Genomic DNA, 71,488 nt, shown 5'->3' with positions numbered 1-71,488 from the left:
GGCAGTGCCCTGCTGTGGAAGGAACATTGGATTTGATGGCAGAGGACTTGGAGAGACAGAACTGGGCTCGGCTACTTAGAACTGTAGGACCTTGGGCAGGTCACTTTCCTGCTTCAGGCCTCAGTTTCCTCCTCTGTAAAATGAGCCAAATGATCTCTGTGCTTCCTTCCAACAGCAAATCCTGACTCACAGAGGGAAAATGAGGGGGCTGAAGCCTAGAAATGAGATTGCTAATGATTAAAATCACCACTTTTTGTGCTCTCTGCGTCCTGGCCAAACCAGACAGTTCCCTGAACTGGAACTCAGCATTCCATCCCTCCCTTTGAGCCTCGAATGCCCTTCCAGCTCGGCTCTGCCCCTCAAAGTCTTTACTTCCATTGGAGCTGAGGCACCACCTCCTCCAAGAAGCCTTCCCTGATTCTCTCCTCCTCACAGGTATCAGGTTTGCATTTACTCAAAGAATCCTAGATTAAGATGAAGAGTTGGGATGTTCTTCAGGGGTCATCTAGTCTAACCCCTTCGCTTTACAGAAGAGGAAATTAAGTCAGGGTTGGGAGTGGGCATGGAATTTGCTGTTGGTCACATGGCTTGTCAGGATCTCAGGTAGGAATTAAACCCATGATTCTCTCATGATAGATTCAGCTCCAATCTATCCACTTATCCAGGCTGCCTCTCCTGGTGGATCCCCCAATGGAACGAGAGCTCAGGGAGGAGGGGAATCATGAGATCCCAGATCGAGACCTCAGCCAGTTCGATTCCCCCATTTTACATATGAGGAGACCGAGACCCAAAGAGATTAAAGGACAGGGTCACAAGCAGAGCCTTGTACACAGCATTTTAGGATGATAAAATTAAGAACTGCAAGCGTCCTCAGAGACCATATAGTCCTCCTCTTTATATTATAGAAGAGGCCTAGGATCATCAATTAAAGTCTAGAAGGGACCTTAGAAGCCATCTGGTCTAACTCTGTCATTTCACAGGAAGGGAAACTGAGGCCCAGAGAAGCAAAAGATCATACAGACAGCAAAGAGAAGAGGTCATGTCCTCTGATTTCAATAGCCTTCTTTTTACACCAGCCGCCACCCAGTGTGGGTGCCTAATAACTTATGTGAACCGAATTCTTTCTGTTGGAGAAGTTACAGGGTGGTCTCAAACCTTGGCCTCTCTATTAATCTTGGCAATAGCCCTGTGATATAGTGGAGGTTGCTGGAAGTAAGGAATGCTTACCCACCATTTTTCAGGTGGTGCCCTAAGGTCACTTGGCTCCCTCCCTCTCCCTCTGCCACCTAGGGGCTTCTGCCCTCAGTAGGAAGGTGACAACCCTGACTTTGGGACTTTTCATTTTAAACTCTATGTGACTGTGGGCAAAACATTTGACATCTCAGGGTCTCAATTCCTGCATCTGTACAAGGATGGTCTAAGAGAAGGTAGAAATGCTCGTTTGCAGTTATAGGAATGAATCCCACCTTCATCTCTTACAAGCTGTGTAACTTTGGAAAAATCACTGGATGTCTCTGACCTTCAAGGTCAAATTTGAGGCTTGGGCTAAATGATGTCATGGATTCTCAGGGTCAGAAGGGGCCTCTGATCAATAACCCTTCCTTAATATCTCCAGCTTAGCTTGAAGACTCCTAAGGACAGGGAACTCACTACCTCCTGATTCAGCTTTGGACAGTGCTAGAGATTGTCTGAAGAAAGGTGAGCAGATAATGTGAAGAGAATGAGGATGTTTAGATTGGAGAAGAAAAGACTTGAGATGGGGGGTGGCGGGAGCAGGAGAGCCCTCCAAGTATCTTGAAGACTCAGAAGCGGACGCAGAAATCATCTTTCTTTGCCTTCTTCTCTAAGATCCTTTTTGGTGGGACTCTTTGTCCTATGGCTTCCCCTCCCAAGTCCCCTTCTTTCCCCTTCTCCTATATTTTCCTCAGCTCCTCCCCTTCTTGCATATTTTCCCAGACTTTCCACAAGAGTTTCCAGGAGAGCCTGGTGACCACAGGCTCCTGATCCAGACAGCTAGGCCCCTGGGGAACTTCAAAATCCCCATTCCTCGTCCCTGGGCCCAGGGTTGCTGACTCAGCCTTTTGGGGGTAGTGTGTGGGAGAGGGAGGAGCTGTCACCCTCTCTACCCCCATTCTGCCATCTCCATCCCCATCTCTATTCCCATCTTCATCCTTCTCTCCATCCCCATCCCCATTCTCCTCTCCACCCCCATCCCCATCCCTAGCTTCATCCGCATCCCTATCCTGGAAGACTGTCCAGGGTACTCAGAAAGGCTGAGTAGGCAAGGGGCTAAAGGTGGCTCCCATCCCACAAGACTTTCCCATGCCTGTTCCAGGGGAGCTCTCCTCATCAGGGGACCTTACCACGGGGCGGGGGGGCAGGGCGGGGGACTAGGGAGCAAAAGTCGAGAAGGACCACTGTGCACTTTCTTTTGTAAATCCATAATAATTTGCATATAATTTCCTGCCTTGGAATATAAACAACGGGCCTTTCTTTGCATCCCCGATGCTTAACACAGAGCCTGGGACACAGGAAGTGCATAATTGATGCTCACGCATGGATGAGACTTTAGACCTTAGAAATCATCTCCAGTGGTTCCTTGATCTTGGTTTTTAAAATTTTCAATTATTCAGTATAACTGATTTCTTAAATAATCCTACATGTTTTATTTAAATCAAATGCATTCTAAGAAAGAGTTCATAGACTTGACCACACTAAAAAAGGGGTCCAGGACATGCCTTGTTAAGAACCCTGAATTTCTAGTCCTACCTCCCCTGTTTTACAGGAGGGGAGGATGAGGCCTAGAGCAGAGACGTGACTCACCCAAAGTCACAAAAGTAGCTAATCTAGCTCCCTTTCTCCTCCCCCTGCAAACCTTTCATCTTTCAGGGCCTAAGCTTCTACCAAAACATCTGACAGGTGGGGGAACTGAGGCTGAAGTCCTCGACATTCTTGACTATAGGTCATAGAAGAAATTGTTAGCAGAGTCTGGGCTGCAGGGATTCCAGGCCCCTCAACTGTCAGATGAAGATTGCTGCCTTCATGGCCTGTTCTGCTAAGGAGTACAAGGTAGATACTGGGGTCTCTAAGCTTCTATTTCAGAAGACCAAATCCTAACCCTACCCCCAATGTGAGCCCTAGATGCGCAGGCCTGGGAGGGCCCAGATGCAGCTTCTTGCCCTCTTCTTCTTATCCACCTTAGCCCTGGGTCCTCCCTGGGATCATCCATGTTTCACTTCCCCCTCCAGGAAGGCTTTAGGGAAGGCTAGGGCTTTGGACTCTCCGAAAGGACAGTCTAGTGTCCTACCCCCTTCCCCATATCTCCCCCTTGTACCCAGCCCCATACCCAGTTCCCTAGAGTGGGGGCAGCTGACACAGAGTCTCAGGGCAGCTCTGACTCCCCGCCCCGACTCCCGCTCCTCCTCCACCACCGAGAATAAGGTTAGAAACACAATTAGATTCCAAATTCCCCTTATCTGTCTCTCACCCATATCTGACTGTTCATTTCTCTTGGCCCAGGAATATCCCTTAGCCGCTCACCTAGCATAGCAACAGCTTTGGGACAGCTTTGGGTCCCTCCATGATGCTGAGCCCCAGGTCAGCCCTAAACCTCCCCTCCTCAACCCCTGGCGGCCCTTTCAGATCCTTGTCCATAGATGGGCATTTTAGAGAGCCTTGTTCTCTGCCCCTTCCTCCTGAGGCTGGCAGAGTGTTGAGTCCAGAAGGCCTGGCCCCGGGGTGGGGGTAGGGGAGAGAGGAGCCCCTCTCCCAGCACCCTTGCTTTCTATAGCGCTCTGCAGACAGCATTGTTGAAGAGGCCAGTTTCCCCTTTCCAGCCCTGGTACCTCCAATCCTAGTCAACTTCCTCCCCCTGTATCTGATTCCTGAGAAACTTCCTTTGCTCCCAGGGGCCTTTTGAGGACTGCAAAAACTTCTGGATCTGAAGGAAGCCTATTTCTAATGGTGGGACTTGAGGCACAGAGATTGGTGTGTGGGAGACAGTTTCTCAGTCCCCCTCCCCCACACACCCCCCATCCTGGCCTGGAGGAGTGGTGGGATGGGAGGGGGCAGTGACTGCTGACGTGGCTTGTGTGGGGGGGATGGGGCTGCCCACTGGAATGTTCCCACCCACATCCCTGTTCCCAAGGCCGAATCCCACAAGTCCATGAAGAGTTAAAGCTCGGAAATCTAACCCTCATTTTATCTGAGCCAAACCAGAGCAGGGCTGGGAGGAAGGGGGGAGGGATCAAGAGGGAGGGAGTGAGGAGGAGGGAAAACCTGGGACCCAGCTCGGCCCCCTCCCTCCCGCCTTGGCTGGGTCCTGGTGCCAGCAGAGAGTTATTATTACAGCGATGGGCCAGGGAGCCAGAGGCAACCAGCAGCCCTGAGCCTGACTAAGCCGCTCAGCTTGGCCTTCTTGGTGAGTCATAGTGGGATGGGGGAAGGTGGGGAGCCCCCTCCCCTGGAGAGCAATGTGTGGAGGGAGGGGCTCAGCCCTCTGCCTCTCTGGCTGACTTCCCACTGGGGGAGAGGTCCCTTCCTCTGAGGCTTTCCCTCCTACCCTCCATTCCCTCCTCCTCCTCCTCCTCCTTTGCTGATTTCCCATTGGAGTCAAAAGACCTGGTTCGAATCCCCACTCCACCACTGCTATTTGTGTGACCTTGAACAAATCGACCCCTTTCTTGGCCTCAGGCTCTTCATCTATTAATCAAAGGCATTGGACTAAGATGATCTCTGCAGTGTCTTTCTACTTGACATTCAGCGATTCTCCCTCCTCCTCCTCCTTCCTCCTCTGACCAGAGGGGAGAAGCCTGGTCCATGAGCAACACCCCCTGCCAGTGCCCCCTGACCTCCCTTCCCCTCTCATGCTCCTCTACCTCTCAGACCCTCATGCACTGGCCAGGTCTGACTCATCAGCAGCTCCGGCTGCAGAATAACTATGATGGGGTGGGGGGAGGTTGGCTTCTTTGAACACAGATGATTCTTTTGTTTGGGGTGAAGGAGGAGGGTCTACCCCCTGACAGTCTGGTTCAAGGGCACCTTGGCCTCCCTCATCCCCAAGAGGTGGGGTGGGTGACTCAGCTTACAAAGGGAGAGAAGGGAGGGAAGGGCTTTTCCAGATAACAGGGCATTTCCTTCCCTCTCCACTTCCAAGAGGATGATGACCCCCCCCCAAAGCCAGCCTCCCCCGGGGCCCCTCTCCTTTAGGCCAGTCCTACAAGGTAGCATCAACATCACAGACCTACCATTCAGCCAATGACTGCTTTTGACTCCTGCTCCCCTAGAGCGGAATGTTTTCCTCCTGGCCCAGCTCCCAGCTGGGATTCTGGGGACCAATGGGGAGATAATAGGGTCTGGAGCTGGGAAACTGAGGCCCAGTCCCAGAGGAAAAGGGCAGATGTGTCCTATCCTTGGCCTCTCAATTGGGGGAGAAAATCAGGGGCTCTGTTGTATGGTAGAGCGGGACCTCCTTCCCAGTTCTGACAACCTAGGAGAGTTTTTTTAATATTCTCTGAGTCTGAGGCTTGCTTTCTCCGGGAGATTCCTATGGACATGGACCAAATGGTTTTAAATTGGAAAAAGATGGGGGCAGGGAGGAACCTTGAAAATAAAATTGTCTCCCAACTCTCTGGTTCTCTGCTCTATCACTTTGACCCTGAATGGCCCCTCCAGCCCAAGTTGAAGTCATACATAGGGTCTGGAGCCAAGAGGCCCTTACAGATGGTCTGGTCCTAGCCAGGCCTCCTTCCATCTGGAAAACTAGCCTTGGCCCTGGGCTCCAGAGGCGGTGATGTTGGCCTTGATCATGCTGTTACCTCTTACCCATAAAGCTGGGCTTTGTGATAGCTAAGTTTGCAGGAATTTCTGGAGTCTTTCACAAAAAGAAGTCATTATAATGGGTAGGAGTGGGGATCAGGAACTAAGACAAGGCCAGTGGTGATGCTGTTATGGGGGGACCAAGGGGACCCTTAAATCCTGGCATTCAGACAGCTGCCTCTTCTGCCAATCCATAGGGTTAGTCCTGTGCCCAATGCCTTGTGGGCTGAGTCAAGGTCACCACAGACAAGGGCTGATTGGTGTAGCCATTATTAAGTAATTCTTCTTTGACTTAGAATTTGGGAATAGAATTATAGACTATCTAGTCTACCTGTGACCTGATGAGGCATCTTTCCCACAATATCTCTGGCAAGTGGTCATCTTCCCTGGCCTGGAAACCTCCAGGAATGGGGCCCACTTACCATCTGGACAGTTCCAGTTTTAGGAGTCAGATTATCACCAGGGTCGTTTTCTATCTCAGATGACAAGCCCATCCTCCTTTCCTTCCCTCGGGCCCTTGGCCCTGCTCTCATTTAGGTCACCATGGCAACAGCCTCTCTGACTCCCCGATGGGCCGCCCTCCTGATCCCACTCTTGGTGCTCGGGGTACCCACTGAGGAGCCTGCACCTGAGATACCTTCCCCAGCCCCAGGGGGCTGCCAGCAATGCTGCCAAGGATCAGAGTCCCTAGACCCTTCAGGGGCCAGTCCATCTGCTGTCCCCTACGTGCTGCCTGAGGTGAGACCCTACATCAACATTACCATCCTGAAGGGTGAGTGTCCAACATGCTGGTACCTGGCTTTGTCCTTTACTGGGGACCTGGGTGGGGGGAGCAGGTGGGGCTGGGAGAATGGGGTCCTTTCTAGGGCTAGACTTGCAGTGATTCAATAGACTCCATTTGGTGGTTATACAATACCATATTGTTCCAGAGCCCAGCTCTGGGATGCATATGATCCATATGATCTGGGCAGGTTTCCCAGAGTGCTATGTGTATTTCCAGCTACTTGGTAAGAGTAACTGTCCAATAGTTTAAGCCCAGCCCATTGGGAGCATCAGGTCATAGGACAATAGGATTTAGAGTAGAAGAGATTTTAGAAACCATCTAATCCAAGCCCCTTATTTTAGACATGAGGAAAGTAAATCTCTGCCCCACGTCTTCTTAAATCAGACAAGCTTCCCGGAGCATGTTCCCAATACCAAGCCACTAAATGGACATTTGGGGGCCAGCAGACCCTGCTTCTAGTAGCCCCCCATGCAAAATGCATTCTCCCCCAAGTTCAAATTGCCGGTCCTCTCCATACCCTCTCACCTTTATACCACACACAGACTCAGCACATCCATGGCTCCTGTCCATTGCTGATACAGGCTCAAGATGTCACCTCTCCCAGGATACTGTTGTAGGGGTCTCTACCCTAAGACAAGAATAGAAGAAAACCCTAGAGGATGGCACCAGCATCCCTCCTCTGACAGGCTGGGCAAGCCTACATACCCCTCCTCAGAACCATACTTTTTAAATGCAAAACATAAAATACCTGGAATTACAAAAGAAACCAATTGTTTTGGAATATAATTATCAAAAAGAAGTTTTAACAAGTTCCTGGGCCCCAAATAGACTCCACCCCCCCCCAATTTTGTAGATTAGGAAACTGGGCCCCAGGGAAATTGAAGAGCTGTACCACACACTGCTCAGTCACACTGATCTTAACAGGTTTGAACCCAGGTCCTTTTGGATCTATATCATGAAAATGCTTTTATTATCATTGAGAATATGCTTATTATATTATTCTATATCACATATAGAGGATGACTTACATTATTATTGAGAATGTTTATTCTCAATCTAGCTGGCAATTTCTGAGTGAAGGAACATATTCAGTAGAAGAGCTTGGGGTATGAAATCTGCAGACCTTTTGCTCACTACCTGGGCCTCAGTTTACCCACGTGTTCTGCCTCTCTCTTTCTGATCAATTACATCTGTTCAGATGATGGGTCTGGGAGGGTCATCATGTCTGGTCCTCCTGTTCATTTGGATCAGTCTCATGTGGGCCCTTGGATTATAATTCTTGGTAGAAGTTTCTCCAACATTAGCATCATGCTTCTCCTGGGAGGTCGTTAGGAAGACTCTTCTCCAGTCTCAGTGCCACAATGGTGCCTAAACAGTGACTACAACCCTTCTGAGACTGAAGCCCCTGGGTATTGGCTCTCCAAGGCTTGTGTAGTGCCAAAGACAGGTCTTGGAAGGCTCTCTGGTAATCCCAACCTATTCTCTGCAGCAGGCCCCTGCCTTGAAGCCGTATCACGTTCTAGCCAGACTTTCTGTCCAAGCAAATAGACAGATACCTGTTGCACCAAAGAATGCTAAATGTTCATGGTAGGCTTCCTCTGACTATATTGCCCTATTTACAGACCACCCTATAGTCCATAAGCTTGTCTAAAGATCTGGCCAGGAGTTGAGGGTTTAGTCATTAATTTCCCAATGTCTCCTTTTCTGGGTTTTCTCTCTGGGGATCTGGGAAGATTCTTAAGCAGCCCACTCAGTACAGTTACTCCAGTGTCCTTTCTTGGATGCTTGCCCCAGTATCTTCTGTCCCCACCCAAGAATCTGCAGCCATACACAAAATCCTTACAAAGTACCCTTGTTATGGTCTATCTCCATCCAACCTTCATTCAAAACACACACACACACACACACACACACACACACACCCCACAACAGTCCTTGGGGAGGGTTTAGACCCATGTTTGAACATCGGCCCTTCTCAAAGTTGGGCAGCCACAGTGCCCCCCATCCCCCAATGCTCAGGCTCACTTCTGCCTTGGTGCTTGCACAGGGTACCCCTGACTAGTTCAGTACTAGAGAATACTGCCTGCTCAGACAATGCTAGAGTAGGTCACTTAGCTATCCGCCCTTTCCCCGCTAAAAAAAAAAGTCTTCCTGGATGAGCCCACAAAATTCACATTTTACTCGGAGCCACAGTTTGGAGCTCATGTGCATCAGGTTCAGTCTTTGGAGGCTTCTCAATAATTTAAATAATGGTGCCATCCTTTCCTAAGGATGAGGCCCTGGGAACACACACATTTGACTAGTTTCTAACTCTCCCCTAGTGCATTCAGTTCCCTTGAAAGCACCAGGATAACAAAGCATGGGGTATTGAACCAATTAATAAAAGTGCAGTAAAGAACAGCGTAAATGATGAGAAGAAATTGATTGTGTTCAGTTTAAAATAATAAAATTTAATTACAAAGGACAGAACAGGGAAGGGACCAGTATCACACAAGAAGAGGTTTAAAGCTCAAAGTTTATCTGGTTTGATCGGCACATTTTATAGACAAGGAAACCGAGGCCCAGAGAAGGGAAGTCACTTGCTCATGGTCACACTGGTAGTGAGTATCAGACCAAGGACTGACCCTGACCCCTTGAACTCCCAACCCAGCACATTTAGCAAACCCAGGTGGGTGTCATTTCTAGACCCTCCTCACCAGAGAGTCCATGAAAACAAAGCTTCAAATCATTGCTAGGTTGAGTCTTTCATTACGAGTGGCTACAAGAATAGCCAGCTCTTTTAAGACAATATCATTTCATCTTATTCTCACAACCATCCTGTGAGGTAGGACCTGTTATTATTATAGTTATTTCCATTTTACAGATGAGGAAACTGAGGCTGAGAGATGTTAGTGACCTAGACAGGGTGACACAGCAGGATTTTAACTCAGGTCCTCCTAACTCCAAGCCCAATGCTCTATCCACTGGGCTGCCCAGCTAATTGAACCAAATAGCTTCCATGTCTCTATACTCTCCCGCTTCTCTTTCCTTCAGCTTTCTTCCTCGCTCCAGTCAGCATCATATTCTTCTGTTCTTGGCCCTGGAATTCTGAAGCATTCTGAACCACCTTACCAGACCTCTGGCTCCTCCGCTTTGCTAACCAGGCAGCGTCTGCCACTGTCCACTGAGCTGGCTTGTGTTCCTCCTCCCCTCCATCATCTCTTCCTTCTTCCTCTGGGCTCCATTTCCCTGAGAGCGGCTCTCTCACCTTTGTCTGGGCAGGTGTTTTGGACCAACGGCACTCTGTTACATCAGTGTGTAGGTCCTCTCCTGGCCAGTCAGGTCAGGAAAGGAGAGCCAGCCTGGCTCCTCTCAGTAAGATCTCAGTGGGACCTTGGTCAAGTCACTGGACCTTGTCTGTAAAATGAACAGGTTGGGTCAACGAACCATCTCCTGCTGCGTATAAGATGAAGGGTGTAGAGAAGATTCTCTCTTAGGTTCTCCCTCACTTTAGGTCCTAATGGTGGGACTTTGGGTGTTGCGATGGAGGAGGGATATCATTTGGAGAGGGCGTTTTCTGCAGAAGCGTGCAGATATGGGCATGTTTTCTTGGAGGGAATGGATTCTGGGGTGACTGAAATGGCCCATATAGGGGGAGGACTAGCCCTTGGCTGCCTCTCTGCCACTAGGGCTCACCCTGACATGCTTTGCTTTGCAGGAGATAAGGGGGACCGGGGTCCCTTTGGGATGCCAGGGAAGATGGGCAAGGAAGGTTCCCGCGGGGAACGAGGCCCTCAGGGCCCCAAAGGGGCCAAAGGCCAGGCGGGCAGCCCAGGGGAGCCGTGCCAGGCGCAGTACTCGGCCTTCTCTGTGGGCCGCAAGAAGGCCCTGCACAGCACTGAGGACTATCAGCCCCTGCTCTTTGACACGGTCTTCGTGAACCTGGACGGCCGATTCGACATGTTCTCCGGCCACTTCTCGGCCCCTGTCGCCGGCATCTACTACTTCAGCCTCAATGTCCACACCTGGAATTTCAAGGAGACCTACCTGCACCTGATGCGCAACGAGGAGCCCACCGTCATCCTGTACGCGCAGCCCAGCGACCGCAGCATCATGCAGAGCCAGAGCGTCCTGCTGCAGATGGCCTCCGGTGACCGTGCCTGGGTGCGCCTCTTTAAGCACCAGCGAGAGAATGCCATCTACAGTGATGAGGTGGACACCTACATCACCTTCAGCGGCCACCTCATCAAGCCAGGGGATGAGTGACCCCCTCCTTCGCTCTCCCCTCCCCTCCCTCTTCCTTCCCCTCCCTCTTCTTTCCCCTTCCTTCTTCCTTACCCCTCCATCCCCCTCCCCGATCTTTACCCTCCCCCCACTCTTCTCCCGTCTCCTCCACGTCTTCCACTATGCCATGGAAGGGGGAATCAAGACACCTGGGGCTCTCCACAAACTAGCTGTTTCATTTGAACAAATCATATTCCCTCTCTGGGCCTCAGTTTACTCGCCTGTATATTGACTAAAGGATGAAGGTCCTTTCTGTCTCTAAAATTCTATGATCTACTTCCCTCCATCTCCTCCTCTTTTGTCTTCCCCATCTCTACTCCTCTCTCTTCCTTCCTTTTTCCTCATCCTCCACTTTCTCTTCTCCATGATCCTTCTCTCTCCCCTTTTCCTTCTTCCACTTCTCCCTCCTCTTCTTCACAGTCCTCCATTATCTCATTCATCCATTTGCTCACTATGAATTTATTAAGCCCCCATTATCTGCCGGGCACTGTGCTCTGGGGATACACAAAGCAATACTTCCTGCCCTGAGGGGGCTATTTTCCTTCTAGTCTCCCATCTTCCTCCCTGTCTCCTCCTCACTCCCCTCCCCACCTAAGACTGTGGCTACATCTCTCCCATGGCTCTGGGTCCCCATCCTACCCCCTGCCCTCTCCTTTTCCTTCACCCATCAACCACGGCTTCCCCATCTATCATCCCTACCCTTTACTCAGTCTCCGTCCTGCCCTCTTCCACCCCCACCCCACCAGTTTACTGCATCCAAAGCATAGTTGCCAAAATACCAGAGGCAGGGGACAACCTGTCTGTGGATAAAGAGGAGAGCAGGGCCAGATCTCAAAGCTAAGATCAGTTTCTAGGAAATGGCCCTCAGCAGTCCCCTCTCTGGTAGTTTCCTTCCCCTTCCCACCAGCCTCCACTGAGCAGACCTTGATAAACAGCTGGCCCTCAGCTGGGATTCCACCCTGGGGAAGCCTCTTCTGGAGGCAGGTCCTTTGCTCCAGCCCTAGCCCTTAGAATGGACTGTTCCTCTGTTCTCCCAAGACAGGGACAGACAAACAAGGGCCCCCATTCTCTCCCTTTTCTCCATGGGTCAGCTTCCCAATGACCCCAAGGCCAACACGTTCTTCTCTCCCCTTGCCCTGCCCCTGTCTGGGGCAGGCTGTGGCCTACAATGTGAAGCTCACCTTTTTAAATCCCCTCTTTCCTGTGGTGCTAAGGAAACACAGCTCAGTCTTGTCTTCCCACTCATCTTGGTGCTCCCCAGTTATGAATGGCTGAGACTGAGCGAGGAAGGAGGAGAGGAAAGGAGGCCTGAGGATCTACCCCTCCCCCAGCAGGCCTGGGGTATCTGGAAAGGGGAGAGGAATGAGGGGAGGGGATGTCTAACTTCTCCTGACCCCCAAGAGGAAAGATCAAAAATGGGTTGGACCAGATAATCTCAGCTCTTAAAAAAATCTATGATTCTAAGAGAGACATTTGGAGTCAGATGGGGAGACCCTAGAAATAGGGTTCAAGGCTCTTCCACTATGTCTTTCCTACCATTTGAGGTTCTTTGGTCCCCAGGGACCTTGGGACTTGACTTCCCCTGCCTCCAGGCAGACGTGACCTCTCCCTGGGACCCTTGGGGGAATAGCCCCCATGAGAAACAAGGGAAGCCTCCAGGGTGGAGGGGGCAGAGTTTAGACCCTCCCTTCCCTCCATCCCCACTCCCTCCATGGTGCCTAGATTTTTTTCTCAAGAATTGGCCTTGCCAATTGAGCCCAATTGGCCTTGCCAATTGAGCCCAAGCTCGTTGGTGCTAATTCATCCTGGCCTGCACGAGGGGCCGGGCCCTGGTGCTTTTGTGGGCAGGAGTTGTCAAGGTTGGGGATGGGCTCCATGCTGCACATTCACTGGTGCTTGGGGTGACCTACATGTGCAGCAGCACCCACGGTCACAGGAGAAGTAACCCCAAACCACAGCGACTTCTTGGTCTTGTCTCAGGCTGATTAAAAACCAAGGTATGTTTTTCTCGGCACTTATCTGGGCCTCATTCTTCTTCGGACTGGTCACTCATTTCGTGACTCCCAGGGGTTGAAAGAAACCAAATGTGGGGAGCTAGAGGGTGAGGCAACCTCACCCCCAACCTTGTCATTTTCCCACCTCAGATGGTTCCCATTAATAGCTAAGCTTCTCACAGGCAGTGGAAGGGGCCTTCAAATAAGCACTAGTTTGGGAGACAGAATCCTTGGCTTCAAAGAGCCTTAGAAGGCATGAAGGCCATCCTCCTTATGGGGCAGCTGGGTAGCCCAGTGATGGGACTGGAGCCAGGAAAAACCAGGCTCAAATCTGGCCTCAGACACTAGCTATTCGACCCTGGGCAGTTTGCTTACCCTGTCTACTTCACTTTCCTGAGCCGGAAAATGCCAATATTAACAGTATTTTACCTGCCAAAGTAGTGAGGGCCACATGAGATAATGTTTGTAAAGCCCTTTGTTCAATGCCTAGAACACAGTAGGTATTTAATAAATGCTTGTTTCTTTCCTTCCTTCCCCCATGTTACAGATGAGGAAACAAGCCCAAAGAGCTTGAAGGATCCACCCAAGGTCAAACAGTAAGTAGTAGATTCTAGGTAAGGGTCCTTAGCCTGGAGGACAGGAAACCTCTCCCCCCTTCAGAGGGTTCATGAACTTGAATGCAAAATATATATTTGCATATTATACATGAAATATATTTATATAGTTTAATTTAACATATAATTTATGTATTATATATTAAATATATAATTTAATTTGACATATATTTTATATATTGTATATAAATTATATAATTTCACTTTTAATTTAATAATAAAATTCAAGAGTAATTTCTACATTCTCTATTTTAATTTTTGCCAACCTTTGATTCCCTTTGAAATTTTATATATTTTATTATGTTCATTTCAAAACATTGTTCTTAGAAGGTGTCTATATTCTCCATCAAATCGCTTAAAGGGTACTTGAAACAAACAGGGTTTGGCTTAGCATTGTGTGGCTTGGTGAAGGTCATTAGGAGGCTGGATTTGAACCCTAACCTGGCTCCAATGACTATGAGGCCATTGTACTTTCCTGGTCCTGCCATTTACCAGCCATGTGACCTTAGACAAGGCTTCTGTTCCTCAGGCTCCTCCACAGCAGAGTAAGGAGGTTGTGACTTTTAAGCCCTCTTCCAGTCTAAAGCTAGGATCTCCGGATCTGTTCTAGGCATCTTTGAAAAAAGACAAGGTTTATTTTTTCTCTCCCCTGAAATAGCAGATATTAGCTAATTTGAGGGTAGGAGCCAGGGATAGAAGAGAAACAAGAGTCATGTAAGAGATGGTTAGGAGGCAGGAGACTGAGTCAAGCCCAGGCTCTCTCAATAACTCATTCCATGATCTTGGAAAAGCCACTTGCTTTCTTTTGGGATCTCAGTTTTCCCTACAAAAAATGAGTGGGGGTGGGGGAGAGGTCAATTAAATTCAACCAACATATGAATTGTCTCCTGAACTGGGTGTGGGTTAGGCTAGAGGGGATGTGAGCTTCCTTCCAGTTCTGATGTACTTGCAGAGGACAGATGGGAAGAGATCAAAGAACTCTGGGAGAAATGTGGCGAAGCCAGCCCTGTAATTTAGGATGCCAGACTAGGGCAAGACAGCCTCAGAGCATATTTAGAAATTTGCTGGGTTGGCCAATGAACTAACCTACTGTTTTTTGGGGGGGATATGGCTGGGGAGGATGGAGCTATTAATTCCCCCTCCCCCATGGAATCTAATCCCCCTTCCAATGACCTGAAAATCGATTTTCACCAGTCACTGTCATAAGATTCTAGACTTGGGGCTGGAAGGAATCTTAGAAGTCAGTTAGTGTATGTCTTCATTTTACAGATAAGAAAACAAAGATCGAGAAACATTAAATGACCTATCCAAGGTCACACAACTAGCCAGCTTTCAAGCCTCAGTCCTCTGATCCCAAGAGTTACCCTTATTTCCTTTTTTAATTAATTTTTTCAATCAGCAAAAATCTACTTTCTCTTCCTTCCATTCTTCTTGGAAGGAAGGAAAGAAGAAAGGAAGGAAGGAAGGAAGGAAGGAAGGAAGGAAGGAAGGAAGGAAGGGGAAGGAAGGAAGGAAAGGGAAAGAAAAAAAGAAAGAAAAATAAAACCCCTGTTTAAAAAAAAGAACTCCAGCCCTCTTTTCTTTGCTGAAAGTCATCTTCTGACACCAAAGTCAGAGCTCTTTCCAATCTGCCACTATACTGTCTTTTCCCCTTCATTGGCAGGGCGTCATGGGAATTTCCTGAGCTTTCTAGCAGATGTGGCAGCAGATTCTGGACAGGTTTTGTCATAGAAGACCCCTTTGATAGGGTCAAAAGCTGGAAGAAGCCTGTATTGGCATTCTGCAAATGCCTCCATCTTCTATGGGTTGGCTGACCTTTTTATAAGGTTTTAAAGCTTGCAACAGTCCCCTGGGATAGATTGGACACGTATTTGTCATTCATATATGTGTGTGTTACATAAGTACATATGTGTATATACATGTTTTTCAGATGGCCAAACTGAAGCTCAGAGAGAGGGTGTGACTTTGTCCAGGGTCCAACGGCTGGTTTTAAGTAGGACTTGTTGCCAAGTTGGGGGGCTCTTTCCCCAAATTTGAGCGACTTTGATTTGGTGTCAGTGTTCTTTGGCTTTTCCATGCTTGGACCCCTTGAGCAGTCAGTGTGGTGCAGGCTTTAGACTACTTTTCAGAATCATGCTTCTAAATATAAAATGAAACACGTGGGATTAGAACAGAGACAAGTAATTGCACTGAAATACAATTATCGGACTTTTTCAAATCAAGTGTGTTTTCCAGGCCAAGAAGTCGGGCTCTAGACTGAGCTGCCCAGAATAAACTGAATGGGCTGGAGAGGGGGAGGGTTAGTGTAGGCTTCTGTTTAGAGAGGGCTGGGGGCTTTCTCGGTAGCAGGGGAGAACGGAAGGGGGATTTTGTGTGGAGTCCTGGGATCTAGGTTTAAATCTCAATTCACCTACCCATCAGGTACAGGACTTTGGGGGCTCAGCTTCTTATCTATAAACTGTGTTTTGGGGGTGGGGTGGTCAGAGACTAGATGGCCTTTGGGCTCTCTCCGAGGTCTAGACCTTACATGTGGCCTTGGACAAGTCATTTAAGATCTCTGGCCCTCAATTTCCTCGTTTGTAAAAATCAGAGGAGTGGACTGGAAAATTCTAAGACCCCGATTCCTGAGCTCAACCTGAGGAACTCTGTGACCCCCTAAAAACATTTGTCCTTCTTGAGCCCTACTATACATGTCTCACTCCACCTGGTGGGGTTTCATTTCTTGCCCTATGTTTTGGAAAGTTGCTCAGATAAGTGAAGAGGACCCAGCTGTGGTGGTGGTGGTGGTGGGGGAAACACCCTCATTCTGGCCCTGCCAATAACCAGCTCCAAGATCTGGTACATGACACTTCCTCTCCCTGGATTTCAGTTTTCTCATCTGCCAAAGGAGGTGGTAGTGGGAGGGGAGAATTCTGTGACCTATAAGGCCCCTCCCAGCTCTGACATCTCCTGTTCTGAGGCCCCTCCCAGCTCTGACATCCCTTGTTCTAAGGCTCCTCTAGCTCTAAAAGGTTGTTCTTTCCTGCTTTTCTAATCATTTCTTCCACCTCCAAGATTGCAGACTCCTAAGAGCTGTATTGGGCTGGGATCTTATTACAGGCCCAGCATGTATACAGGTTCAGGAAGGGCCCAGTTAAGTTCCTGGATGGCTGAGTAATTATACTTCATTCCTGGAAACATGAGCTGTCTGGGTCCCTTGCCTCACCTTGGAGGTTAACATGCATCAGGGAGGCTGCCCTTCCCTTCCACTGGCCAGCCCTCAGTCATGATGCCATCTTTGGGTCCTTATGGTCTTTGCTTTAAACCCCTGACTGTGAATAAGATGAATTCAGGCCAGTATGTTGGCCAATCAGTCTGTCTGTTGGTCAATTTGTCTCTCAGTTGGTCAGTTGATGAGCAATTCCTGTGGAGAAGACTCTTACCAGCAGCAACCACTGGCCAACTGTGTCTGACAAGCAGGCAAGCCCCTAAGAGCCCTGAGAACTAGCACATTGACAGCCCCAGATCCCCTCCACCCTCCACTGAGGCCTCCCTCTCAAACCTTTGGAGCCATCATCCAGGCAAGCAACCGCACAGGGAAAGGAACCCCCGTTCAGGCCACCTGAGGTCTAACTGCTATGCAGTTCTAGGTCTCAGGATCCTAGCTGTGTGACCTTGTGTCAGTCAGGGTCTGGATCTCAATTTTCACTCCTGTATAATGGGAGAGGGAGGTTGGACCGAACCATTCCTAACATACCTTCCAGCTCTCAGTCTTTGGGTGAGACCTAGGTTAGGGGCTTCAGATGCTAAGGGAGAAGACCTGATCCCCACTGTGACGAATTATGAATCTCACCCCACACATTACAAGGAAACTCAACGGCATCAATGAACGTGGATTCCTAATCACTGAGGGGCACCCGTTAGAGGAATGGACAGAAATGGAGGGAATGGGGGAAGACTCCAAGATAACTCTTAATCTAGGTTCCCAAAACGTGGTAGATTTGGCAGAGAGAAGGAGAGCAGGCAGGCATTTCAGACAGAGGGATCTGACTGGCACACAGCTCTGGCAAGCCTTGGCAACCATCTGAGGCTATTCATCCCCAAAACCCCTGGTTATCATGTGGTTGGAAAAAGGGGCAGAGACCAGAGACACCCGGGGTGCCGCCGAGATCCCTGGGATCAATCTTCTTTCTTCAGGGCCTAGCAGATAGTAATAGGCCCTACCTTGTGAGAATTCAATGAGATACTTTGTTTAAAGGGCTTTGCTAACCTTAAGGCCCTTATATTATATGCATATATGTATATAGCACATATACGTATGACATACGTATGAAAACCTACATCTATACTTACACATATTGTATGTACAATATAAAATTACTGCGTGTAACATACATATTATATGTAGAAATATGTGTGTACATATTATATATACATACATGTGCACATATAACATTTGTATATTATATATTTTAGTATAAATGCTAGCTATCATTATTATTAAATCAATAAAATTAAAGCCTGGATTATATATTACATAAATTACATTATCTAGGCCTAAATCAATTAAATTATATATAATTATATATTAATTATGTGGGCAGCTTGGTGGTACTGTGGATAGAGCTCTGGGCCTTGATTCAGGAAGACCTGAGTTTAAATATAACCTCACATGCTTACTAGCTGTGTGACCCTGGGCAAGTCACTTATTTAATGCTGTTTGCCTCAGTTTCCTCATCTGTAAAATGAGCTGGAGAAGGAAATGGCAAACCACTCTAGTATGTCTGCTGAGAAAATCCCATGAACAGCATGTGAGGTTATATTTATGAGCCCGGACTACATATTACAATCGAACAACAAATAATATATAGTCCGGGCTCATAATTTCATTTATTTATCTATAATCTACAAATATATTTAAGTAACTGACAAGTTGGAGACTATCCAGAAAGGGCCAACAGAGTGGGGAAGAACCTGAAGATTATGTAATTGGAGAGTCCCTTGAAGACATTGGGGAGTTTATGCAGGAGAAGAGAAGACTGCAGGCCCAGAGGTCAGGACAGAATCACTATCTTCTGAAGGGCTGATGGGATGGTTTTGATTTCTCTTGGTTGGACCCAGAGTATAGACCCTATAGCATGGAGGGGATTAGGTCGGGGAGGAGGAGAGAAGGGGTAGATGGGAGTTGCAAAGATGCAAGCTTAGGCTTGGGGTCAAAAACAACCCCCTGGCACTCAGCTCTGCCAGAGTGGGCTGGGCTGCCCGTGGATATCACGAACCCTCCATCCCTGGAGATCTTCAAGCAGAGGCTGGGTATCCAGTCCCTGGGGATGTCACAAAGCGGATTTCTGCCTGGGGAGGGCTGAACCAGATGCTGCTGAAGGCCCTTCTGGCTCTGAGAGCCTGTGACATGAGATGATAGACAGAAACGTGATTTTGTGAGGGTCAAAGAGTTACCCAGATGTAAGGGATTGTCAGAGCTCCGGAGGAGCTCCTGAGCCAGAGAAGGAAGTGATAAATTTTCTGCTCCTCCTTCTCCTCCTACTACTCTCCTCCCCCTCTTCTCCATCCGCCCATCACAGTAGCACACACAGACACTGCCACGTGTGAGTGGAGTGGGAAGTTGGGGGCGGGGGTGGGCATAAGGGAGGAGGGAGGACAAAGCTGTAATCCGACCAGGAACAGATGTAAAGAAAATTAGGAGGTGTAGGGAGTAGGGAGAGAGGGAAGCAGGGGCCAGAGAAGGGGGAGCGGCGCCCAAGCCAGGCAGGAAGGGAAACATTTCCAGGACATGAGGAAGGATCACAAGGGCTAAGCCTGCCTTGGCAGGGACCAGGGGCCCGCATTTGGGAGCTGGAACTAGAGACGAGAAAGTTGGGATCCCTGGGGATCTTGTCCCGCTTGGGAGGTGGAGGAAAAGGTCCTGGGTGGTGACCAAACCATGGGAGGTCAGGAATAGAGTCAGGATCCTGGGATCATAGGCACAGAGCTGGGAGGGACCTTGGAGATCTAGTCAGGAAACCAAGTGCCCAAGATCACACAGTTAGCAAAGGGTGCAGCGGGGGTTCCAATGCAGGTCTTCCGACTCCGAAACTACCTACTCAGTCTGGATATTCCTGGGAGCATTTCGTAGTGGAACCCAGAAGACCTGGGTGTGAGTCCCAGGTTGGGTACCTGGGAGAATACCCTTCAAAAAGCAAGTACACGCTGGTTTGTGTAGGTGGGCAAAGAAGTTGGGCCGTCTTCAGTGCTACTGCCCATTACCAGCATCTGCGAACAGTGGTGACAAGCCCTGGCAGCCATGTGGGTATCTGAATGGCATAGTTCAGAGTTCCCAGCAGTCTTTGCATGGGAGACAGTGTCAGGGATAATCCAGCAGAGCCTGAGCTCAGCTGTGGACTTAGTTGTTGGCCAGTTCTTTGAACATGCCTGAGAGGTTGTGTGATGCATGGGGCAGGCGGTATTTGTACTGGATGGGCCATGAAGGGTGGATAGGAGCTCTAGAAGCCGAGATACTGGGGAGATTGAGCTGGGCCACGGAAGCAGGAAATTTGGGGATGTACTTGGAGGATAGAAATAGTCCAAGCTGGCTGGAGCACAGGGCATGTGTAGGAGAGCAGGGTGGGATGAGCTTGGTAAAGAGACCCAGATCATGGAGGATGCCAGGATGAGGCACCCAGAACCTCACCAGCCCAACTGAGCTCAAGAGATACAATTGGTAATGATATGACATCAGTGTAAGAGGCCCCCTTGGGAGTGGGGCTCAGATTGAATCAGTGGTCCACTGAGACCCCAGATCTTTTGGACAGAAACTGATGTCTCACCAGACCTCACCCGCTATATAATTCTCCAGTTAATTTTGATCCCATTTGCTCTTTACATTTTGTCTTAATAGATTTGGACTTTGTCCTAGCCTTTCCTTCCCTTCCTCCCTCCTTCCATCTTCTTTTCCTTCCTTTCTTCCTTCTTTTCTTCCTTCCTGTTTTCTTTTTCTTTCTTTCTTCTTTCCTTCCTTTTTGCTTTCTTCCTTCCCTCCTTCCTTCCTTCTTTTCTTCCTTTCCTCCTTTCTTCCTACCTCCTTTTCTTCCTTCCTTCATTCCTCCTTCCTTCCTTCTTTCCCTTTTTCTTTCTTCCCTCCTCTTTCCTTCCTTCTTTTTTATTTCTTTCCTTCCTCTTTCCTTCTTTCTTCCTCTCTCCTTCCTTCTTTCCTTCCTTCTTTCTTTTTCTTTCTTTCTCTGTCCCTTTCTTCCTTCTTTTCTTTTCTTTCTTTCTTCCTCCCTTCCATCTTTCCTTTCTCTTCTTCTATAATTCTGATCTATCTAGTTGTCTTCTAAAAAATCTAAACTGTGTAATGAGCTCCACATGCATTACAGTTACTCCTTTCAGACTTTTTCTTGTTCATTGGAATCACTTGTGTTGTCACAATTTCATTGCTCTTGGTGCAATGTCCCATGTACAACGTTAGGGCAGAGATTCTCAAATTCCCTCCCTCACCCCAACCCAGGTAACAGTCTAATTAGGATGGCTTCCCAGAACCTCTTTGTCTGTCCCAACACTGGTCAGGCCTCTCCAGTTCCCAGGAGCTAACCTAGGTCTGAATTGCTCTCTCCAAGCAACTCCCTGCTCAGTTTGGAGGTTTCACAGTAGCATCTGGGTTCTTGGCTCTGCTCTTAACCCTCCTTAAATTTCCTCTGTGAGCTGGAGGGAAGGTTGAGGGCATTGTGACATTTGCAGGATGGACAGAGGAGAGCAGACATAGGGAGGGGGAGAGGAGTTGGAAGGGATGGATCATAGGATCAGCAATCTGCTGCTGGGAGGGACCTCAGTGGATGCCTAATTCAACATCTTCATTTTACAGATAAAGAAGCTGAAGCCCAGAGAGCTTAGGAGACCTGTTTAAGGTTTCAGGGGACAAAAACAGGATTTGAACCCAAGTCCTGCTGTACTGGGAAGAAGAGAATTTTTCACATGCCTCTTTGCCCTCTTTTCTAGGAGGTACCTAGAATGTATCATTGAAAACATCTACTTGGTTTTAACTTCTATGATATCTTCCAGGTTCCATCATCTAGAACCTTCACATAGTTCTAGTCTCTAGCATATCCTTGACATCTTATTTTTCTGGAATTTTTACAGGGATCCAATAAAATATAAGATCCTTAAATACAAACCTATTTATCCCCTAGCCACACCCCAGGTGCTTAGTAGGTGCTTAATAAGTGTTTATCATTGTTATGTTTCAATGAATGGCCTGGGATTTTGTTTCCATAAGAGGCTTGGAGGGAGAGGGTAGAGGAGGTCACAGAGGAAGAAGAATTAAATTGGGGAGGGGTGGGAGGAGGAATCAAGAAAGGCCGAGGAAGAGAAACAGGAAGAGGCCGGCGGTAGCCTGGCCTTGGTCACCTCTCCCTCCACCCACATGAGTGTGCCCACTTCACACACCCCACTTTCCACTGGCCATGCTCACACTTCCTCAGCCCCTCCTTTTTCACTCTCACTCCCCCTCTTCTTCCTGCTTCATGAGGTTGGGGTGCTGGGAAAGGCACAAATGATTTTGATCAAGGCCACCAGCATCTTATCTGGGGCTAGGAACCACAGGGCCTAAAATAACCAGCCACATCCTCCTCAGAGTCAAAGGCTTACCGACTCATTCCCCCGTCCTGCCCCTGCTCAGGCCCAGCAGGGGCACAGGTCAGGGGGGCTCAGGTGCCCTTTTCCTAGTGAGAGGAGGGGGTAATCGGGGTGGAGCCAATGTATTTGTTTGGTTGGTGGTTTCGTTTGTTTGTTTGCTTGCTTGTTTGTCCAGTGTAGGAGACTAAATGTTTGAAAATGGTAGCTAGAGGGTCACGGTGAGGCTACAGTATCACATAAGGGGTCCTGCAAAGTAGGAGTCAGAAGACCTGGTTCGAACCTGACATTGCCCATTAATTAGCTTATTGTCTTACCTTGGAGAAGTCCCTTCCATCTCTGAGCCTGAAAATGAGGCCTAACTCATGATGAAGGCACATGAATGGTGAATTGTTACCCACATTTCAGAGGAATTTTACAATCATAAAGATCTTGGGTTAAGAGATGGAAGAAACCTCGTCAGGTCTTAATAAAATCATTTTCCTTTCATTTTTACAGATATGGAAACTAAGGCCCACAGGGGTTAACCTTTCCCAAGGTCACAGAGGTAATAAGTAGCGGAACTGAGATTTGAGTCCAGGTCTGTGTCGGACTATTATGTTTAGTGAGGAATAGTGACCTCCTTCAAACTGAGTGCATCTGGATCCAGCAGACAGGACTTCTGGGTTCAGGGTGGGGCCCCAACGGTGTCTGCCACCTGGAAGACAGGGAGTCATGAGACATTGGCTTTCATCACTCCACTAGACTGTAAGCTCCATGAGGCAGGGACTAAATATGCTTCATCTAAACTTTTCTCTCTCCCCCCAGTGCCCAGTACAGGGCTACATACTCAGCAAAGTGTACTTCCCCTCCTCCACCTCCTACAAAAAAGATATGTTTTCTCAATTTGATTATTGAATTCCTGCCGTTTCCCCAACCAGAAGGGCTGGGCCTGGCCCTGAGTGAGTCACCCAATTTCAGAAGAGGCAGTTAGGAGGTTCAGGGGTTAGAACCCAGGGCTTGTGGGCTAAAGTCAGAAGTTTGGGCCCCAAAGGGACTGGTGAGCAATATTTTCTTTCACAGACTTATTTGGCTGCATTGTCTTTACAGACACATGGAGGACCAGGGGAGAGAGAAATTATGGGATGAGTGTGTTTGAGGGTTGGAAGGGACCACAGAGCCTATCTTGGCCAGCCCATACACTAACAGGAGACCCACTGAAGGTCCCCAGGGGGTGAGGCTGGGGGATAGGGAGCCATCTCTCCAGCGGCCCACTCCACTTTGGATAGCTCTAAAGGTTGGGAACTTTTTTTCTTGATATCCAGCCCAAATTGTCCTCTTTGTTGAGCTCTGGGGCCAAGCAGAACAAATCTCTTCTCCAGACGATCCCCAGGTCCTCCATATGATCCTCATATTCTATTCCATTGTTCAAGTTCCTTTGGTGTTCTGATTGCCTTCCTCTGGACATTTGCTAGCTTAGCAATGCCTTTCTTAAACCAACTCTAACCCCTGAATTGCAGAGATGCTGCAGGTAGGGTCTAATGGGGGGTGGGACTGACAGAGGGCAGAGGACCAGCTCCTTATTCCTGGAAAGTAGACCCCTCTCAGTGCTGTCCAAGATCACCTGTGGCTTGTAGTTGTTTGTTTCAAACTCTCTTATTTTGAGCTTGCGATCCGCTAAGGCCTTCAGATCTTTTTCAAAACAACTGCTATCTAACCACACCTCTCCTATCTTAAACTTGTGGAACTGATTTTTGTACACCAGTATATAAGTCTTTGCTTTTATCCTTGTAAAAATTCTACTTAGCAAATTCAGCTGGAGGCTCTACCTGTCAAGATCCTTTTGGATCCTGACTTCCCCATCCAGCAGGTGAGCTATCTATCCCTCCTTACTGGGTGTCACCTGCGAATTCGATGCATTCACAATACCACCTTTGCCTTCACTCAAATCTTTGATTAAAATAATAAAGAGCCCAGGGCCACAGGAGGTTGTTGGGGCCACACAGACTCATCCTTAATGCCAGAGAAAAAGCTCAGGCTCAGAACTGACTAGGGCTCCAAAGGAAGGATTCTTTCTTTTCTTCTTTTTTAATGCTGAGGATAGTTCATTTTGGGCTTTGTGTTTATGAGTGTCTCACCTGCATTGATGAACTAGAGCTGAGCTTAGGAGAAAAGGTAACAAGAAGGAGAGATTGAGCCGGGACCTTAGTCCAAAGAACAGAGAATGACCCTGGAGGACCCTCAGATCGGGTGATATTTGAATATAGAATGTCAACTGAAAGGAACCTTAGAACAGGGGATGTCAGAGCTGGGAAGGGGCTAAGAACAGGGGATGTCAGAACTGGGAGGGGCCTTAGAACAGGGAATGTCAGAGCTGGGAAGGGCCTTAGAACAGGGGATGTCAGAGCGAGGAGGGGCCTTAGAACAGGGGATGGCAGAACTAGGAAGGGTCTTAGACCAGGGAATGGCAGAACTGGGAAGGGCCTTAGAACAGCAGATGTCAGAGGTGGGAGGGACCTTAGAACAGGAAATGTCAGAGGTGGGGTGGAGAGCTTAGAACAGGAGATTTCAGTACTGGGAAGGGCCTTAGAACATATAATTCAACTCTCTTTTTGCAAATGAAGAGACACAACAGAGCCCACAACAGAGATGAGTGACTTGCCCAGGGTCACATACAGAGTAAGTTCTAGAAATAGGTCTAGAATCTAGGTCTGTAGCCTAGGTCTCCTGCTTCTCAGGGGTGTGTGTGTGTTTGTGTGTGTGTGCACGCACATGGGTGTGCATGTATGTGCATGTGTCTCTGTGTGTGTGTGTGTGAGCGCACGTGTGTGCATGTGTGTGTGCTTGTGTGCCTGTGTGTGTGTTTTCCCACCCTGGGATTTTCGATGCCTGGCAAACTGATCTTACATGAAGAACTGATTTACAGAAGCTAGGCCCCCGTCATCGAAGAGTAGGGGAAATGAAGAGATGTGTTGTTCTTTTTTGTAGTGTGAGTGAAGCTGTTTATTCACCAGGGCTTTGATGAAGTGCAAAATGCCAACCACTAGTATCCCAATCGGTGATGAAGTGCGGGAGGGTGTTGGAGTCTGGCTGAGGGAGGAGGAGGTTTGGGAAGGGAGGACAAAGGGCAGGTCTCTGGCCTCAGGCTCACCAACACCCTCTGCCCAGTTTCTCCTCTCTCTCCCCCAGTGATACAACACCTAATGCGAGTCTAAGGATAATAATCTGACTTCAGGTTTACAAAGTCCCCTGCTCTGCAGGGGGGGCAAGGAGGGGAGAAGGCAGATGGCAGTATCAAATCCTCCTTTACAGTGAGAGAAGTGACCTACCCAGGGTCACACAGCTAATAAGTAAATAGAGTAGTGGAAATCAAACTGTCTTTAGAGTAATAGGATCTGGGTTCAAATCCTGCCTTTGAACTGTATTGCCTGTGTAGACATGGGCAACTTACTTAATATCCTGGACCTCGGTCCTGTTTCCTTATCTGCAAAATGGGGGAGTGGGGAGCAATGGGGCATAACAGGTTCACTGGAATGCTGAGGACCCCTCTAGCTCTACATTGATGAAGTGTGATCTTCTATGTGTCAGGTCTATAATTTAAACCTAGGAGTGTAACTAAGGCAAGGCCATGGCCCTTTGTCTCGGGGCCACCAGATTTATAGGGCACACTTTTAAAGGCCACTGACTGCACATGTAGTAGAACCAGTAGAGCTTGACAACTAATAACCTAGAATAACTAGTTGAAATATGAACTTGCCAGATGAAAGGTTAGGACATGCTGCTCCTTGCCCCACTCTTTTCCTATATACTGAGATCTCTGTCTACTCCCAAAGCAGTCATGCCCCACATTCCCCGATTCATTATGATTTTATATTTTAATACCATATCATAAATACAGGGTGTCCTTAAAGTCTGTATGCAATTTAAAATAGTTGTAACTTTAGTTTTCACACGTCCCCATAAAAAGAAATCCAATGGAGTCAAAAGTGGCAAACGTGGAGGCCAAGAAAATGGTAGACTTTGAACAGCGGTGATAGATTTTAGTTCAGCCAACCAAAGAACACAGTTTACTTTCTCTTCTAGTGAAGACATGAGTCCACGGTAATCCTGAAAAATAAGTAATTTTTAAGTTGAATTTATAAAAATAAAAATAAACATAAACTTTCTAAAGACAAAAATAAACCAGATACATCAAGCTTTCTCATCCGTGTTACAGATTCTTTCTATCACATATAGTTACAAAGCTCAAACTATTTTCCATTGCACATGGACTTTATGGACACCTTGTATATTTATATTAATATTTTTGATTATAATAGCTAACATTTATGTGTACTTTAAGGCTTGCAAAATATTTTACACACATTGTTTCACTTAGAATGAAAGCAATCGTTTCAGAGAAACCTGTGAAAACTTGTATGAACTGATGCAGAAGGAAGTGAGGAGGACTTTGTACTTTACACTGTATAAAATTTGTACAATGACAATGTTGGTAAGATATGCTGCTTTGAAAGACTTAACACTTCTCATCAACAAAACGACAAGTCAGGATTCTGGAGAGCCAATGGTGAATCATATTCTGCACTTCTTGACTGAAAGATGAGGGACTCAGGGTACAGAATGCCTCTCTTTCTCTCCCTCCTTCTGTCTCTCTCTTCTCCCCTCTGTCTCTCTCTCCCTCCTCTGTCTCTGTCTCTGTCTCCCTCCTTTCTCTCCCTCTTTCTCTCTCATGTTATATATAGTATATACATGTACATACATGCTTATATACATCTATATATGTGTATATGCATGTATATACTATCTATATATGTATATATATCTGTATATGTGTGTATACATGTATATGTATGTATGTGTATATATATATATATCTATATCTATAGATACATATAGATATGTTGTTGTTGTTCACGTGTTTTAGTCCTGTCCGACTCTCCATGACCCCATTTGGGGTTTTGGGGTATTTACCATTTTCCTTCTCCAGCTCCTTCTACAGATGAGGAAACCGAGGCAGGCAAGGTGAAGGGACTTGCTCAGGATCGCACAGCTAGCGCCTGAGGCTTGACTGTGCATATTTGTTACAAGGATTTTATTTTTTTATGTTTTTTCTCAAGAGGGTCCTGAACGGGCAGGAGAGAAAAATTGTTCATTAAAATGATTAACTTTTTTTAAAAAGAACATGAATGTTATAGCTGGAAGAGATTTTAGAAAATGGAACTACTGCACCTAGAAGGGACCACAGAAAGTGGTAGGTGAAAGAGAGAAGTTGTGTTCGATGTCAAAAAAGAGAGTGAAACATTTTTTTAATACACAAAAGAGAACAGAAAGAAACCTAGGAAGAAGGCCAGACAAACGGGACAGCTTTGAAAGTAACAAGTACCATTTATTTTATTTTTTAAAGCAAGTGATATGACATGGAATTTTTTGTGTGTGTGTATTCTGCTGTGCATATGGAAATACTTTTTGGGTGTATGCATTTAAGTTCAGAATAAACAAAAATTAAAATAAAAAGAACCCCAGAGTTCCTTGAGCTAGGAGGTATGTTATATTGTCACAAGGAATGATAAGTGGCAAATGTAAATAATGGTCTGTGTGCATTGATCTTTTCTGACTTGTTGTTACTTCAGGACCCAGATGGATGATTTGAAGCTAGAGACAGAGGACTGATGATAATCAGTATGCTCTTCTACTCACATAGTTCAAGGAAACATGAGTTCCCAAGAGGCTACAGGAGAGAACCAAGTCAGTACTGTCTCAGAGAGCAGGGACATTGGAAGAGAACACAGCAGGGGAGGGGAAGAGACAGAATGACACCAATACCCAGGATTAATTTTCTCTTCCTCTCTGTTGCCTTTGGGAGACACCTCTCAGTCACTAAAGGTTCAAGGGACCCAGAACTACTACTGTGAGACAACAGTTTTGCCACCCATGATGAAGGCAGACACTAGTGTATTTGGGGTGAATAGAGAGTCATAGCTTCAGAACAGAAAGAGATCTTAAAAGTCAATGAATCCAACCCGTTAATTTTATGAATCAGGAAACTAGGGGACATTGTAATCTAATGACTTGTCACACTAGGAGTAAGGAGCAGAGCCAGGGATACACCCAAAGTTTTTTGACCCCCAACCTAGTGTTCTTCCTATGGAATCATGTGGTTGGATGCCACTCTGGCCCACAACTACAAACCAAACCCTACTTGTGGTGAACAACATGGGTGGTGAAATTTTCATGTGGAGATCCAGGTGTGGAGAATGAGACTAGTGGGAACCAGTGTGGAAGTGAGACTATGTTGGAGGTTAGGGGTCAGCTTCTGAAAACCTCTTCTAGTCAGAAGAAAAGGAGACTGAGCCACCTCCCTGGAGTCCCCCAGTCCTCTCTTGCTTACAGTCCTGACCATGAGGATGGGTTCCATATATATAAAGCCTCCCTTTCTCATGGTCTTGAAGGGGGAGGGCTTTGAACTTGTCCCTGGGACAAATGGGAAGAGGTCTGGGGATATGTTTGGAGACTAAATGCTAGAAGTAGGAGCCCTGAAACCTTTTCCTTTAAGATTTGTTATGTTAAATACACTCTATGTCTATAGACTGCTGATTACATTAGGACTGAGAGATAAAAGTTCAGATATGTGGTAGGGGCTCTGAGTTATGTGAAAACTATGCTTATCTATGCTAATTTTTGGTAAAATTTCATCATCCCCTAATCTAAATTTAGAACCTGGTCAAGATGGGATTTTTATCTGCCCATTCAGAGCTATGCCACCTGATGGTGTTTTCCTACCTGAGGTACTCTGGCAAGACCTTAAAATCTGTGCCCTAATGGCCACTTCTGATCATCACAGAATGGTCCATTGTAACAGGGGACTTCTGGCCTAGGTCCAAGAAAAGCAGAACCAGAAAAGCCACATTGGTAATTAACATCATGCCAGGCATCAAACAGGAAAATAGACATTCACTACAGCTGTTTGCTGCTTCCGTAGAAGATGTCCAATCAGTCCAGAAGGAAGGGCCAAATGGAAGCGGGATCTCGAGTAACTGGAGAGGACCCCTAGATGCTATTGTTTGGGGATGACATTGTCCTGGGTGTGTCAAGCCCCAGAACATTTGCAGTAGGACCCACAGAATTAACAGCTGTCATGCTTTTCATAGTGTCTGGTCCCTGTAGTTTCTATAACCCTTTTTTGGTAAGTGATCAAGGACATGGTTTTGCTGTTTTGAATTTTATAACTGCAAATGCTGTTCAGCCTTACCCTGAGGAATGTAACTAAATCAGTATTTCTTGCTTAGATAGATGCATGTTTGCTCCCATTTATGTATATGTATATATTAATGTAAGTGTATATATTCATGTGTGTATATGTACATATCGATTTATCTATGTGTATATTTTAATAAGGCCTTTCCCTCCTTGCTAACATCTTTGTGTATTAAGAGTTCATTTTCCCTTCCCCTACTGAATCTGGGTTAGCATTCTTACATAGAATCCCAAGGGATTGGGTGGGGAGCAGCAACCTAAGTGCCTTTGTAAGCTATGATGGAAGAAGAAAGCAACCATCTGATTTGGGAGGTGGAGAGTGGGGTCGACAGACCTTTTAAATCCCTTCACAAACTGGGTCCAGCTAAACTTTCCAGGCTGATCACACATTACTCCCACTCATACACTCTGTGCTCCCACCAAACTGGTCTAATAGGCTGTTTGCTGTTTGTGAAATTTCATCTCCTACCTCCAGGATTTTGTTCTCCACGTCTGGAAGGTACTCCCTCTTCACCTTTATCCCTCCAAAAGTCCTGCTTCCTTTCAAAGCTCAGCCCAAGCACTCCCTCCTTTACTAGGACATTTCTAAACCCTGCAGTTTCTGGTGCTTCTCTGCCTCTCCCCCCCCCACCCCCCACCCTTGTTGATTAACCTGAACAGACAACAGAGATAAAACAGAACTACTCAATTCCCATTTTTGCATGTTTTCTTCACCAAGAGAAATGAAACTCAAAATTTGGAAAAAAAATAAAGCAAAAATGACTAAACAGGATTTAATTAGATCAAATCCAACATCCGTTATGCACCTCCTACAGTCAAGAGACTGTTCTGGGGGCTGAGGATTCCAAGATAAAAATCACCAGTGCCTGCCCTCAAGGAACTTCCACTCTACCGGGGAATACCACATATGAGCAGATGACTGAATTCGAGATATTTGAGGATGGAGAGGGTTTAACTTACAAATGGGGAGTGAGATGAGATGGCCATCCCCAAGACTTAGGCTGGCAATTTTTATAGCTGCATTAAAGACTAATTGAAGAAGGAGGAAGGTGGAGGCAGGGAAATGAATGAAGAAGCTGTTTCAATAGTCCAGGCAAAAATTAAAATTGAATGTGAGTAAGAATTAATCACAAAGGAGCCCTCCAAGGCTGTAGAGAAGGTAACTGAAGCCCAGAGAGGTTGAGCCCAGCCCAGCATCACACAGCTAGTAAGGACCTGAGGGGGGGATTCAAACTAAGTCAGGTGTCCCTGAGTCCAAGTCTGGTACCTTATTCATACTATTGTCCTTTCTCAGGGTGCTAAGAAGACACTTGACAGTCCCTGAGTTTCTGTGACCAAGCAGGAATAAAATACATCCCATGTGTGTTTAAAAAAAATGATAGGTGTAAATGGTGATGCCGTAACTTGGACTCAGGAAGACCTGAGTTTCAATCCTGCCTCAGACACTAATTAGACTTATGACCCTGGGCAAGTCCTTTATCTTTTCTCAGTCTCGGTTTCCTCCTCTGTAAAATGGGGATAATAACGGTACCTCCCTCACAAGGTTTTTGTGAAGATCAAATGACTTTTGGCAAACCTGAAAGTCTTACATCAATGCTGTTATCAGTGTTGTGTTATTGTATTATTATTATCTGTTACTAACTGCTGAGTGCTGGAGGTGATTTGGGAAGAGCTTAGGAGAGCAGAAGAGAGATAATAGCTCTGGATATGGGCACCTCTGTCATGGTGTTCAAAGGGTAGGAGAGTGTGGTTCCTATAAATGCTCCACCAGTGGGCTAGTCTAAAAAGTCCTTCTGCTTTCCTGAGCCAGGCTTTCCTGTGACAGACTGTCTTGGCTCTAGCTACACCCTGGGATGAAGGCTTGCTGACCAAAGTTTCCATCTCCTCCTTGGAACTGGGCCAGGGAAGCTTCCCTTTGTCCAAGAACATTCTCTGCTAGTTATCTTACAAACCTTGCTGAATTCTGCCCTCCCCTCAAGGCTCTGGGTGCTCCCAACCTTCCCAGTCCCTAAGCCAGACTGGCTCCTGGGTCCATAGCTCCATTCCGTGCCTTCCACCAGGGCTGCCATCACTGAAGGTTTCTGGCTTTCTTGATTCCTCACTCCTGCCCTTTCCATCACCCATTTCCAAATCTGTGAGGCCACAAGAGTGCAGCTTCTCAGGTTTACAAGGAGAAAGATAAAATGGAAATTTAGAAAGAATGCACCAGGATAAGACAATTAGATCATGGGCCTATTTCATTAATACCATATGTAAGGGATCTGTGGGACTTCCTCCCTCCCTTCATCCATCTGGGGCTTGGCAGAGAGTTGCCTGAGTCACTCAACTATTAAAAGACTTGCTGCCCAGGATCTTGGAACTAAGTGGCAGCAGCAGGATTTGAATCTAGTTCTCTCTAGATTTCCTAGAGCCCAATACTATATCCACTATGCCTGACAGCATCAGATTCTCACCTTACCTTTCCCCAGCAAAAAACGAGGACCTCAGTGACTACGGACCCTGATGCTGAATTTTTCATCACCACAAAATCTTTCTGAGAATTACTTGGACAAGGCTTCTTAACCTTGTTCTATGGACTTAAAAAATTATAAGCATTTCAGTATAATTTGTTTCCTTTATAAAGCTGTATATTTTATATCAAGTATTTTAAAAACATTTTTCTGAGAAGTTGTCTGCAGGTTTCACCAAACTGCTGTTTTCTTAAGTGTAATATGAAGAGAATTCTAAGGCCCCTCCCAGCCCTGACATCCTCTGTTCTAAGGCCCTTCCCAGTTCTGACATTGCGTGTTCAAAGGCCCCTTCCAACTTTGACATTCTCTGTTCAAAAATCCCTCCCAGCTCTGCCATCCCACTTTGTAAGGCGCCTCTCAACTCTGCCAACCCATGTTCTAAGGTCCCTCTCAGTGCTGACATTTCCTGTTCTAAGGCCCCTCCCAACCCTGACATCCCCTGTTCTAAGGCCCCTCCCAACCCTGACATCCCCTGTTCTAAGGCCCCTCCCAGCTCTGACATCCCCTGTTCTAGGTGCCTTCCAGGCATGACTTTCTCTGTTCTAATATTCTAAAAGCCTATAGGGGAGGGGACTGTGATAGTGAAGACAGAGGCACATGGAAGAAGGCTGAACTCATCTCATGCATTTCTAATTGAGAGTTGTTGTTATAACCTCGGTTATACTAGATCCATCAAGCCATAGTCTGACCTGAGGTTCCCACAATTCTAGTGTCCCGAGTTCAGGTCACTGCTTGGAAAGGCAGTGTTATATGAAGGAAAGACCACTTCACTGGGTTCAGAAGAGACTTGGGATCAAATTTTGGCTCAGATACACACTTACCATGAGCAAGTCACTTAACCTCAAGGAACCTCAGTTTCCATCTCTTTAAAAGGAGGATAAGAATACTTCTACTACGTGCCTCAAAGGGTTATTGTAAGGAAAGTGCTTATTGTCATGGGTATCTGGCACATGGGCAGATTCCCATGAGCTTGACTCAGATGGATGTCACTATCTGAAGCAAGCTGGGTGGCCCAGTGGATAGAGTACCAAGCCTGGAGTCAGGAATACCTGAATTGAAATGAACCCTCAAAGACTTCCTAGCTGTATGACCCTGGGCAAGTCACTTTATCCCATTTGCCTCAGTTTCCCCATCTGTAAAATGAGCTGGAGAAGGAAATGGCAAATCCCTCCAGTATCTCTGCTAAGAAAACCCCAAATGGGGTCATGAAGAGTTGGATGTGCCTGAAATGACTGAACAACAACAAAAGTCCTCTACCATTAGTCCTTGGCCATCTGAGCCCAGCTGATGGGGTCTCTGCTCATGTGCCAGGTTCCTATTTTTACTTCCAAACCTTAAATCATTACAAAAATGTGAGTTACTTAAATCAGTCTTTTTGTTTGGAAATTGATCATTTACTGGCTGTGTGTTAGCTTGAAGGATGTAGGTCACTTCTGAGGTCTGACTGGAAATGAGCACATCAAGACATAGTAGAGATATGCAAAATTATATGCCTACACGTGATCCTCATTCAGTAAAACCACCCCAAATCTTAGCTTCCCAAACTCTGAATATGTTGGGAGCCCGCTGTTCGGTCAGTTAGTCAACGAGCATTTATTAAAAGTTCACTATGGGTGAAGCACTCCGCTACGTACAGGGGATACAAATGCTAGTAGAAACAAAGACCATCCGTTCCTCAAGTAGCATACATTCTAATAGGATAACATACGTAACACATAAAAGGAAAAAAAGTTAAAAGGGAGTGAGGATGACTAGGTGGGGGAATGAAGACAGGGCTAGCCCGAACACTCTCCTTAAATGGAATTTGGGGGAGGGGCCATCCAATGAGAGGGAGGGGCTACAGGAGGGTGCTTCAGGCCTGGAGTGAGGCTTGGAGGAAGTCTGGAATTCAGTCTTAGAGAGGAATGAATTTTCAAATGCGTGTTGTGACAGTCACCCCAGAGTCATGTTGGGTCCATTCTCCCTCAACACCCATGCAGGAGTGTGCTAGAGTAGCTGCGGCTGGGAAAGCTGACTGTTAAATTTTCATTTTGAGCATTCACACCTCTGAGATCAGCAACAGCTACAAACTGGCGCTTGCCTTACTGCTTTGTTGATTGTCTAGACTTACGAAAGTGATAGAGAAAATATTGATAATGAAGTTTAAAAGCTTAAAAGTGTGTCATGTGCACATTTATGTTTTGGCAGGGGAGAGCTGATTGGTAAACAATAACCAACATGCCACTGCGTCTTCCATGCTTTTTATAGTTTTACTGAAGGAAGAGTCTGTGAGGGCAACATCAGCCTTCACAGTGATCCCTCATTGTCTAAGAGGTCCTGATTCTGAATTGTATTCCCCTGTGCTGGCTTTGGGTGCTGATTCCTAGGTCAGTAAGGAGAAGTGGGTTCCTTGCCCCACCCCTTGTTCTGGGCTATGCAGGGGTCTGCTGGCTGGGTTGGGGGAAGACATCAATCAACAAATTTGCTCTTGCTAATTAAGAGCATGTGGGCTCTAGCTAAGGGAGAGAAAATGCATTTTAGGTCACCCATTATCCCAGACAGGATTTAGCTGGGCATGGGTGCAGATAAATCTGTCTGTGATTTATCTCTCCTGAGACAGCCTTGTATAGAATTTATTCAGAGTGAAGGCAAAAGCAGAGATGGCTCTCTTGTAGAAGCTTTAATTCCTTTTTCCCCCCTGTTCCTGAACAGGTGCCACTGTTTTAGAATTCACCTTTAATTTTCTTCTGTTCTTCCCTCTTATTATCTTTCTCCATTCTCTCCTTCCCCAATTTCACACAGATTTAGTAAAAAGCACCCTAGATTTAAAATCAGAAAACCTAGGTCTGAGACATAGATACATTGAGTGCTAGCCACATGACCTTGGGTAAGTCACTTGGGACTCAGTTTCTTCATCTGTAAAGTGGGTGTGGATCAAGACTTGCACAACTCACCTCACAGAAGTGAGGCAAAGTGGTTTGCTAATTAGACAGTGCTGTGTGCTATATCATAGCTTCTTCCCTCTTCTCATTCCCCTCCCTGAAACCTCAAGCGCTTTGAGAGGGACATGTGGTCAGGGTTGAGAAGGGTAAAGGTGGAAGGTGGGGGAAACACTGGCAATTTCTCTATTTCATGCTTCGATCTGGGTTTCTACTTCCTCTGTCCTGATGTGATTGCTGTGCCAGCCACCATCTCCCGGACTAAAACTGCATCCTGCTCCCCTTTGGGCTAAGAGTGGCCTCCTCTCTCTCACTTGGCCAATAAGAGGTACCCAGCAGGGTCCAGCTTCATCCATCTTGAGAGAGATAATAAATCCTATTGGGGGGCTTCAGAGAAGCATAGAATTTTAGTTACAAGCGACCTGAGAGATCTTCTGGTCCAATTGCTTCATATGTATTACAGATGAGAAAGAAGAGTCTTGAAGAGTCCAAGTGACTTATCCCAAGTTCATGGCTAGAAAACCATTCAAGGTCACCTAATGAATTCATGGCAAAACCAAGCCTAGAACCTGGCTGCCTTGTAAGTCCATCTTCTTACTCTCCGATGCTTCCCCCAGCTCAGGGCAAAGCTCACTAGTTGGCTCTAAAAATAATACGTTTTCCTTGTCAAGTGCTGTCTCATTGATTTCTCTTTCCCCTCCAAGGAAGCAACATCCTTTGGATTCTGCCTCTCGATGCTCTCCTCTGGTCCCTCCCTCTACTCCAAGAGAGCTCCCTGGTCTGCTTCTCTCTCTCTCTCTCTCTCTCTGGAAAAAGCTGTGTGATGACACACTTTCAAGTTTAATCTATATGATTCAAATTTTCTCCATCACTTTCTTGAGTCTAGACAATCAACAAAACAATAAATCAAGTCCCGACTTGCAGAGTTTGCCAGTTTCCAGAGGTGTTAATTGCTTGTACTGAAAATTTAGCAATTGGCTCTCAGAGTCAGTTCAAGCTAGCTCCATCCAATTCGTGATTGGTATCCAATCTCCCTTAGCATTCCAGCTCTCTTGAGAAAATCTTTGGCCTTCTCCTCCATTCCCTAATCTCCTTAAAATGTTTTGTTCATCTTGATATAAGAAAAGTGCTTTGTACACAGTACTGCTAATGAAACCTATGCTTTTAAATGCATAAAATCAAACACATGGAAGTACAAAGGAAGTCACCTATATTGAAATACAGTCAGCACAATATATTTTTGATTATGTTTTTATTTAATTTCATTTTTATATCATTATATTATATTATATATTATCATATTATATTATTATCATCAAATATTTCCCAGTTATATAAAAAATAACATTTAAAAAAATTTTTGAGTTACAAATTCTCTCCCTCGCAACCATCATAATATATACATGAAATAATATTTTATTTTAAAAGAATTTTTTTGATATTTTTAAAAACTTCCAAATTCTATCCTTCTCTCCCTCCCTTTTCCCCTCCCTGAGAGGGTAAGCAATCTAATAGGTTATACACATCACAATACATTTTTTAAAATGTCACTGACCCTAGGCTAAAAATCCCTGACCTGGAGGAAGTCCACCACCATGTTAATTAGAACCTCTTTGGACAAAAGAACACAGACAAGAATCACACAAGATGGAGAACAGGGGCTAGAATGTGTTCTACACCAATGAAGAGTAACCCCCTACTGATGAGACCATTGATCAGCTGAAGAAGCTAAATATAATCATTGATGATTCAGTTATACACTTCCATGCCAGAATGAGGTTGAAATTTCTCTTCCATTCCCTGGAGCTTTGCTGGGTCCCTCTAGTTAACAAGCTACATCCCTGGTCCAACTGGCCAGTTAGCTGTTCCATGACCTCAACATTCCATCTCTTGACTCTGTGCCTTATCATGATCTCTCCGCCCTTCCTGTGGAGCACTCTCTTCATCCTTCTACCTCTAGGAATTCCTGGCTTTCCTAAAGGCTCTGCTCATGTCTCCTACACGAAGCTTTTCTTGTGGCTTGTATCTCCCCTCTTCAATCCACGCTCCAAGTAGCTGGTCTTGACTCATGTCTTACCACTGGATCCCAATGACTCTGGAGGAGAGAGTGAGGCTTTGCCTCACTTAAGTCCAATTCACTTGCAAGTCAAGACGTGGCCCTGCTGATGTTATTGGTCCTCTTTGAGAAGGAAGGACAAACAACAAACTGATAACAGTATTATTAATGCACAGACCTGACCATGCTATCCTGCTCAAGAAGCCATACTTATAACCCCTAGGATAAACACTCTCCTTTGAAGCCATTCAGAATCAAGATTTTGCCTAAATGGCTTTCCATTATGTTCACAACACTTCAGCCAGATTTGCCTACTTGCTACCTCTGTGCCTTTATAGAGTCAGCTCTCAAGGACTAATGTGCTTTCCTTCCTCTCTTCCACTTCTTGGAACCCCTAACTCCCTTGAAAACTTAGCTCAAATACCACTTCCTTCAAGAGGCTCTCATGATTCCCCACGCTGAAATGACTTGGTACTTATTTTGTAGACGTCTCATGCAGCCACCCGATAGGATTGAAGTTCCCTGGGGGCAGAGGCTTTCACTTTTGTTTATATATCCCCAGCTGTGCAGAGCACAGTGCTAGGCAAATGGTCAACTTGATTGATGAGTACGTGTGTTATCTCCTCCAGCAGAATATAAGCTTCTCAAGGACAGGAACTAGCTCATTTTTGTCCTTGTAGCCCCAGAACCTATTATAGCACCTAACATATAGTGATCTAAGTAAATGCTTCTAATTGATTGATTGATTGGGTTTAGGCAGCTAGGTGGCGCAGTACATAGAGTCTTCATTTTCCTGTAGCAGCTCTGCTTGGTTTCTACTCTATAAATATTGTGCCCGTCTATGCTGGGTACCCCCTCCCCACTTTTCAGCTTCCTTTGGTATATTAGATTCTAAGCTCCTTGAGGGCAAGGACTGTCCTTTTTTTTTTATTTGTACCCCCAGCCCTTAACATAGTGCCTATTTCATAGTAGGTGATTAATGAATGTTTAATGAACCAAACTGAATCACTCGCCATGGAATGGAGGCCTGACTTCGAATTCTACATCAGACACATTCTAGTTGAGCCTCAATTTCCTCACCTCTAAAATGAGACGATTGGACTTGATGGAATCTCAGGCCCTTCCAGCTCTAAATCTAGAGTATAGTAGTCTATCTACCTTCAGGGATTGGGAAGAGAACCAAGAGATACAGAAAGACACAGAAGCACCTACCTCCTAGGGTTGTTGTGAGGATAAAATTAGAATATTTAGAAAGTATTTTACAAACCTTTACATGCTATATAAATGCTAGCTTTCATTAGAAATGGAATTGTCAGAGAGGCAAGGGGAGAACCAGATGAGTGTGAAACCAAAGAGAGAGAGCTTATGCAGTGGTCAGGAGAGAGTTGTGGAGGATGAGAAATGAGAAAAGACAACTGGGTTGGATATAGAGGAGGTTGTTAATGACTGTACAGAGAAGTTTAGTAGAGGGGTTGGAGGAGAAACCAGACTATATAAATAGTGAGTGGGAAGTGAGAAAGTGGCAATACTGGGGGGAGGGAGGGTGTCATGATGTCTTTTTTTTGGTCATTTTTATTAATAATAAAGCAGGGTAGAATACAGTAGAATGAACTTGACAGGGGGGGAAGATAATGAATTCTGTTTTGGCTCTGTAGAGTTTGAGATGCCACCAGAACATTCAAGCAGTGATACAGGATTGGAGGTCAAGCGAGAACTCGGGGCTGGGTATAAAGATCTGAGAGTCAGCTCAATTGAGATGATATGTAAACCCAGTAGAGCTGCCAAAGACATGGAGAGAGTCTGTAAAGAGAGAAGAGGGCCAGGACAAGAGCCTCAAGGAACACCCACCATTAGATGGTGGGCAAAGGATGATTACCCCACAAATGGGGATGGAGAAGGAAGGGTCAGTTGGATAGGAGGAGAGGAAAGTAAGAGCTGTATCCCAGTGGCCAAGACCAAGAAGAGACTGCTTAGGAGTGGGTGATCTGTGGTGTTAAAAGCTGCACATAATAAAGGTAGCATGAAAACTGGGTAAAGGCCACCAGATTTTGCATCTTAGTAAATTATAGTATAGTGTAGTTTCATTTTCCATAGTACAACAAAATTCAACATGTAATGTGATTGATTATGGCCCCACTGTCTCGGAACAAGGCCTCCTACATTTTAGTTCTTCAGGATTCTCCGAAAGGATTGGGGAGTCTCTTCTCTGTCATCTGCTTGAGTCCTCACTGGCCATCTTTCCTTCCTCAATTTTAAGGTCCTGGTGGCTAGCACTCCAGTTCCATTTAACCACTTAATATTGAATTAACTTTTACAAGTGAATATTTATTTAAGAGATAAAGCAAGAATAAAGCTACCAACCTTTTTCCAAAAGCCTCAAGGACATAATGAGAGGGTGTGGATTATTTCCACAGTTTAGGCTATACAAATATGACTGTTGTTGCTGTTCAACTGTGTCTGACTCTTCATTACCCTTATTTGGGGTCTTCTTGGCAAAGATACTAGAGTGGTTTGCCATTTCCTTCTCCAGCTCATTTTACAGATGAGGAAACTGAGGCAAAAAGGGTGAAGTGACCTGCCCAGGGTCACAAGCTAGTAAGTGTCTGAGATCACATTTGAACTCAGGTCCTCCTCAGGTCCAGGGATGGTACTCTGTTCACTGTCTCGCTTAGCCCATATAGCATTACAAGTATATGGAGCAATGAAGGATATGGTACGTTTCAGTTTAGTCAGGTAAAGAATAATATAGTGTGTGTGTGTGTGTGTGTGTGTGTGTGTGTGTGTGTGCATGTCAGATTGGCTAGATAGTCAGTCTCTGAGTCAAGAAGACCCAGGTTCTAGTCTTACCTCTGACCCCCACTGACTATCTGAATCTGGGAAGGTAACCTAGCTTCTCAGTGCTCTAGACCAGAGGGATCAAAGACAGCCCTTAGGTGCAAGGGGCCCACCATGTATGGCCCAAACTAGATTGACATGTAATTGATAAATATTTCACAAAATAAATAGATAATGTCAAGATGTGGTTTTCTAAGTCAATATGCAACTGCAGGGATCCTTCTGAGTCTGACATCCCTACTCTAGTTAAACTTTCTAAGACTGGAGAGAATGCAGATCTATTTGGGAAAAGGGAGTTTTCAGAGGTTGCGTCTCTATGCTGCTGCCCCCCCAATGTCCTATTGTGTAGGAAACTGTGGTGTGGCATAGCTTTGAATTGTATGGTGTAGTATGGTAGAGGAAACACCAAGGGAGTATTGTGTAGCCAAGCCCATCAGCACCCAACAAAGCATAGGACCAGTCAGACTCAAGGAATAGACACATTGTCTCACACTCAGTTTACTGGATACGGAAATATTCCCTTCCACAAGAAGGTGATGAATACCTTGTTGCCTGCCACTTGTATGTTGCCCTCCATGGGGGACAGGGTGGTGTCGACCAGAGCTGTGATCCCACCCATGCAGAGGAGTGGCAGAAAGGAAACTCCATCCACTGATGCTGATTGCCGTCAGGTTCTGCTACTTACAGTCTTACAATGTAAGCTACCTGAGGGCAAAGACTGTCTGACTTATTTATTTCTTCAGTCCTTAGCACAGTGCCTAGTATACAGAAAGGGCTTAATAAGTACTCTCTCTCTCTCTCTCTCTCTCTCTCTCTCTCTCTCTCTCTGTGTGTGTGTGTGTGTGTGTGTGTGTGTGTGTGTGTGTGTCTATCTGTCTGTCTGTCTGTCTGTCCAGAGCTGCTTGAAGTACTAAGAAGCTAAGTGACTTGCTTAAGGTCACACAGCAAGTACATTTCCTATTTAGGACTTGAAATCTTTCTGAGTCTGAGTCCAGTTCTACATCACCTCCGTCATTGATGCCTCTCTATGGCATTGTATAATAATAGCTAACATTTGTATAGCACCTACTATGTGCCCATCACTGTGCTAAGCCCTCTACAATTATTATCTCTTTTGATCCCCACAACAACCCTGAGAGCTTGGTGTTATTATTACCTCAATTTGACAGAGTAGGAAACTGAGGCAAGCAGAGGTTAAAGTGACTTGACAAGGATCAAACAGCTGGAGAGTATCTGAGTTTGGATTCAAACTCAGGTCTTCTTGACTCCGGTCCCCACACTCTAACCAGCACGCCACCTAGCTGTCTTGTTTAGCTGCATTATATAGTAAACTATTCTGTGGTACAGTATAGTAGTAGTATAACATGGGATAGACAGAGATGATAAAAATAGAGAGTGCTAGAAATAGGAAGAGAAAGGCAGATCAGATAGGTAGACGGAGCATTTATTAAGTGCTTACTATGTATCAGGCACTATGCTAAGACTGGAAGTACAGATATAAGTGAATAAGTCAGTCTTTGCCTTCAAAGAGCTTACATTTTAATGGCAGAAAATGATACATAAAGGGAGTTGGAAAAGAGGGAGAGTGAGGAGCCTGGCTAACCAGGACTAGCCACGAAATGCTGGTCCAGAGCAGGGATTCATTTACTGGAAAAGGGGCTGCAGGGGCAGAGGCATCTCCAGGGCAAGAAGGCTGCTATGGTGGAGGTGGAAAAGTCCAGAGGGTCTGGAGCAAAGTCAGGAGAAAAGAGTTCAGAGAGTTAATTATAGGCTGAGACCATGAAGTAACATACAATGACATATAGAAGTACAGCTGGGATCCCACAGCCCAGCCCAGCATCATGGTATAGATAGTGTAGCACAGTGTTATGTGCTGGCCCTGCCCTTCTCCCAGTGCCATGTATCCTGCATTAGCCCACATTGTGTCCTCCCACACAGGACTTGGAAATCTTGGAATTGGCCCGGACATCATGGAAGAGGAGGCTGAGAACCTGGCTCAAATTCCCAGAGCCCCAGGGCCATCTAGTCCCATCCCTTGGTGTTGATTCTCACTTTGTGGGTCCAGTTGGGGGAAGGCTGTGATGCAGCGTCCCTAGTTCAGGTACCTGTCCCTCAATTTTCCCAGGATGGATCTACGGGGATTGTTAAGGGATTCTAAGGCTTACTTGGGTGGGCACTTGCCCTCCCCACCCACTACTAGAGCCTGCCTGGAAAGCAGCAGACACAGAGACAGCATAGGAATCATGGAACCATGATTAGGGAGCCTGTGGATGTGTGCTCAGGAGCAGGTCCCTTCCCCTGGCTGGGCCAGGATTCCCTCCCCTGAACATGATCGTTTCCTCCAGGGCTAAAGCTGCATGAGCCCATCATTCCATTATCAGTCCATGAAAGATTTATTGAAAAGGACAAGTGACATCATGGGGTGACATCTTTCCTTGCTCATGAATTAGACTTAAGTGAGGCAGAGCTGTGCAAAATTGTGTGTGTGTGTGTATGTGTGTGTAAGGGAATAGTGTTCAAAGATGAGAAAGGTCAGAAGAGCCTCACTTGTGAGGGACCTTAAATGATAAACAGTGGACTTTCAATTTGATTATAATGAACAAATGTTAACTAAGAAATGGAATAACTAGCATTACTATGGCACCTACTATGTGCCAGGCACTGTGCTGTGCACTTCACAATGATAATCCCATTTGATCCCCCCTCCCTGGGAGGGAGGTGCTATTAATATCTCCATTTCACAGAAAAATGAGGTCAAGTGATTTTCCCAAGTTTACACAACTAATAAATGTCTGAGGCCAGATTTGAACTCAGATCTGTCTTTCTGGCTCAAGGCCCAGTGTTGTATCCACTGTACCACTCGGGGAGAGTAGGAAGCCATTGGAGTTTATCGAGTGGATAGTGGGGAGGGGGAGGAGATAGTGACATGGACAGATGCAGGAAAAGCTTAGAACATGGAATGACAGAAACAATGGAAAAGACTGTGTGGGGAAAAGAACATTAAATTTGGGAGTCAGGGGACCTGGATTCAAATCCAAGTCCTGGGAGGAAGTGAGACACATCACTAAAGAAGGTAAGAAACAGCACAAATAACTATAATACAAAATAGTGAGTAATTGTTTTTGTATGGTAGCCTGGCACTTGATAAATGCTTCTTGGATGAATGAAAAATTCAGGCAAAATGCCTAATAAAAACTTGAATGGAGAAGGAATACTTCTAGCTGGAAAGGATCAGTGAAAGCTTTATGGGGAACATAGTACCTGTGAATAAATGAAGGAAGGATTTCAACAGGCAAAGCTATACCTCATCTCCCTCCGGGATCTTTACAATTCTCTGAACTTATTATGCTGCCCAGGAGAGGAAAGTATTCAGGGTTGCTATGAAGACAAGAAATCCACCCCTGCAGTAACCCCCACCTCCCCCAGACATATACAGACCTCCCACTCATAGTGCTACTCAGGAGTTAAAGCTTTCCTGAAAGGGAAAGCTCTGTCAGGGTCACTGGAGTGCCTCAGCACTCCACAGTCCACATAACTCACATTACCAATGAAGGTCAAGGTCTGGTTTTGCTCTTTTACATCGTGGTTCTGTTTCTTGCCATGACACTTCGTTTTCCATCTTTGTATCTGGATATTGGTTGTTCCCCAAGGCTAGAACACTCCTCCTCCTCATCTCCTATTTCTTCAAGGCTCAGATCAAATCTCCCAGTCATCAGGATGCCTTTTTCTGGTCTCTCTCCCCACCCTCACCTCTAGCTCCAATCCCTTCCCTCTGGGATTACTTCCAATAAATTCTGTGTGTGCCCATGTATATGGTGTGCCCCCTACCCCAAGGTAGTGAGTATTTAATCAATGCTTAAAGACTAACTAAGCTCCTTCACACCCTTGATATTCTTTGTTCCAAGGCCCCTCCCAGCTCTGACATCCCTTGTTCTAAGGCCTCTCCTAGCTCTGACATTCTGTATTGCTGTGTTTGTCTATGAAAAGTGGAGACCTATTCATTTCTGTTCTAAGTCTGTTTTGCTGTGAGTCATGAAATCCATAGCTAGCAGCATCTTCAGATGCCTTTAAATCTATTATGAAAGAGGGGCACAGACCCTGCCCACACAAATATGACAGGGTGGGTTGGCCCAGTGAGACCTTAGAACCACACAGCACAGGCTTCTTCTCACTTCCCTACACCTCATGCAGAAAGCAGAGTCCCCTGCCTAAGTGGAGAGCAAGATACCAAGGAGCCACCCCCTATGCCTCTGAGAGATGCCTGAGAATGGAGACTCTGTGAAGGCTCTTGTGAGGACCACGACCATGACATCTCATGTCCTCAGTCCAGAACTTCCCAAGGATAGAGGCTGTGCCTGCCTCCTCCTGCCCCATCTCATGCTGTGGTTGTTTGTCCTTCGTTCTTAAAGAGGACCAGGACATCAGGAGGTGATGTTATGACTCTCAAGTGAATTGGATCTAAGTGAGGGAGGGCTGTGCAAAGTTACCAGCCTCACTTTATCCTCCAGAGTCATCTGGGTCCATGGCTAGATATGGATCAGGATGACTGGAGATGGCCCAGGATGCAGTAGGGGCAGGAACTCTCTAAGGGCAGGGACCACATCTCCTTCCTCCACATTCCCCTTATACATTCTAATGAAGGACTCAGCCCACCGAAGACTCTTCTAACAAGCATTGACTTACTAAATGCTTCTTCTGTTTAAGAAGCACAGCTCCAAGGGAGCCTTTGCCCAGGGAGTGCCTCTGGGAAGACAGAGAAGTTCTGGGATGAGCGTCTGGGTTGTCCTGGAGCATGATCTCCAAGATAATAATTACATTAATAATAATGATAGCTAGCATTTTATAGCACCCTAAGGTGGCAAAGCACTTATGTTTTTTGTATGTACATATACATGTATACACACATGTATATACATATACACACACATATGTGGAGGGGAGATACAGAGAGATACACAGAGATAATTGGGTGGATGGGACAATATTTGTGAACGAAAGTGACATTTACATTTCTATGTTACTGGGTTCTAATTCTGCCTTCCAAGTTTACTAGCTGTGTGACCATGGCCAAGCTCCCTCCCTCTTTGAGCCTCATTTTCTTCATCTTTTAAATGGGAGGATGATAACTGTCATGCCCACATTACAGGGCTTCTGTGAGGATCAGATTAGATTACACATGAAAAGCACTTTGTAATCCACAGTGTTAGAAGAATGTTGGCTATTAGCTACATGTATGGATGTGTATGTAGTGCATGTGGCAATGTATGACTGGGTGTGTAAGGGGATACTTGACTTCTGCATTGGGTAGTCTTGTACATATGTTAGGGGCAGTATAATTAAGCAGCATTTTGTGGTCTAAAGATCTGAGGAGCGGGAGCCAAGGACTGAGGAGGCCTTTCCTGGGAGGCACAGCCCAGTCTTGCCTCTTCCATACAGAATGGGGTATGTGTGTGCACATGTGTGCTCATGAATGTGGGAGTGTGTGGGGGAGATCTCTATCTGGTACCTGGTTGCTCTGTTCAGAGTTTCAGACTTAGCCTAATTTCCACCCACCTCTGTCCCCCTCCCCCAGTCACCACAGGAAGTGGGCTGAGCCTGGGGGATTTTTAGTCTCTGCCCAGGTAGCTGCCTTGTCAGACTTGGAGGCCCTGGGCCAGGCCAGTGCATGGAGCCCTTAGGGCAGAGTGTCAGGCTGCTGACAACGGCCTGCCTCCCTCCTCAGGCCACCTAAGGGACAGTGACCTCCCGTCTCCGGGAATCCCCTCTCATCCCAAGAAATCCCTGCCTCAGAGTGCGCTTGCCCCCTCTGGTGGCCCTGGTAGGGGCAGTGTCCCTGAAGGAGGCAGCGGAGGGGGCTGAAGGTAACCAGCTGGAGGAGGTAAGTCTGGGGCAGGGGGACTCTTGAAAGAGGAAGAAAAGATGAGGGAGAGGAGATGATGTGGGGGCAGAAGTGATGGACCTTTGGAGAGGGGAGAGAAGGAAACGGGAGGTGTAGGGAAAGAATTGCCCAGGGGTCCGGGTCATTGCGGTGGGCCAAGAGCGTTGAATTTGGAAACAAAGGACATGGGTTCAAATCTGGCCTCTGATACAACTTAGGACAAGTCCTTCTACCACCCTAAGACTCAGTTTCTCTCTCTGCAAATATATAGGCTTTGGAACAGAAAGTAAAGTTTGGATTTGAGTCCATTTTAGAAAAGTCATTGATATCCTGAAAAGAGCATCGATTCTGGAGTCAGAGATCCTGGGTTGGCCTCTGAGCTCCCTTCCAACTCTCTTATAACTTGGAGGGTGTCCAGAAGAGGACAAATACGGCAATGATGAGATGGAGCTCCTGCCAAATGAGGATGGGTTGGAGGAACTGAGATGCTGATTCTGAAGGGAAGACTGAGGTGGGGGAGGGGGTATGAGAGCTGCCTTCGGATACCTGGAGGGCTGGCTGTCCTATGGGCGATGGGATCAGTTTGTTCTGTTTGGTTACAGGGAGCAGAATCAGAAGGAGGGGATGCAAAGTCTGCAGAGGTAGATTTTGGCTTACATTAGGAAACTCCCTAATGGTGAAAGCTGTCCCAATGCCAGGAGAGGTGATGGGTTTCCTCTCATTAGAGATCTTTGAGCAGAGACTGAATGAGAACTTAGTAGGTGTGTCGTACTGGGAATCCTTGGTCAGGAATGGGTTGGACTGGATGGCTGCTGAGGCCCCTTTCAGGCTCTGAGATCTTGTGATGGTACTGTCTTTTAAGAGCCACCCAGCCTGAAATCTATGGGCTTATATCCTCTGTTTCTTTAGGTGAGGGACCTTTGAAGAGACTAGGGGGATGGGGAAGGTGGGAAGTGGGGACATGGATGGAGCAGGGCTAAGGGACCTTTTAAAAAGAGGGCTATGGTGGAGGATAATAATAGAGGTGATGAAGGACAAGGGAAAAGTAATGGGCTATGAGAAAAGGGAGAGGCTGCTAGGGGATGCTTCCCAGCTAAGGAGGGGGTGGATGGCAGGCACATATTTAAGCAGTTTCATTCTGACACATCTTTCCCAGCAGTAAGACAGATCTGGGGCCCTGTGGGCGAAAACTTACCATCCTCTGTTTTTCTGCTTCTTTTCTTTGGGGATAGCCAGACAGGGAAGGGGTAGCCTTGGAGAATGGGTGAGGAAGATGCCCCTAGATTCCTCCATCCAGATTCCCTCCCTTGTACTCTGAGACCTCCTTCCCTCTCCTTCTTAGAAGGATGGGGGAGCATCTTGGGTTCCCCTTCTGAGCCTGTGACTGTTGAGTTATCAGAGGGTGAGGTGGGGGGAGGCAGAGGGCTTGCATCTGTCCTTGTGTCTCATTACATGAGATCAAAATCTATCTCTATGACTCAAGATTCCCCAACTCCTAACCCTTCCCCCTTCACCCTGAAGAAATCTGAGGGTTATGATAATCATAGGATACCACAATGATTATAGAGTCCATCTCTCTCATTTTCAAAGGAGGGAACTGTGCCCCAAAGAGGGGATGTGCTTCGTTTAAGGTCACGCGACCAGTAATTATGAGAGCTAAGTTTTGAAAAGAGCTAGGACTGTAATCTCCTGATGAGTCAGCTGTGCAGCTGAGCAGCCCCCAAAGCTGATGCCTTCCTTGGCCACAGAAACAGTGTTCAGAATGAGGGAGATGACATTCTTACTGAGCTGTGCCCCAGTCAGCCCCCACCTGGAGCATGGCCTCTGTCACCAACCAACTTGAGCATGGCCAGGGGAGGGCAACCAGGATGGTTCATGGCACATCCATATGGACTGGTCAAAGGAACTAACCCTGATGAGGAGAAGTTTGTGAAAGGGAAGGGAGGACATGAGAGCTGTCTTCAAGCGTCTGAAGGACGTCACCTGCAAGAGGGATCAGACTATTCTACTTGGTGCCGGAGGACAAAACTGGGAGAAAGAGACCAAGAGTCAGCTTGAGGGATGTAGATGGCATTCCTGGGCATTCCAAATTGATGCAAATCCATGGCATTTTGATGCCTCCCTCCACTCAGCTGCCAAGGACAGTGAGAGTCAAAGCCTCTGAGTGCCAGGCTGGGGGTGGGAGAAGGCTGACTGGGGGAAGTGGAGGGAGATAATCTGGTCTGAAACTCATGTCCCATCATCAGGACCTGGGGAGGCAGGGAGCAAGATCCTTCTCCTCTCTAGCCTCCGTTTCCTCATCTGTTAAAAAGAAGGGTTAGAGCCAGTGTCTTCTGAGGTCCCTGTAGGTCCAGATCATTTAATCGGTCTCTTTATCGGAAAGACGAAAACCATACACTAGAGAATGTCTGATGTCCCATCCAGCTTGCAGGAAAAGGTGGAACTACAGAGAAGATTTCACCTCAATGCAAAGCAGAATGGCCTAACAATGGGACCCACTGCCTTGGGGAGAAGTCACTACTCAGAGTGATGATGTCAAGGGAGATCCTGCGCTGGAAGGGAAGCTGGGTCTCTGAGGTCCCCCCTAAGGTGAAGGTCCTGGGATTCCACGAACCTGAGCCAAGGAGAAGAGGGTCCAGCTAGCCCAAAGTCTCCCATTGAATCAGGAGCAGAGCAGGAGCCCAGCTAATCCTCCAGCAGCTAGAGCATGAGGCTCTAATCTGGGTGCCAGGTTTCAGAGAAGACATTGGTGGAGGAGCTTGAGTGTGTCCCAAAGAGGGGTGTTGAACCTTGGGCTCAGAGCAATTTCCTGCTTTTGGGTCTACACACACACACACACACACACACACACACACACACACCCCTCTGTGTTGATGTTGTTTCAGTACTATCTGACTATGATCCTATTTGGGATTTTCTTGGCAAAGATACTGGAGTGGTTTACCATTTCCTTCTCCAGTTAATTTTACAGATAATGTAACTGAGGCAAACAGGCTTCAGGGACTTGTCCCAAGCCACACACCTAGTAAGTGGCTGAGGTGGATTTAAACTAAGGTCTTTCTGACTCCAGGTCCAGTGCTCCATCCACCATGCCACAAAGCTGCCCCATCTTTGTATCTTTAGGACCTAGTGGAGTGACCTGGATGCAGGAGGTACTTAATAAATGCTTGTTGATGGTTTGATCATTGAAGGGGAGTTGCAATAAATTTTGGAAAAGATTTGCAGGAGTCAGATTGTGCAGGTATTTAAATGCCAAAGTAAGGAGTATGTTTTATCTTAGGGACCATAGGGAGCCACAGAAGCTTCTTAAGCAGGGGTGTGACATGGAGAGACCTCTACTTTGGGAAGACAAATTTTGGCAACTGTTTGGAGACTTACTGGAAAGAGGAGAGAGTTAATTTAGGGAAGTCTATTAAGAGGCTCTATCTAGGCAAGAGGTGAAAAAAGCAGGAGATAAGGCAGGGGCCACCTAAGTGAAGAGAAGGGATGTGATGAGAGGTGTAAGGAGGTTCAAACTGGTGAGCTCCAGTCAGCTGGCAATGGGGCGGCAGGATGAAAGAGAAAGAAGGGATCTATTAATTAGTGAGTTAGTGAAGTGGCTGCCATGTGCCAGAGATGGAATACAACAAGAAAAACGAAGCAGTCCCTGCCTTCAAGAAGCTTATGTTCTACTGGGGAGACAACATGGGCAGAAGTAGACACAAGCTCCCTGTTTGTTCCTGGGTCAGGGGCATTAGCAGCTAAGGAGGGATCAAGAAAGACTACTTGTGGAAGATGGCACTTGGGATTTGAAGAGCTCTGAGGGAGGAGGGAGAGGGGACACGCATTGATTAAGCACCTACTCTGTTCCAGGGACTGTTCAATGCTTTACACAATGACTCAGGGAGGGAGATGCTATTATTTTCCCCGTTTTGCAGATGAGGAAATTGGGGTGAATGGAGACTATGTGACCTACCCAAGGTCACACAGCTAGTAAGGGCCTGAGGCAGAATTCTAACTCAGGTCTTCCTGACTCCAAATCCAGCACTCTACCCACTGTGCCATCCAGCTGCATTCCAGGCCAGAGGCAAGGCGGAGGGGAGGCAGTGGCAGCCAATGCAATGTCATGGAGATGGGCAAGACATCTTGTTTGAGGAACCACAAAGCCAGATTGGCTGCGATGGGAGAGCATGGGAAGAGGAAGAATGTACATAGTCAAGTTGAAGCTTATTTGGGGCCATTTGTACTGAGCTTTAAAAGCTAGAGGAGCTCTTTTCTGGTCTTAGGGGCAATAGAGAGCCATTGCAAAATCACATAGTCTGATCTGCCTTTGAAGAAAATGTCTTTTGTAGCTATGTGGAGAAAGGGCTGTTAAAGGGAGAAGCTGAAGACAGGGACATCAATTCAGAGGCTATTGCAGTGGTCCTGGGGAGAGATGATGAGGACCTGAATGAGGGGGATGGTGATATTAGATGATAATGATGATGATGGTGGTGGTGGTGGTGGTGGTGATGGTGATGATGATGATGATGATGGTGGTGGTGATGGTGATGATGGCAGTGCTGGTGCTGGTGGTGGTGATGGTGATGATGATGATGATGGTGGTGATGATGGTGGTGGTAGTGGTGGTGATGGTGGTGATGGTGATGATGATGATGGTGATTATGATGGTGGTGATGATGGTGGTGGTAGTGGTGGTGGTGCTGCCGATAATGATGATGATGGTGGTGGTGATGATGATGATAACTAACATTCATATAATTCTTTAAAGTCTACAAATTGTCTCATTTGATAAAAAGAAAGGGGCAGATGCAAGAACTATTGTCAGAAATGAGGAGAGTCAGGAAAACCTGGGCTCAGATCCTGTATCAGGCACTAGCTATGTGACCCTGAGCAAATCAACACCCAGTTCTTTACTTGTTGTCTTTCCATTAGAATATAAACTCCCTGAGAGCAGCAACTAGTTTTGTCTTTTATTGCATTCCTGCTTGACCCTTAATAAATTCTTGTTTACTGGGCGACTCTATGGAGATATCTAGGAGGTGATTTGTAACAGAGGACTGGGGTTCTAAAGAGATAGTAAGTGATGCTATATAGATTTAGGAATCATTATTAAGGCCCGATTTCATAGGATCATAATTTGGAAGCTGGAAGGGACTTTACAGACCAATAGGACTAACTCCATAATTTTATCTGGAACAAGATTCTAACTGAACCGAGGAGAGCTGAAAAGTTCACTAAGAGAGCAATTGTAGAAAGAAAAGGAACCAAGACAGTGTTGTCATGCACCCATAGTTCAAGTTCAAGTTCTCTTTCAAAGAATGAGAAGGCACAGCCTGGGAGGTGGGAGGAGAACCAAGACAGAGCACTGTCACAAAATTCAAAGGAGAAGACAATTCCAAGACAAAAAAGAAGTCATAAAGTGTCAGAAAAAACTGCAGAGAGGTCAAGTAAATCGAGGACTAAGCAAAGATTTTTTAATTCATCCACTAGGGCATCACTGGTAACCTTGGAGACAGGGGCATTGGGGGGGGGAAGGGTCACAAGATCCTTTGCAAAGGGATGAGAAATAAGTGGGAAGTGAGGAAATGTAGGCAATGAGAGTGAAGATTTGTTGTCGTTTTCTAAAAGTTTGTTAGTGAAAAGAAAGAGAGATATGAGAGGATTGATCCAGAGAATGGCTGGATCAGGTGAAGTTTTTATAAAAATGGAAAGGTGTGGCCATGATTGTTGCAGCTGGAAAAGATCCAAGAGAGATAAGGGGGATTGAGGATGATAGAGGGATGATAGAGATAAAAGATAGCTTTTAAAGTTCCAGGAGGAAGTTGGAGAGAATGAGATCTAGAGCAACAGGAAGATTGAGCTTGGGAAGGAGAAGAGCTACTCCTTCTTCAGAGACTGGAATAAAGAAGGTAATGTGGGCTGACATTAAGGGATCTGAGGTGTGGAGGAGGGGAGAAGGGGGAGTACATAGGAGAAACATTCCTCCAGAGAGAGAGAGAGACAGAGAGAGACAAAGAGAAAGAGAGAGAGAGGGGGGGGGAGGGAGAGAGAGAGAGAGAGAGAGAGAGAGAGAGAGAGAGAGAGAGAGAGAGAGAGATAGACAGACAGACAGAGAGACAGAAACAGAGAGACAGAGAGAGACAGAAAGGAAGTTGTATGGTGGGCTTAAGACAAGGAACAAAGTTTTGGAATCGATGCTCAGGATTGCAATAGTCAACAAAGGAAGAATGAAAGGATTGCCAAGTGTCATGGGAAAGAGAGGAAGAGGAGGAAAGTAAGACCTTACTCAAGGTGACAGAGGTAGTGAGTAGATGAGCCCAGATCTGCTCTTGCCCCTCTGTCTTCGGATAGAGTCCTCTTTCCAAGTTAGCACCCTGTCCCCTTTGTAACTGATGGAAGCTTTGGCATCATGTTAGTGATTAAGAGAAGAAAAAGAAGGTCCGACTCTGGGTAAGGAGGAAATAGTAGAAAAAAGCCGATTTTAGCAAATGAAGCCAGGAGGATGATGGGATCCCCTCTAGTAATCAGAGGCCTTGGGTGGCCAGGCTCAGGAGCAGCAATGTGTGATGACTTTCTGAGTATTTAACACAAAATCTAGACAGAATTTTGGGAGAACCTGACAAAGTCACCAAGAGTATATTAGAGTAGGAATCAAGAAAACATCCTTTGCAGATTTTGCAGATCACTCCAAATAACTCCTATTATTCTCCTTGGTTAAAGTGGACACCAGGGGTTCCTCTGAGAGTAACCAAACTTTTCATCATGGTTAGGTTCCAACAGAAGTATGTCAAAAAGATTTTGAGAATGTTTATCTTGAGAAGGATCATAGGTTTAGAACTGGAAAGAACCTTAGAGGCCATTAAATCCAATCCCTTCCTTTTACAAATGAAGAAACACATGCTTATGAAGGCTAATTGACTGACTGGACCAGGGTCACACAGGTAGTAAGGAATAGACATTGGATTTGAACCCAGACCATAGACTCATGGAGAGAGAGAAATGAATCTATTAAGTGTCTACTATGTGCCAAGCACTGTGCTAAGTACTTTGTAAATTTTATCACACTTGATCCTAACTACAACCCTGTGGAATATGTCATAATTATTATTTACATTTTATAGTTAAGGAAACTGAGGCAGTCAGAGTTAAGTGACTTGCCCAGTGCCACACTGCTAGCAAGTATCTGAGGTTAAACTTGAACTCAGGTCTTCCTAATGCCAAGCCCAAAACTTCATCCATTGCCTCACCCTCAGGATCATAGCCTTAGAGCTGGAAGGTACCCCTGAGGCCACCTACTCCAAACCCCTCATTTTACAGAAGAGGAAATCCCTCTGTAAAATCTAGGGGGTTGGGCACAAGGATATCTTAGGGTTGTCCCAGCTCTGATGTTTCCTCTGATGTTCTGTGCTCTGGTATGCAAGAGGAACCCCTGACACAGGGGAGTGATGTGGTTAGACCCAAACTACTGCCTCCCCACATTTTCCACATCCTGTGTTCATGCAGCTGATTATTGGACCCAAGTAAAGGGCCTATCCTTATTCAGCTCCCTCCTCTTCAATTCCGTCCATCAGTGTGTCAACTTTTTTAGATCCTGATTCTGTCATCCGACCGGTTAGATATCTCTTGTAGCTTTGTGCACATGACTTCAGTGTCTTCTTCCTGGGTCATCTCCAGTCATCCTGATGAATATCTGATCACTGGATCCAGATGTCTCCGGAGGAGAAAGTGAGGCTAGTCACCTTGTATAGCCTTCCCTCACTCAAATCAAAGTCAACTGCAAGTCATGTCATCATTTTCCTGATGTCATGGTCGTCTTCGAAAATGAAAGACAAGCACACACAATCAAGAACCTGGTGGGGATAAGAGACTGGGGCTGGACCTGGGATTTCATCAGGGATGCTTAGATGAGGAAATGCTCTCCAAATGCAAGTTGGCATCTTCGCCCCAACTTGGAGTCTTAGAAGCTTGTCTAGGGCACTGAGAAGTTTAAAGGCTTTCCAGGATCACTCAAGGCATCAAAGACAAGACTTGAAGCCAGGTTTTCCTGGCACAGAGCCCACCTCTCTATATGCCAGCCATGGGGCCTCTCAAGTCACTGACAAGTACGAAATATAATAGGACCAAGGACAGATCTCCAGCTTAACAAGGATTCATTCAAACCATGATATGTCAGAACTTGGAGGAACAAACAGGTCACCTAGTCCAATCCCCTTATTTTGTGGACCAGGAAAGTGTTTTGCAAACCTTAAAGTGCTATGAAAATGCGCACTGTTGCAATTATTACTTCATTATTCAACTTAGCTACAAGGCAAAAAAAGAGGATGAATTTACCATTAATTAATGACTGATCTTAATCTGTCATCACTCTTTGTCTCATCGTCTTTGAACTCATCTAACTGGATCTTCATGTAGTCCACAAGGATATTGTGGGAAACCATCAAAGTCCATTCTTAAAACATTCTTTTGATTTGTCAGGTTAGTAGCCCCATCAAAAAGAGTATTTGGTTACCACAGCATCACTTGCTTTTAGAGAACCCATGCAGGCTCCCAGATGATCACCACAAGAAGAACTGAAAGTGGCCATAGCATTTTCACCCTAGGAAGTTACTGGTGACTGGAGGGAAACTATTTTCAGTGGACTGGTAAGAATGCAAGTCATATTGAAATTATTAGAAGCAGGCAGTAGTGAGGAGGGAGAAGCAGAGAGTATAAAACACTGTGGGACCATCAGGCAGTGAAAGGAAGAGGGCAATCGAGTCAAGGAGAGAGGAGCCCTGATAGACTGTGAGAGTGTGTTTGGCCTCTGATCATGACCTTGGAAGTGCCCAGCTATGGAAAGAATGGGATATTAGCACCTCACCACCTCTCAAGCAGCAAACCTGGTGCATTGTGGGGTATAGGAGTAACGACCTGGATTAGACTGCATAGGAGTAGAGGAAAGAGCATTAGATGTAAGAGTTAGGACACTGGGATTCCTGTGCCAGTTCTGCAACTTATTAACTATGCGACCCAGGACATCATAGAAACATAACTTCCTTGGCTGTATGGGACCTTAGAGGTCATCTGGTCCAAGCCCTTCATTTTGTAGAAAGGCAGTGTGACAAAATGGTTAGTGTGCTGAATCTGGAGTTCAGGGACCTGGGTTCAAATCTTGACTCTGATACTTCCCATCTGTGTGACTTTCATGTACCTGGACCTCAGTTTCTTCTCTGTAAAAGGGGAGGGGTCAGACTAGGTGGCCCCTGAGGTCCCTTCTGCTCTAGATCTATGGTCCTGTAATCTTCTCTGGGCCTCAGTTTCCTCAACTTTTAAATGGGGGGTTGGACTAGATGATTTCTTTGGTTTTTTTTTTTTTGTTTTTTGGCGGGGCAATTGGGGTTAAGTGACTTGCCCAAGGTCACACAGCTAGTACATGTGTCCAGTGTCTGAGACCGGATATGAACTCAGGTCCTCCTGACTTCAGGGCCAGTGCTCTACTCACTGTGCCACCTAGCTGCCCCAGGACTAGATGACTTCTAAGGTCCCTTCCAACTCTGAATTTATGATCTTAAGTCATACACTTAGGCTCCAATAGGGGAAGGTGATCTTGCACGATAAAATGGCGAAGATGGGATTTGAACTCATTTTCCTTGCCTTGAAATGCAGCAGTCTTCCCCTCATACCACACTGCCTCTCTCTGAGTGCCAGCTTCTCTCTCTGGAAAACTGGGTGATAATGTTTGCACTGCCACCACCCTAAGTTTGCTGTTAGGAAAGTGTTTTGTTAACCTTTAAGTGTGCATCGAGTAAAGAGGAATTATTACTATTTTATTATTAATACGATTTCATTTTTGCTCGTCCCTTTTTCCAATCAAAAATCCATCTGATTCCATACTTTCTGCCATTTCTCCTTTGCATAATAAGTTGTAGACCCCTCATGCCAATAATTCACCTTTTCATGGCCTTCTGGCTGACCATCAAGGAATTCTCTCTACCTCTTGGGAGAGGCATATCCACAAGCAGGGGTCTGATGACTATGGTCAAAAGACAGGAAGCCAAACTCAGAGTAAAAAGATTAATTACTCTGCTAAGGAATCTGCTCTTGCCAATAACATATTCAGGTTTCTGGGGTTCAGATTTGGCTTTTGTAACCTTTCAGATCCACTTCGGCCAGTTGGTAGCATTCTGTGACAACTTAGGATAGATCAGCAAAGCATTTCATAGGAGTGGAAGGAAAAGATGAGTATTTGAAATTCAAGTAGCAAGATTTATTAACAAATAAGAAAAAATATTCCCTGTTCAAGGTCAGGAGACAAGGGGAAGAAACCAAATACTTTTACAATTAAGAAGCAGTCTTTTTAGACAAAACTTTGTGATCTCTTATCCAAGGACAGTAAATAGTTGTTCAACTAGTGAATAAAACTATTGGCTTTATCATGTCATCATGTAGGATTTGGGGAATTTCTAATATTAGGCCACCTTGTGGTTGAGAGATAGTTCATCAAGATGTGAAATGATTGTTTTTCCTACTTTTCCCATATTCACCATTTTAATTCTTTAAATATTGTGGTGTTGCAGGGCTCAAAGTCACAAGATATCCCTGGGAGAATGTGAACATTACAAAGAAGACATTTTGCTTGAGGGAGAAGCTAGTATTTCCCAAAGAAAGTGGAGCTTTCCTTTAATGAGAGCAAGGCATGGGCTGTTGTGTATTTTATTGGTATCTATAATTTATCAAGGGTTCTAGGGTGCCTTCAGCATGTTAGAGAGATTCCCCATGGAGAATTCACAAGAAGACCTGGAAGAGAGTTCCATGGGATGATTGATACTGGCAATGATAGAGGTGATGGTGATGGCAATAGTAATGAGAATGGGAATGCTAATGGAACTGATGGCTGTGATGATGATGACAGCAATGGAGAGGATGGTCATATTGGCCACAATCATGAGAGTGCTGGCAAAGATGACGAATGTGAGAGTGCTGTTGACTATGGTGGTTATGGTCATTGAGAGGATAGGGATGCCTGAAATGGCAACAGGGAAGATTATATAATGATGGGGATGTGGTTGATTTGGGGGATGACAGTTATGGATGATAGGAATGATAGTTATGGTGATGAGGATGATAATAACACCATGATGGTGATGGTGATTCTGATGATGGCAGTGTACTAGTAGTAGTAGTAGTAGTAGTAGTAGTAGTAGTAGTAGTAGTAGCAGTAGTAATTTTTTTCTCTCGTGTTTGATTTAATACTTACAAAGTACTTCCATCATGGCAACCCAAGGGACTATATTACATGCATATTACTGCAGTGATGATAATGCTGGTGATGATTTATCATGGTGGTGACCATAATTGCAACAATAGCTAACATTTACACAGTTCTTTAGGGATCACAAAAGTTTTACCTAGCAAGCATGGATGGGTGGCAATTTGCTTGTCTGGATAGAGTCCCAAGCTGAAGAGCTTGCAACTCCCTTGGAATTAGTTCATTGTGGACCTGAGCCCTCTTATCTCTTTCCTTTTCCAGATGAGAATACCGGGGTGCAGATGAACAGCAGGCCTGATCCAAGACCCCCTCCCTCATTGGTAGCTGAATCAGAAATAAAACTCAAGAGGACTTGCATCTGTTTCTAGGGACCTAACTATACAACTTTCTCTCCAGATGGTAACTTCTGGGATCTTTGTTCTTAGTATGTTAGAAAAGGCTGGACAACTTTCCAAATCATTTCCCCCGTTCCTCTCTTTTCCCCAAGTCTACACGACTTAAGCATGATTGGAAGGGGCAGAGGCAAATGATCAATCCCACTGCCCTTTGCCCATCATTCCTACTCTATTCCTTTGAGTCCCTTCAAAGAGGCAATGTGATAGAGTATCTGAGCATTGGAATTGGCATCAGAACTTGGAATCCTGGTTCTGCTACTTACTGGCTGACAACTTGGGCAAATCATCGACTCCCCCTTGGCTTCGGTTTTCCTCTCTGTAAATGAGAGGGTGATCTCTAACACCGTTAGATTTTAGATTCTCCTGTCCTAAAAACAGTGCGGAATAGTGGCAAGAGTCTTGGACTTAAAATCAGAGGCTTTGCCTTTGAATGTTGGACCCAACACTTATTAATTAACAGGTGATAGAAAAGTAGAATTTTGAACTAGAGTCTGAAAGTCTTGAGTTCAAATCTGCCCCCCAAACATTTACTACCTATGTAATGCTAGATAAGTCACTTAACCTCTCTATGCCTCAGTTTCCTCATCGATAAAGTGGGGATGATGGCAGCATTTACTTCCCAGAATTGGCATGAGGATAAAATGAGATAGATATTTGTAAAGCACTATGCAAACCCTAAAGGATTATATACATATTCGTGGTTATTATTAGCCCTGTGACAAGCCCTGGGCAAGTTAGTTTACACTGCTAAACCTCAGCATCTTTATAAAATGTAGGCTAACACTATAATTCAATTCAGCAAATATTTATTGATTAATAATTATATATTTACATATACATATATTACTATATACAAGATACTTTTTTAGGTGCTGGGGATATGATGTAAAACCAAAATACATATGCAATACAGGAAAATTTAAAGGAGCTGAGAGAGTACTCACAAATAGTACATAATATATTACAGTCTCTTTGTGTCTTCTGTGCCCCACTCTGTTCCATCATCCATCTCTTGGTGACCATAACCTGAATCCTTTGGATACTGTGGTACCCATTGACTTGTAGCCATAAGGCATATTTCTATCACAAAGAAGGGCCATTGCCCCAAGAAAAAGCTTGGGACCATTCAGAGCATGGTGTAATGTTCTAAAGAAGGTGGGGCTGCCATTTATTGAGAGCAAAGAATGGAGAACTACAAGCTCAGCTGATCTCCTTGTTGCACCAAGGGAACAAGAGGAAGACCCCCCCCAAGAATGTTGGTTGTATCACCTGAGGAGGATTAACAGGAAGCCACAAACCAGAGCCAAACAGGAAGATGATAGTGATGGAGGTGTCAGTGTTATTAGTTTTGATGATGCTGGTAGTGATAATAATAAAGGTGACAGTACTCTTGAAGGTGATAATGGTGATGACGAGAGTTGTGAAGTGATAATACAATGAGGATATTCTCTCTTCCATTCTCTTTTCCAGGGGCCCCATACTCAACTTCACCCTGTGGGTATTACCACCTGTTCTCCTCTCCCATGGTACCTGCCTCTCTTCCTTCTCCTGCTTTTTCTTCCTTGGATCCAAGGAGCCTTGAAAGGTGAGAAAATCCTATCGTTGGAGAACTAGAACAAAACACTGAACTTCATGGGAAAATTGGATTTGCCTTTAGTACCTCTATGACCCTTGCCCCCTCCTTGAATCTCCCTTAGGCACAATTATATCCTCTGTAAAATGAGAAGGTTGGACTAGATGGTCTTTGGGGTCTGCTTCAGTTCGGTGGTTCCATTATCCAACATCAACCCTGATCCAGGGAGGGGGAACCCATCTCTCAGTCCCATGCTCCATAACCTAATTTTATAAACTGAGCATCCAGCTTATAGGAGTGTGTGCTCGTGTGTGTGTGTGTGTGTGTGTGTGTGTGTGTGTGTGTGTGTGTGTATGTTGAGGGTATATCTTGGGAGAAAGTTCAGGTTGTGAATTTTGAGTGTTATGGACTATCCTATATACTCAGGAGTCTTTGTAATAGACTGAGGAGTTGACCCGTGGGTTGGCATGACAGTAGAGGAGACCAGAGGACACAGACTAGATAAATAGTTAGTGCTTCCTAGCATAAAGTTCCAGAATAACTGAATCTAATGTGCTCTAGTGGAAAAAGTATTGAATTTGTGAGAGAATCCCATTTTTGTAACCATAGTAATAGGACTCCATAGCACATCTCTCTAAGCCTCATTTCCCTTGGTTGTGAATTGAGAAGGTTGAACTAGGTGTCCTCTAAGGTCCTTTCCAACTCCAACCCACACTTCCGGTGTAGACGCCACTTAAAACCACCTACAGCTTTGCTTACAGGAAAGAATTCAGCAAGGGGAGCAAGGAAGCCTGGGTTCTAGTTTTTCCCCAGCCACGTATTAACTATGCAACCTTGGGCAAGTCATTGAACTAGTTCAGGGACTCAATTTTCCACCTGTCAGATAATAAACCCATCCAACACTGAGCTGTTTGCACTGAGAAAGAAAAGTCCATCTATGCCCCAAAAGGAAAGGCTGATGACGGGAGGAAGGATAAAGGTAAATGGTAAAGGGGATGTTGGTAAGAGGATTTTAAGCCTCGGTGGATGATTGGATTTCTTTCAGATTCTCCTCAGCTTTCCTGCTTCTATAACTCAAAATCCAATATCTCCTGCACCTGGAAGCCAGAAACTACCCAGAGGTTTGAGCAATGCCATCTCTATGGCAAGTCGAAGGAAAGGTAAGGAGTGGTGGTCATTAATGCTTCTCCTGTCTCCTGCGCTGTTGGCTATCAGGTCTCACTGCTGTCCCAGTAGGAGCTGTTCTCAGGACTGCCCTTCCCCTCTCGCCTGCTGGCAGCTACGGTGGTCCTGAAAGTCCATACTTACCAAACCCTCTGTATAGCCCAATCCCATCTCAGTCTATGGCAGGCAGAGAACCACAGGATTCAGAGCTGGAAGGGAAGATCCTCAGAGAAAATCAAGTCCAGGCGTTCTTAATCTGTGATCCAAGGGGTCGATGGAAAGATTTCAAGAAGCTGAAAATTAGATTGGGAAAAACACAACCTTCCCTCAGGGAGATCTGGGTTTAGGTCCCACCTCTCATATATGATTGGCTGTGTGACCTTTGACCTCTCAGTGGCCAAACAATTCTCTTAAGACTAGAAGTTAGAAAGGAGATGGCAATCTGCTTTGGTAGAGGGCATTTCCTCATTGGGGAGTTCCTTATATCAATGAAAAACCAAATATGATGGGGAAACCATATAATGAGGCTTGTTAAGCTAAATAAATTTTTTTACACAAAATAATATAAAGACTTGACCTGGCCTGGCTGGGGCTTCCCAAGTGGAAGAGGCCATAGTCCCTTCTTGTACATATCTCACCCCCTTTCAATAAACTCTGTTGGCTCTCTCTTGCTTCCAGAATTAAATAAAAATCCTGTTTGGCTTTCAAAGCCCTTTAAAACCAAAGCCCTCTCATCTTTACTGTCTTTTTATGCCCTACCACTCCTTCCCCCATTTACTCAGTGATTCAGAGACATTGGCCAATGAACAGAGTAAATATTGTCAAGGTTGTATCAAGTAAAGTCAAAAGGCTAGATTTACTATGCACCTACTATGTGTTAGACACAAGTGCTGGAGATAGAAAGAAAGGCAAAAAACACAACCTTCCCTCAAGGTGCCCACAGTCTACTGAGAGGAGATCACACATCAACAACTATATACAAATAAGATATAGATGGATTGGGACAGATTGAAATGACTCAGTTGCTGGACACTCTAAAAGAGACTTAATATTTTAGTTTTCTTCTTAACAGACCAGAGAACCGAAGCTGTGAGCTTCTCCATGTGGAGCCAACACTCTGGACTTGTGACTTGATCTTAGGAAGAATCGATGTAAGTGGCTGGAATACTCTGAGGGACAGGGCTGAGAGGGGAGAGAGAGTGAGGGTGGAGATTTTCTCTATATCTTGGCTTCAGATCTGGGCTTTGCCACTTACCAACTATGGGACCTTAGGAAAGTCCCAACCTCTATGAGCTTTAGCTGCCTTATTCATAAAATGAAGAGATTGGATTGGATGAAATTAGGTTCCTTCTTGTTCTAAATCTGTGATTCTTCCAGTCTTAAATCCCTGGTGTTATCTACTATCCCAACCCTCTGGACCTCCTCCTATTCCTATTTAAGTCACAGTCTCTCCATATTGGGCAGCTGCAATGGGTATAGAGCAATGTCAGATGCCTGAAGGGACCAGAGGATTATGTGGAGAATTGGAAGGGTTTCAGATGCTGTCCAGCCCAACCCCCTCATTTTACAGATGACGAAACTGAAGCCCAGAGAAATGAAGGGACTTTCTCAAAGTCAGGCAGTAAACATTGTCAATGGAATTTGAATGAAATTCTAGTTTCAGGTCTGCCACTGGCTTTGGCTGAGTGACCATCCCTCTCTGGCTCTTAGTTCCATCATCTTGAAAATGAGATAAGATGAAATCTTTGAGCTTGAAAATATTGTGGGTCTATAAATATCGAGCTGGACCTTGCCATGTACAGTGGAATTCAAAGGCAGAGAAAGCAGGGGAGGATATAGAGTCTTCAGAGAATCAAGGAGGGAGTGACCTGGGAGACTTTGGGCTTTAATTCTGTAGCCCTGTTCACCTGTAAATGAAGGGGTATGACTAAATGATCTCTAAGGTCCACTCTGACTCTATAGCACTCTGAGCCTTCAAAGAAAGTTATGAGGGGAGGGAAAGTCTATATAGAGCCCTGTCTCTTTATTGTTGATGACTTGGGTCCACTTTCCCCCAATCTCATCCTCTTCAGCCCTGACTTTAGGTCCACCCACTGCAGCCCTCATCTCTTTTCCTTCCAGCGTCAGTCTTTGACTGTTTCTGATGTCCTGGTCATGACGGTGAGCTGTCTGACTGGGGGACAGAGAATTGTGATGGAAGAGGAATTCAGACCCTTTGATAAGAGTGAGTGAGGGGACCCTGGATCCTCCAGGGCAGGGTGGGGGATATGGACCCTTTTCTTGAATGTAAGAAATAAAAGGGACATAAAATATGGTTGGTAGAAAATTAACTCCTTTCTCAGATCTGAATAATAGGAAGAACTCATGGTACCAATGACAGACAGAGTATGGCCTTTATCTTCTACACTCTGCTTCTGTGCCTTGCTCTTTTTTGGCTCATGCTCCTGTTTGGGCCTTAAAATCATTTGCCTGGCCTAGGAATTGAATGAGGTTCCAAGGGCCCCCAGTTCTGAGGTTCTAGGATTTTTGGACATTTTAGCCAATGCCTTTCTGTGGTCAGCGTTTAGGTCTACTCAGATATTGACTCTAGCCTCTGTACAACCTATGTTTATTTTCCTGCTTCTTGGTCTATTGTTTTTTAAGCTTTTCTCGTTTGAATTAAGTATGAAGAAGAGAGACCTGCTTATTATACCTTGGCCATGATGGGAGTGCAGGGATGAGAGTCCAGAGAGCTCAGATGATGGGAGCAGTTGTCCAGACAAAGTGGATGGAACTAGATGGAAGAAAGCAGGAGGGGATAACTGAGTCCCTACTTTATTGGAGTTTCCTCCCAGCATCCCCAACTTTTCCTGCCCCTTTCTTCTTCTATAGTTCGACTGATGGCCCTCAGTGACCTCTGCCTAACCCAGCAAGAAGAATATGCCTACAATGTGTCCTGGGTAGTCCCCCTATGTTCACACTATCTGGAGAAGCACCTGGTGTTTGAGGCTAGATATAAGGTTCAGGGAAGCTCCTGGGAGGTGAGTATTGAGGCTTTGGGCTCAGTTTCTCTGTTCTCCCTGACCCCCTGGGGTTACTCCCAACTGTCCTCCCCTGACCTCTATCACCCCACCAGACACAGCCAGCCCTTCTGAATTCAGGCTTTTTGGAGAAGTCCATACCTACCAAACCCTCTGTATAGCTCAATCCCATCTCAGTCTATGGCAGGCAGAGAACCACAGGATTCAGAGCTGGAAGGGAAGATCCTCAGAGAAAATCAAGTCCAGGTGTTCTTAATCTGTGATCCAAGGGGTCCATGGAAAGATTTCAAGAAGCTGAAAATTAGATTGGGAAAAATAATATTTATATCAATAGAATTGTTTTCTGTTATAAACCTATTTTTTTAATGCATTTAAAACCAGGATTCTGAGAAAGGGTCACTAGGCTTTGGTAGACTGACTAGCCAAGGGGTCTAGAACATGTGAAGAAGGTTAGCTCCTTCTTTGGGATATGACTTCTTAAATTTTTTCTATTCTCAACCCCTTCAGGACTTCTTTGATGTGTGTGTGTGTGTGTGTGTGTGTGTGTGTGTGTGTGTGTGTGTGTGGCACTTTAGGAGAACCAGGATAGAAAAGATAAACATTCTGACTTGGAATGTTATTAGGGTAAGTACCCCTACTCCTCCTTTTCCTACTTCCGTTCAGGACCCTTCTTCATATTCCTCTTAGTCCTCTCGTGGTGATGGGTAGCTTAAAACTGGGGTTCTAAACGTGTAGACCACGAATTTTTGAAAAATATTTAGATAACTGTATTTCTAGATAATTTATTTCCTTTGTAAGTCTATATATTTTATCTTATTCATTTAAGAGCATGATTCTGAGAAGGGATTTCACCAGACTGACTGCCCAGGGGGTCTAGGACACATACACACATACACACACACTCACACACATACGCACAGGTTAAGAACTCCTAGACTAAATGATCTTTTGCTCTTAGCTTGGAACATAGATTGCAAGTGTAATGTAAGAGTATAATTACAGGAGAGGCAATTTGGTGGAGGGAGCAAAGTCAGGTTTAGGTCCCACCTCTCATATATGATTGGCTGTGTGACCTTTGACCTCTCAGTGGCCAAACAATTCTCTTAAGACTAGAAGTTAGAAAGGAGATGGCAATCTGCTTTGGTAGAGGGCATTTCCTCATTGGGGAGTTCCTTCTATCAATGAAAAACCAACAATTAGAGACAAATATGGCATAGTTGAGAGAGACTTGGCCTTGGGTATTTGGAGACAAGAAGATCTGGAGTCAGGCCCAGTCTCTGACACATACTAGTAGTGGGACCCTTGGTCTATCCCTTTGTCTCCCAGTCCCTTAGCCGACTCACTGAGGGCTAGAAGTGGCCAAGAAAATACTGGTATGTATTGGTGGAATTGGAATTGGAATTGATGAAATTGGAATTCTTTATCTGTGATTACTTATGCCAATGAAACAATCTGTCAGCTCCAAAATGTATTATAAAATACATAATAATATATATTAATAAAATAATAATTGTTATTATTAAATGAGGCATATCATTAATTATTGAACAGCTTTCATCTTTAGGAAGTTCTTCCTTACATCTAGCCAAAATCTTATTTCCTGTAAATTACTTCAGCCTTTATTTTGCCATCTGGGAGCAAGTGAAACATTAACCAGGACTGGGTGTCACCCTTCAGTCTCTTTACTTTGGTCAAGCACACCTATGAAAAGGGAGATACTTTAAACCGTTATCAGTTAATGATACTTTGGTATGAATGAGGGCTTGGAGACTAGATGCAGAGGACCATATAGAGAAGAGCAAAAAAGCACGAGGGTGTGAGGAGCACCAGAAGAGAGGCAGTGAAGGGGGAAGAAGCTGAGTGTTGGGGGCGGGGCATGTGCGTGGGAGACTTCACTCTCCTCACCATTTTGCCCTGAACCCTGCATACAGAGTTCTGCTGATATAAAGCAGGGCAACAAACAATAGAAATGCATAGAGACCAAATTCCAATAGTCCAAGGTTCTAAACATCCCAGGCTTCTAAAAGTTCAAGATTCTAGGATTCTAAAGTTCTCTAAATTCCCTCACTGACCCTAATACAAGACAGTCCATCTCCTGTGTTTTTGCACAGGCTGGACTGAACAACTGGAATGCCCTTTCTTCCCTCTGTTTCCTTCAAAGCAGAGTTCAAATATTACCTCTTTCAGAGGATTTCTCCTGCTACTAGTACTTCCCCTTCTCAATCACCTTGTGTTTAGTTTCTCTCTGTGTGTGTGTGTGTGTGTGTATGCACAGAGATATATACATGTACATATACATGTATCATTTTATATTACCTCCCTTATAGAACAGAAACTCCTTAAGGATGAGGATTGTTTTATCTGTCATTTTTTGTCTTTGTATCCCAATGTCTAATTGAGCCTAGTTCTGGGCACACAGCAGGTACTTAATAGATACTTATTGATTAACCAATAACCAATGGGTTCTCTGCAGAAAGCCACCATGCTGCCCATAAACCAAAATCAGAGGTGGGTCAACATTGAAAAACTCTCTCCTGACACAAAATATGAGTTCCAGGTCCGAGGCAAACCAGAAAGACAAGGATTTCCAGCATTCTGGAGTCCCTGGAGTCAGACCCTTGTCTTCCAGACAAAACCACAAGGTATTTAAAGAGAAGATCATTCGGGGAAAAAAGTAATTGGGAGCAGGGATGGGACTCTGATAGATAATTCTGCGTAGGAAGATTTAGGGAGGGAAGTCAGGGAAAGGGAAGAAGAGAAGTGAGGGGAACATGAGGGTTCTATATGGAAAGTGAGAGAGAGGAAAATGAGGAGAAGCAGGGAAAGTGTGTTACTGAGCAGAATTGGGGAGAATTGGGCTGGGTCCCCTCCATGGGTTAAGAAGGATAACAAGCCCATTGGCTTGTAAATTCAAAACAGTTTAAACAGACTAGAATGGCAGGTAGACTCTAATGTGAGGAAATATAATAAAGAATAAATATCAAGTTCCACATTGGGGTTCATATGGCCAAGTAAAGGACAGAGGCAGCTATGACTGGTCACGACAGTTTCTGTGAAAAAGATCCTGGGTCTTTGGTGGTCTGCAAGTGCTAAGCAACTTAACAAGTCATTCAAAATTTATAAAGCACCTACTACGTGCAAAGAACTGTGCTAGATAGGCACTAGGGATACTTCAGTGTTCTTATTGATGTGGCTCTCCCAGCCAGTGATGCAGATTAGAGCTCTTTTCCATCTGACTCCTTAAATCACCTTTTCTCCATCCCCCTCCCCACCACCACCGATAAATCTTCTACAAGTAATCTATTCAGGTTTCTAGGAGACTTTGAGAAATCTTAACATTATGTGAATATCAATGGAAGCCTTCAGTGCATGGAATACTAAGATGAAAAACAAAACATTCCCACCCTAAAGATACTTCCATTATCCTGAATCTGTCCACATGAACCATCCTTTAAAGCTCTACATATATTTTCTAGATGTATAAATGCCAGTCAATCAATAGTCATTTATTAAGTGCCTACTACACGTGAAACTCCATGCTAGGTGCTGGAGACACAAGGAAAAGAAAGAGACAATCCCTGCTCTTGAGGAGCAATGTGATCGAGGCAATTCATCTAAATGAGCCTCAGTTTCTCTCTCTGTAAAATGTAGATAATCTTTAGCTGGCTCACAGAGTTACAATAAAGAAATAGGAGCTGTGAAGGAATAACATTCATAGAGTTTGGAGCTGAAAGACCTAATTAAATTCTGATCTTAGCTTGTCACTCACTGACTACCTGAGAGACCTTGGACAGCTCACTTAGATTCCCTAATTGTCAGTGTCCCTCATCTATAAAATGGGGTTAGTAAAAAACACATCTTACTCATCTCAAAAAGTGCTATATGAGTCTATATTGGGGGCCAGACCTGGTACTGAATGGGATTGGACCTTCTCCACATTATATCCTCAGATCCTTGACTAGCTTCCATTTTGGTCACTCTCCTAACTTTTTCTCCCCTTCCCAGTGTTTACCTTCAATAGGCTGTTCAACTTAATTATGGGTCTGTGTGGCATTGTCAGCATCTTCTTCGTGATCCTGCTGGTGCCCAGGGGATACCCCCAGAAATGGTGAGATATTTTGACCAACCTCCCTGCCTGAATTCCTCTCTCCTTCACTTACCCATCATTAAGCACCCTCATCCTCTCTCTCTTCCCCTTCCTGGATTCCCTGAAGCTCCTGGTTGGGTCTTGGCCAAGACTAGTGAAGAGCCTGTTCCTCCCCATCCTTCAGTCCAAGGATGAGTGGGTGGTCTGGGTTTGAGCTATTGAAGAAAGAATTGTGGGAATTAATAAGGAAGCCATGATACCCCCATATATCTTGGCCTCTCAGACTCAGGGTATGTGAACATGTGTGTACACGTGAGTGTGTAGAATTTCACGTGTTCATGTATGTTCATACATGCATGCACATTCGCATACATCACCTTTGCATGGGTGTTTTTGGCAAGTTAATTTTTCACATGCTTTTGCTTGCATTCATGCTTATGTGCATGGATACAGGTGTGCAAGCATATTGTGTTTCTGTGTAGGTACCATATTTGTATATATCATGCATGCATGTTTTATACATTGAAACATACATGTGTGTTTGTATGATGTGCACATACCTAACATGGTTGTATTTATTATATTTGCATGTGTTATTGCATGTTTGTGGACACATGCTATATATGTCTTTAAATGTCACTGTGTGTATGCATGGACATGTGTTTCCACTCACAATCCTGATAACAATTGTTTGCTATTTTAAAAAAGAAGGGGAAGAAGAAGGAGGGGAGGATCTGGGAAGGAGGAAGGGTTTCCACATGGGAGAGGGACATCCTACATCCTGGTTTTCCCCTCTCTCATCCTCATTTCCTCCCTGGCAGGCTGAAGAAGATTTTAAAATGTCACATTCCAGACCCTTCCAAATTCTTTTCCTCATTGAGCACAGAGCACGGAGGAGATTTCCAGGTATAGTTGTGTGTGTGTGTCTGTGTGTGTCTGTGTGTGTGTGTGTGTCTGTGTGTACATGGGTAAGGTAGAATGAAGCAGGAATTGGGAAGTGAAGGAGGGAAAGGTTAATGGAAGAGGGATTGGCCCCTTGGGGAGAATACACATTGTTTCTACTTAATAGTGAGAGGGAGAGGAGGACAGAATGCTGAAGTTGGAAAAATATCACCTTCGGGTCTCACACCCTCTTTGTCAGACGTTGAGTCATTCAACAAGCGTTGACTAAGAGTCAAGTACTTGGTTAAGCAATGGAGATCCGAAGAAAGAAAACACAGAGAGAGAGACCCTTCTTTCACAGAGTCCCTGGTCTAATGACCTGGTGGCCTTGCAGAGCTGGGCTGCTTCCCTTCAGGCCCCAAGTCCCTGCCTCAGATGGCTTCCCACCCTCCTTGTACGGGAGCTTGACCTAAGCAGGAAACTTCTGACATCCGGAGCTGTCCAACAATGGAATGGGCATTGCTTTATGATTACTATCTCATTCCATCTTCACAGCCCTAGGGAAGTAGGTGCTATCATCATGCCCATTTTACAGATGAGGAAATTGAGGCACAAAGCGGTTAAGTGACTTACCGAGGGTAACACAGCTTGTAAGTGTGCGAGGTTGGATTTGCACTTAGGTCTTCCTGACTCCACACCCAGAACTCTATGCACTGTGGGCACCACCTAGATGCCTCTAGATAAGTCTTGGCTAATTTTCCCCTTGCCAAGGAAGTGGTCACTTTTACTCTCTGTTTCTCCTTCATCCTCAATTCACGTTAACCCCCAATAACTGACACATAGTCAGATCCACTTGCCATTTCAAATTCCAGCAAAAGAAAAGCCATCTCCTCCTCTTGTTCCACCCTTCATTTATTTTCTCTTTTCCTTTCTCTCCTCATTCTCCCTCTTTTTTACCAAAAATTCCCCAAAGTCACCTGTCTCTCATCTCATGAAAAGGGCCTAAAGAGGCCAGTGGAAGGTGATTCTGAAACAGCAATAAGTGTAGCGTGTTCGTTGGGTGCCATTTCTCATCCCCCTGGGACTGGCCAGCCCTCTGCCAAAGGGAGTGGAAAGAGGATAAGTGGGGAAGGAGGGAGGGAAGGAAGGAAGGAAGGAAGGAAGGAAGGAAGGAAGGAAGGAAGGAAGGAAGGAAGGAAGGAAGGAAGAAAGGAAGGAAGGAAGGAAGGAAAGGAGGCAGAAAGGGAGGAAGGGAGGGAGACAAAGAGGGAGGGAGGGAAGAAATAATTACCTGAGCCAAACACTGTGCTAAGCACTGGGGCTACAAAGACATAAAACAAGACATTCTCTGTCCTCAAGTAACTTGAATGGGCAACAACTCATTGAGGGAGTGGTGTTCAGGGAGGGGTGTTTTTGTCTTCCAGGTCATAGTAAAGATGAGTGGAGCCATAGGGTATATGACTGACACAGCATTTCCAGAAATGATGGTGTTTATTTTATTATTGCTCCCAGAGACAGGGCAGGAGGAGTGGTGGGAAGGGTACACTATTGGCACAATGCCAAGAATATGGCCAGAGAATGCAGTGTGGTGGGTCTGTGACCTACTAGATATGCTGAACTCTCGCCAACCAGAAGAAGAAAACCTCCAAGGGTGAACTGTGCCCTAGGAGTGGGAGAAACAATCCTAGTTATGCTCAGGGTTACACAACTAGTAACTAACTGTCTCAAGTGGGTCTTGAGCCCCTCTATAAGTAATGACATGTAATTTTGTTTTATTCCTCTTTCCCCCTCTGGCAGAAGTGGCTTTCTTCTCCTTTTCCCACTGCCTCCTTCACCACTAGTATTTTGGCCCCAGAAATCTCTCCCCTGGAGGTGATGCAGAAGGAAGACCCAAACCTGAGTTTGTGGCTGTCCAAGGAGCTGGTCCCAGCCTATAGATCACCAGAGACCAGCGGTCACTCTCTCTCCAGCTGCTTCACCAACCAGGGTTACTTTTTCTTCCATCTTCCTGATGCTCTAGAAGTTGAATCCTGCCAGGTATATTTCACTTATTCACCTTTCAGTGAGGAAGAGGAAGAGAACAAAGAGGAAGGGGAGCAGAGCTCCCTGGTGCCCCAGTTGCCCCCTGGAGGACCTGAGGATGACTCATACTGTACATTTCCCCCTGGAGATGACATGATCCTCTTCTCCCCCAGGCTCCTCCAGGGCCCTGGGAATAACCTGGCACCCCAAAGCATCTCTTTCTCAGGGAAGGAGGCCAAGAAGGAGAGTTCACCTCCTGAAAAGGACACAGCTACTACTCCATCCTGTGACCCCAGTTTCTCAAGATCCCAGAATTCCTTGGATTCAAGACCTGAATCAACCCAGGATGGGGGCCTTCCTCCAGGCCCTGGATTGGGGCCTGCCTCTCCTTTTCCCTGGGATGTTCCCCCTACACCAGACCAGACTCATGCTGTCTCTTCTACCTACCCAGTCCTGAACACTGGTGCCTACCTCTCCTTGGGAGAACTTCAGAACCAATACCACACCCATTCGGCCTAAGCAGAGAGACTTCTCCAAGAGAGGAGAGGGAAGAGAGGCATGGAAGATCCCCAAGGCTCAGGATAACTCCTGGAAATGGAGCAAGAAGAGCTATTTATAAGCAAAAAAACTGAATTTGGCTTCAGAGGGCTGGCCTTCACACCCCAACTTTATTCCTTACTACCTCCATGACTTTGAACAAATCACTCTAACTTTGTAAGCATCCATTTTCTCATCTATAAAAATGAAGGCCATACAAAACAATAGCAATAATAGACGATAAAAATATATGAACTTGGAAATTAGACTACTCTGAGAGATACAATGAATTAATTTCAATATTGACTTAAATATACTGAATGGTATGTAATCTAAATACTTAAAGGAAAAGTTAAAGAAGTTACAGGGGGAAAGAAAGTCAAATTATAATAACGGAGAATCTCAATATACCCCTTTCTAACATATAACCCCCCCCCAAAAAAAAGTCAAAAAAGAAGATAAGACCCTTGAGTAGAATTTCTAAGTTAGACATGACAGCTCTCTAGTGATTATTAATGTGGAATTAAAAGGAATATACATATTCCTATATGTGTGTGGAATATTTATAAAAATAGATCATGTATCAAATCATAAAAACCTCAAAAATACAGGAAATAAGAAATGTTAAATATTTCCTTTACTGATTAAAATGCACTAAAAATTATATTCCATAAAAAACAATTAGAGAAATGATTAAAATTTACTGGGAACTAAATAATTTAATCCTAGAGAATTAGTATGTTGAAGAGCAAATCCTTGAAACAATAAAATATTGACACTGAGGAGACACATACCAAGATTTGGAGTAGGTAGCCAAAGCAGTCCTTAGGGGAAAAATTCTGTCTTCAAACATTTTCATCAACGAAAGAGAAACAGAAGAAATCAAATTGGGCATACACCTAAAAATACTAAAAAAAAACAACATTTTAAAACTCAACAACCAAAATAAAAATTCTGAAAATCAAAAAAGATATTAACAAAGTTGGAAACAAAAACAGGAATAAATTTATAAGAACCAAAAAAAAAAATAGAGAAACTATTAGTTAATTTGATTTTTAAAAAAAAAAAGAGA

The 71,488-nt window shown here is 45.3% G+C and overlaps 2 protein-coding genes across 2 annotated transcripts; both read left to right on the top strand.

The window, feature by feature from the left end:
• Window positions 1-4,366: 4,366 nt before the first annotated feature.
• C1QTNF6 (C1q and TNF related 6) lies at window positions 4,367-10,846 on the top strand. Its single transcript, XM_036761712.1, has 3 exons — window positions 4,367-4,420; window positions 6,355-6,589; window positions 10,299-10,846. The coding sequence occupies exons 2-3, from the start codon at window positions 6,361-6,363 to the stop codon at window positions 10,844-10,846; spliced, it is 777 nt and encodes a 258-aa protein (XP_036617607.1). The 5' UTR covers window positions 4,367-4,420; window positions 6,355-6,360.
• A 34,417-nt stretch (window positions 10,847-45,263) lies between these two features.
• On the top strand, window positions 45,264-71,237 carry IL2RB (interleukin 2 receptor subunit beta). Its single transcript, XM_036760923.1, has 11 exons — window positions 45,264-45,506; window positions 56,998-57,135; window positions 58,602-58,716; window positions 59,750-59,864; window positions 60,941-61,019; window positions 61,990-62,092; window positions 62,740-62,888; window positions 65,362-65,530; window positions 66,894-66,996; window positions 67,797-67,881; window positions 69,655-71,237. The coding sequence occupies exons 2-11, from the start codon at window positions 57,133-57,135 to the stop codon at window positions 70,396-70,398; spliced, it is 1,665 nt and encodes a 554-aa protein (XP_036616818.1). The 5' UTR covers window positions 45,264-45,506; window positions 56,998-57,132; the 3' UTR covers window positions 70,399-71,237.
• Window positions 71,238-71,488: the final 251 nt, after the last annotated feature.

This window comes from Trichosurus vulpecula, chromosome 5, assembly GCF_011100635.1.
Source record: "Trichosurus vulpecula isolate mTriVul1 chromosome 5, mTriVul1.pri, whole genome shotgun sequence".
Taxonomy (NCBI): Eukaryota; Metazoa; Chordata; class Mammalia; order Diprotodontia; family Phalangeridae; genus Trichosurus; species Trichosurus vulpecula.
This window is presented reverse-complemented; position numbering and strand designations above follow the sequence as displayed.

Excerpts from the sequence above, each read along its gene's own strand:
- C1QTNF6 (XM_036761712.1), top strand. The coding sequence starts at position 6,361 with ATGGCAACAGCCTCTCTGACTCCCCGATGGGCCGCCCTCCTGATCCCA. Across the intron at positions 6,590-10,298 it reads CAACATTACCATCCTGAAGG|GAGATAAGGGGGACCGGGGT; the intron begins GTGAGTGTCCAA and ends TTTGCTTTGCAG.
- IL2RB (XM_036760923.1), top strand. Across the intron at positions 62,889-65,361 it reads TTCAGGGAAGCTCCTGGGAG|AAAGCCACCATGCTGCCCAT; the intron begins GTGAGTATTGAG and ends GGTTCTCTGCAG. Across the intron at positions 65,531-66,893 it reads CTTCCAGACAAAACCACAAG|TGTTTACCTTCAATAGGCTG; the intron begins GTATTTAAAGAG and ends TCCCCTTCCCAG.